General features: G+C 40.8%; 2 protein-coding genes and 1 pseudogene across 2 annotated transcripts; all 3 read right to left on the bottom strand.

Moving 5' to 3' along the window:
• Positions 1 to 15345: 15345 nt before the first annotated feature.
• LOC108291760 (olfactory receptor 1D2) lies at positions 15346 to 16332 on the bottom strand. The gene has a single exon (XM_017512225.2). It carries the CDS (start codon positions 16303 to 16305, stop codon positions 15346 to 15348), a length of 960 nt encoding a protein of 319 aa, XP_017367714.1. The 5' UTR covers positions 16306 to 16332.
• An 11676-nt stretch (positions 16333 to 28008) lies between these two features.
• Positions 28009 to 29316, bottom strand: LOC108291759 (annotated as a pseudogene).
• Positions 29317 to 42869: 13553 nt separating this feature from the next.
• On the bottom strand, positions 42870 to 43808 carry LOC108291714 (olfactory receptor 1A1). The gene has a single exon (XM_017512164.1). The coding sequence runs from the start codon at positions 43806 to 43808 to the stop codon at positions 42870 to 42872; it is 939 nt and encodes a 312-aa protein (XP_017367653.1).
• Between the last annotated feature and the right edge of the window lie 9785 nt (positions 43809 to 53593).

Genomic DNA, 53593 nt, shown 5'->3' with positions numbered 1-53593 from the left:
AGAGCCAGGCCTTATCTCAAAAAAAAAAAAAAAAAAAAGGCGTTAAAAAACTATATTGTAATCTATTGATTATAAACAAAAAATTTCCAAAGTGAACAATTAAAGCAATACCAAAAAATTTATATGGGAAGTAAAAGTCATCCCAAATTTGTCAGAGTAACTACTATTTACGTTTTGGTGAACATGCTTTCCATTTTTTTTCATTCTGTCATGTTTATTCACTCAGCAATGTGATGGGAAACTTCCTCCAAGTCAATATTGTCATTTATTCCCTATTTTGTTGTTGTTCAGGAACCTTATTTTTCAGCCTGCATGACAGAGAGAGAGAGAGAGAGAGAGAGAGAGAGATTGATGGATAGAGAGAGAGAGAGAGATTTAGAGATGGAGTCTCTGCTGTTCCCCAGGCTGGAGTGCAGTGGTGCGATCGCAGCTCACTACAACCTCTGCCTCCTGGGTTTAAGGGATTCTCCAGCCTCAGCCTCCTGAGCTAGGACCATAGGTGCCCACCACCATGCCTGGCTAACTTTTGTACTTTTAGTGGAGAAGGGGTTTCAGTATGTTGGCCAGGCCGATCTTGAACTCCTGACCTCAAGTGATCTGCCTGCCTTGGCCTCCCAAAGTGCTGGGATTACAGGTATGAGCCACATGATAGCTTTAGCTACCTGAGTACCTTGGAGATATTGTGAGTTTGATTCCAGATCACCTCCATACAGCAAATATTGCAATAGAGTGCATCACACAATGTTTTGGTTTCCCAGTGCATATATGTTATGTTTACACTATACCGTAGTTTATTAAGTGTGCAGGAGCATTATGTCTAAAAATATACATACCTTAATTAAAAAATACCTTATTGCTAAAAAATACCAATCACCTGACCCTTCAGCAAGTCATAATCTTTTTGCGGGTGGAAGGTCTCACCTTGATATTGATGGCTGCTGACTTTTCAGTGTGAAGACTGGCTGAGGTTTGGAGTGGCTTTGGCAATTTCTTCAAATAAGAACGATGAAGTTTGCCACATCAGTTGATGCTTTCCTTTAAGAAAAATTTCTCTGTAGCATGTGACACTGTCTCACAACACTTACATTGAACTTCTTTCAAAATCGGAGGCAATCCTCTCAAACTCTGCCACCGTATTATCAAATAAGTTTGTGTAATATTCTGTATTCTTTGTTGTAATTTCAACCGTGTTTACAGCATCTTCGCCAGGAATAGTGTTCATCTCGAGAAACTGCTTTCTTTGCTCATCCATAAGAAGCAACTACTCATCTGTCCAAGTTTTATTATGAGACTGTAGCTTTTCAGTCACATCTTCAGGCTCCACTTCTAATTCTGTTTCTCTGTGCAAGAAGAGGTCTAGCTTTTGGCCTATCTCTGCTTTTGCATGTCTTTCTCAACCAGCTTAATCATTTATGGCTTTTAATTTAAAGTGAGTGATGCGTGACTCTCCTTTCTCTTGTACACTAAGGGGCCTTTGTAAGGTTACTAATTGGCCTAATTTCAAGATTGATATGTCTCAGAGAATACGGAGGCCTGAGGAAAGGGAGAGAGATGGAGGAATGGCTGATCAGGGGAGTAGTCAGAACACACGCCACATTTATTGATTCAGTTCAACTTTTTGTGTGGCTGTGGTCCATGGCACCCTCAAATAATTACAATGGTTATGTCAAAGATCACTGGCCACAGATGAGCATTAACAGATGTAATCATAATGACAAAGTCTGAAATGTTGTGAGAATTATCAAAATGTGACACAGAGATGTGCAGTGAGTGCCTGCTTTTGGGAAAATGACACTGACAGGCTTGCTTCACTCAGGGTGGCTGCAAACATTCAAAGAAAAAAAATGCAACACCTGCAAAGTGCAATACAGCCGAGTGTAGCATTACGTAGTATGCCGGTACATGCCGTCTACAGGAGACACACTTTTTTTAGGCTGGAATGCAGTGACGTGATCTCGGCTCACTGCAACCTCTGTTTCCAGGGTTCAAGCAATTCTCCTGCTTCAGCCTCCTGAATAGCTGAGATTACAGGCGTGTGCCAAGACACCCGGCTCATTTTTGTATTTTTAGTAGAGATGGGGTTTTACCATGTTGGCCAACCTGGTCTCAAACTCCTGACCTTAGGTGATCCGCCCGCCTTGGCCTCCCAAAGTGCTGGGGTTACAGGTGTGAGCCACTGTGCCCAGCCCAGGAGACAAACTTTGGATTCAAAGGTACAGATAGGTTGGCTATAAAAAATGGTGCTATATATATATATGTATGTGTGTGTGTGTGTGTGTGTGTGCGCGCGCGCGCGCGCATACATATAGATACAGATGTATATCATGCAAACGTCTACCACTAGAAGGTAGAGTGGTTATACATTAGCCTTTAAATATAAAAATAGAAATAATAGACTTTAAATAAACAAGTTAGAGATAAAAAGATACATTCCATAGTGATAAGAGATTTAGTTCATCAGGAATATATAATAGACACATAGATACCAAAGTGCTTCAAGCAAAAGCTGACAGAAACGAGGGGAGAAATAGATAATTCAACAATAGTAGTTGAATAACCAACTATCCCGCTTTTAATAATGAACGGAAAAACTAGGTAAAAGATCAAGGTAATAGAGGACTTGAACATTACAAATGAAGGATTCCTAACAGATATCTAGGAATTCCACCCCAAACTAGAACAAGGTTCTTTTCAGCTGTCCTTGAAACACTCCCCCAGATAGACCATATCCAAGGCCATAAAACAAACTTCAATAATGTTCAAAAGATAGAAATAACACAAAATATGTTCTTCAATTACAGAGGAATGAAATTTGCAATAGAAAGAAGAAAAAAAGTGGTGAAAATTCACATATTTGTGGTGACTAAACACCATACTCCAAAATAACCAATGAACCAAAGAAGCAATAGAAACAAAAGACAAAGTGAAGATACAACATTCCAAAACTTACGGGATGCAGGGAGTGTAGGAAAAACGGTGGCTAGGAGGCAGGATGAATGTGCAGCTCCCACTCGGATGGACAGAGCAGCCTGTAGAGACTCGCACTGTGAACTTTTGTTCCAAGAACGACCACAGGGCATACGAGGAAAGCCAAGGTCAAGTGCTTACCTCTACCTGAGCACGAAGCATGCTTTCTGACAAACTTACCATGTTTTTCCCTACAGTAGCTGAAGGTCCCCATTTCCTCCAGAATAGCTCAAGTTTATGGCCAGGTGGTCAAGGCCCAGGACGCTTCAGCCCCATTGGACTCTCCTGCTTGCCTGACCTCCACTCTCTGCTCTAGCAGTGCCTTTGTAGAACACACACAATATTTTCTCTGTCCTTCATACTGATTGTTACTCTTCACCAAATATGCCTTCTTCATTCTGCTCCTCCAGCCTGAATTTTTCTCATTCAGCTCTTTTCAGCCTGGTGAGACCTGCTTCAGCACGTCCTCCTAGGGACATCTTCTCCCACCCCAGAGGTAACCACTGCAGTTTCCACACTATTTTTGGTCTTAACATTCTTTCAGGATTGACCCTTTCCATATTTGGCTGAATTATCCATTCTCTGCAGGACTATGAGAGTCTCAAGAGTGGGGACAATCCTCTGTATTCGTGCGTCTTTAGAATCTTGCGCAATGCCAGGCATAATGTAGAGATCAATAAAAGAGGGTTGAATTAACCATATAAAATATTAGACATTTCACGCATTTGAAATGAAGGGTCACATGCCCAGAAGCCCATGTATAGCTAAAAATGTAGTTGCTTAGAGAATTAGCTGATGCCAGGGAAATGTGGAGCTTGTTCTGCAAATTCAAATTCAACACCGAACATGATAAATTTGAAGTAGCAGCTGGGTAAGGAAATGCAGACGTGGGAACTGTGAGGAGGTTAAAGTAAGTTGGAACTGCAAGCTTTGGTGAGGTAGGATGGGGCAGGCAAGCATTTAGCAAATGAATGTTTTGTTGTTGTTTGTTTGTTTTGAGATGGAATCTTCCTCTGTCACCCAGGCAGAGTACAATGACGTGATCTCGGCTCACTGCAACCTCTGACTCCCAGGTTCAAGCCGTTCTCCTCCCTCAGCCTCCTGAGTAGCTAGGATTACAGGCACCCACCACCATGTCTGGGTAATTTTTATATTTTCAGTAGAGATGGGGTTTCACCATAATGGTCAAGCTGGGCCTCAAATCCCTGACCTCAGGTGATCCTCCTGCCTTGGCCTCCCAGAGTGTTGGGATTACAGGTGTGAGCCACTGTGCCCAGCCTTGAAAGAGTTCTTTTTTTTTTTGAGATGGAGCCTCGCCCTGTTGCCAGGCTGGAGTGCGGTGGTGTGATCTCAGCTCACTGCAACCTCTGCCTCCCGGGTTCAAGCAATTCTCCTGCCTCAGCGTCCTGAGTAGCTGGGACTACAGGTGTGCCAGCTAATTTTTGTGTTTTTAGTAGAGACAGGATTTCACCAGGTTGGCCAGGATGGTCTCAATCTCTTGACCTTGTGATCTGCCCGCCTTGGCCTCCCAAAGTGCTGGGATTACAGGTGTGAGCCACCATGCCTGGCTGAGAATTTTTAAATCTCAATTTACAGAGTTCAATTCCCAGATATCCAGGGTCAGTGGTATACTGAAAGGAAATTTTGAATAAGAAGTGTGGATTGAAATCTGAGCTTAACACACACAACTTTTTTTTTCCTCATCACATAACTCCCCATTTCTGAGCACGTGGACAGATAATGTGCTTATGTGCCTTATCTACATTAAGGCCTTTTATTTAGTCCATCCACAGCATTATTTGGCTCTATGAGAGATGATTCCACTGAGAATTAGAAGATCAATCATCTTTTTACAGTTGCTCAGCTTGTAAAAGAATGGAGTCAGTATTTAACCCTCTATACTGATTCAAAGCTCATGCCCTAACTACCACCTGTTAAAGGAGAATAAAAATGTCTACTTTATGCAAATGTAAGAGCTGAAATCCTGAATGTGGAAGTAGTTCTCTAACTTTAAAGCTGATTTTAAATGGGAGATGCTGTTATGGGAATGGCAAAGGGAGCCCTATTTAACCATCTCCTCAAGCTTCTGTCTCCCACCTCACTCCAGCAGGAAACTGTTCTCCACCCCAGACCTGGTTCTGCCCCCGACTCAGGCACCCTGGCATCCCTCAGTCCACCCTGGGGTCTGCAGGGAGTGGGCCAGGATGTCAGGGTTGTGACTTATGCGTGTCCGGCCACTCGGTGCAGCTGCATGGGAGAGATGAGGCAGCATATTATTATGGGCTTCCCATACAAAGGGATATGGATTGCCTCGGTCAGAAACTAGGGGGCAAAAGAGAGAGACAGAGAAATATGAGCCAGGCTGTCACCCAGAAGACTTGAGTGCTGGGCCAGCAAAGGGCACTGGGAAGGAGGTGGACTCCCCATCACAGAAGGGACTCGAACAGGCTAGGTGATGCCATGGGCTGAGTGATCATTGCAGAGCCAAGTCAAGCATTTAGTGGAAGGAAGTGCCTGTTAAGGTCTCCTTTAGCAATAAGGTTCCAAATTATAGATTAATGATGTAGTGGCATTTCAGTGAAACTGGGAGTTACCCTGAGCACATGCTCTGGAGATCTTTTGTATGTATGGCTTCCCACATCTCTTATTTGTTAGTTCTGTTATGGATCTAACCACAAATGAGCCCATTTATTTCCCACACTACAGTACATATGTGCAGCCTTCATCCAAAGAGATCTGCCCAAAGTCAGAATGATTTGACAGCAGAGATGAGCCCATGACCAAAGCTCTGCTTGCCTCTTAGAAAAACAGTTAAAATGAGAAAGAGGGAACTGATGGGCTCATCCCTGAGATCACTCCAGGACTCCTGTGTGACCTCAGCATGAAAAGGAGCACCATGGTGATTCCCTGAGCACACTCACCCACAACCTCTGTTTTTGCCATGGAGAGAAATGGCTTCCACCTTCTTAGATCCTAGAAGAAATGACTTCCTTCCCGCCTTCTGGGTGGGACATCTTCCTGACAGGAGAGAAGATAGGAGGGAGGTGACGGGACTTCAGAAAACCAAGGCTCCCCAGAGGAATGGACACCTCTGCTTGCTGGCCCTCAAGGTATCATCTCCCATACTGCAGTGTGTATTAGGATCCCCTGCGATGCTTCAAGACACAAAGCTGATTTTCCTGCCCCTTCTCCTGAGCTGCTGGTTCCATTCTGAGAACCAAATTCTTTTTAGCAAGCATCTAGCAATTCTGATCCTATACTTTGGGAAACACAGCTCTAACCTTGTAAGCATCAGCGGGTTCTGAACCCTCATGTGTTCAGAAGGCCGTAGAGACACAAACTATGTAGTATGACTTGGAGGAAAGGGCAGTGAATGTGGGGTGTGTTCGAGAAAGATCCTACAAACTTGGCATTGGAACACGGGGCTTTGTGCCTCCTCTGCTGCTCCCCTGCTGTATGACTTTGAGCAGGACACCCAGTCTCCCTGAGCCTCTTCATCTCATCCATGTGGGCATTATTGTAGTTTGTGAGAATCACAGGCAGCAGGGTGTGTGCCAGGAAGCCCCTGAAAACTGCAGAGTGCCAAAAAGGTTGGAGGAATTGTCATGTTACCTTAAGCACTTAGCAGTTAGATGATGATGTTCTGAAGTATGTGAGTATGTTTGCTTTTTTATCCTTGAAAATAAACCTTTGCTAAATCTTTGCCAATGTTCTTTTTTATATTTTATGCTAAAAGATTTATTATTGTGCTATTCACATTTAGATTTACTGAAACTGATTTTTGTATCAGGTGAGGTATAGGTCAAGATATATTTTTATCCCACAAATATGAGAGAGAAAATGGAGGCAAAGGAAGAGAAAAGAGGGAGAGAGAGCTTGAGGCTGAGACATACGGACCTTACCCACTGCTCTGTGTGGCTCTCGGAGTTTGTGGGTTTGGCTGCCCGGACATTCCTGCTCTGCAGGATGAAAATTCAGTAAGGACATAAAAGACTATAATGCGTTATTTTCTGAATAGAACTTGATGAGTTGTCCTATTCAGTATATGTAAGCAACAGAGAACTTGTTGCCTGCATCTTCAGACCCTGCAAGAGAGGAGACAGAATTTGAGGCTCTTTATGCCCTGATGAGGCTGGGCTGGTGCGGCGGGGGGAGGGGCGGGGATTTGAGAACTGATGTTTGGATTTCAAATTCGTGACAGAAAGGAATAAACAGGGACTATATCAGACCTACTTGCCAGTTTTGGAGAGGCCCTGGGGATACAATTGCAAGGTAGCTTCTTGAGATGAACATGGATAATTGCTTCAATGTTAATATCTAGAGGCAAGGATCTTGGGAAACGAGTCTTGTTTACAAACAGTAAACCAACTCTTTATTATGCAGCAATTCTAAAACACACACTAGCAGTAGGAGTCAGCCAGAGATAAAGCAGATCTCATACGCATTGCAGCCTGGCTTTGACTTTTCAGAGGTCTGGAAAATGTGAAGTACTAAACTACAATTAAGATGATCTAGATTTCTAATTACCCCAAGTACTAAGCAAAAGCAATTGAAAAAATATCCTATTTGGAGGAACAATGTCACCTGAGAGCTCAAATTATTTCTCTTAATGCTGTTTCAAGCACAATATCCAACATACATCTGAAGATAAGAAGACACAGAAGGATGGAAGATTCCAGTAGCAAGAACCAACACATGGGAGGCAGTAGGGACTCCAGATAATATAACTCTCAGACACAGATTAGAAAACAGTCATGCTTATGGTGTTTTAGAAAATAAAATGAAGCCTGAAAATTTTGTCAGTGACTTTTACAAATGGAACAGTCATAATGAGTAACAAGCACTCAGATGAAAACACATTACTGGCCCTCCAGGAGTCGCCTCATTTTCCTTTGTAGTCATGGTTCCTGCATGAGTGATCAGTATCCTTACTCCTAATAGCTCATCCTAATAGCATAAATTAGTTTTATTCATTTTTGTACTTTACATTAAATCATACAGTTCTCTTTTATATCTGCTTCTTTCACTCAATATTACATATGTGTGATGCAGCGACACTCTTGTACATGGTTATATATTACTGCTCTTATTTATTCCTGTATAACATTCTATTGTATGAATACACCATTTAATGAATCCATTTAACCATCAGTAGCCAATTGAGCCTGTTCTGAACACGGCAGATGCACGTTTCTATTGGAAATACATACCTGGCTTTGAGCTTCTCTACCTAGGACAGCCTCATGTGTAGGAAATAGGACTAAAGAGTTTTCCAGAGTACACGTATCAATTTTAATTTCCCCAAGCAGTGTATGAGGGTTCTGGGTGCTCCAAATTTTAACATAATTTGATATCTGAAGATATTGCGGTGTGTGTGTAGTGGTATTGTTTATGGTTTTAATTTGCATCTTCATGTCGAGTTATGCAGGTAAGTACTTTTCTATATGGCTGTTTATCATCCATGTCATCTATTGACCATATATCTTCTTGTGTAAAGTACCCATTAAAGTATTTTGCTTGTTTTCCTGTTAGGTTAAATACAAGCATTTGCAAAGACTGGGGCAAAAGTGATTACAGTTTTAAAAACAATGGCAAAAACCATATCACTTTTGCCCCAACTGAATAGTAAGACTATCTATATCAAGTTTGTGGGTTGGCTTTTATGCAATTAATGGTGACTTTTGAGAAACAGAAGATTTAATTTTACTGTAGTCCGATTTATCAATTTTCATTTCACAATTACTGCTTTTTGCATCCTTTAAATCTTTGCTAAATCTTTGCCAATGTTCTTTTTCATATTTTCTGATAAAAGATTTATTGTTTTACCATTCACATTTAGATGTACAATCAATCTAAAACTGATTTTTACATCAAGTGAGGTATAGGTCAAGATATATTTTTATCCTACAAATATGAATCTCCAACTGATCCAGTCCCATGTCTTGAAAGGACCATCCTTCCTTTCCCTACTGCATTGCTGTGTAAATGTTTTTTTTTTGCATCTTCATTGAGGTATAATTAACAAAAATTAAGGTTTACATAGTGCCGTTTTGATATATATAATACATATCTACTATAAATCATTATCACAATCAAGCTAATTATCATATCCATCATTTCACATAGTTACTCTTATTTTGGTGTGAGAAATTCTCTAGATCTTTCTACGTATGAGATCTAGAGAATACACTAGATCTATTCTCTTAGCAAATTTTGAGTATATAACAGAGTATTGTTGACTATAGACTGGGTGTGGTGGCTCAGGCCTGTAATCTTAGCACTTTAGGAGGCTGGGGTGGGAGGATTACTTGAGGACAGCAATTTGGGACCAGCCTAGGCAAACATAGTGAAACTCCATCTCTAGAGAAATTAATAAAAAATTAATCAGTAATGGCGGTGTGTGCTTGTTGTCTTAGCTAATTGGGAGACTGAGGTGGGAGAATTGCTTTAACCCAGGAGTTTGGGGCTACAGTGAACTATGATCATGCCACTATACTCCAGCTTGGGTGACAGAGCAAGACCTTGCCTCTAAAACACCACTGCCCCCAGAAACAACACCACCAAACTATAGTTACCACGCTATATATTAGATCTCCAGAACTTTATTATAATTGAAAGTTTGTACCCTTTCACCAATGCTTCCATAATTCCTCCATCTCCTGACCTCTGGTAACCACTCTTTTAGTCTGCTTCTATGAGCTATGCTTTAAAAAAATATTTTAACTTTTTTAATTTTTGTGAGTTCATAGTAGGTGTATATATTTATGGAGTACATGAGAGGTTTTGATACAGGTATGCAATGTATAACAATCACGTCATGGAAGATGGGGTATCCATCCTCTCAAGTATTTATCCTTTGTGTTACAAACAATCCAATTATGCTCTTTCAGTTATTTTAGAATATGCAATTAAATTATTATTGACTGTAGTCACCCTGTCATGCTATTAAATACTGGGCCTTATTTATTCTGATGAATTTTTTTTTGTACTCATTAACCATCTCCCCCCACCACTATCCTTCCCAGTCTCTGGTAAGGATCCTTACTCACTCTCTCTGAGCTATACTTCTTAAGATTCTACATATAAGTGAAATACTGCAGTTTTTGTCTTTCTTTGTGTGGCTTATTTTGCTTAACGTTCTCTGGGTTCATCCATATCACAAATGGCAGGATTTACTTCTTTTTTCGTAACCAACTAGTATATGTATTTTTGTGTGTATATAAGGTCTAGATGCCTCTGATTTTTGTACATTTATTTTATATCCTGCAACTTTACAGAATTTGTTAATTCATTGTTTTTTTTGTTTTTTTTTTGCGGTGTCTTTCAGAACTTCTACATAAAAGGTTATAAATTATTTTACTTATTTTGTTCTGATTTGGATGTCATTTTCAAATTTTTTATTATACTTTAAGTTCTGGGATACATGTGCAGACTGTGCAGGTTTGTGACATAGGTATACACGTGCCATAGTGGTTTGCTGCACCCAACAACCCATCATCTACATTAGGTATTGCTCCTAATGCTATCCCTCCCCTAGTCCCCTATCTCACAACAGGCCCCAATGTGTGATATTCCCCTCCCTGTGTCCAGGTGTTCTCATTGTTAACTCCCACTTATAAGTGGGAGTGCTGTTTTGATATATATTACATATATATATATATATCTATTGTAAATGATTACCACAATCAAGGTAATTAGTATATCCATCATTTCACATAGTTACTCTTACTTTGGTGTGAGGAAGTGGTGTGATAAGTGAAATTGTGAACTCTCACTTATGAGTGAGAACATGTGGTGTTTGGCTTTCTGTTCCTGTATTAGTTGATGTCTTTTTGGTTTTTTGTTTCCTAACTGATCTGGGTAGGATTTCCAGTACTATGTTGAATAGAAGTGCCAACATATCTTTGCTTTCTTCCAAATCTTAGAAGAAAAATTTTCAGTTTTTCTTCATGGAGTATGATGCTCACTGTGGACTTTTCATTTACGGCCTTTATTGTGTTGAGGTAAGTGAATTCTATACCTAATTAGTTGAGATGCATCATAAAATGGTTTTGGATTTTGTCAAATGCCTTCTCTGCATCTATGGAGATAATCATGTAGTTTTTATCCTTCATTCTGTTAGTATGGTAATGTTTTATTGTCTGACTTGTATATGTTGAATCAACCTTGCATCCAGGGATATATCCTACTTGGCCACAGTGTGCGATCCTTTATTGTGCTGTTGAATTTGTTTTTTTTTATTTTACTGAGTATTTTGAATCTATGTTTGTAAGAGATATTGGTCTATGTTTTTCTTTCTTGTGGTGTCTTTGTCTGGCTTGGGTAGGGTGATGCTGCTGGTATCATTAAATGAATTTGGAAGTGTTTCCTGCTATTTTTGGAAGAATTTAAGAAGTTTGTGTATTAATTCTTCTTTAGATATTTGTTAGCAATTACCTGTGAAGCCATTTGTTTATGGTTTTTTTTTTGTTTGAAAGTTTGTTTTTTAAATTATTGATCCAATCTTCTTATTTGTTATTAGACCATCCAGGCTTTCTATTTCTTATTCAGGTTGAAAGATTGTATGTTTCTAGAAATTTTTCAGTTTCTTATAAGTTGTCCAATTTATTGGATTACAATTGTTTATAATAATTCTTTCTGACCTTTTTTTTTATTTCCATGGCCATAGAGAATAGAAATATTGCCCCTCCTGATTTTGTTGAGTATTCATATTTTAAAAAATTATCTTAGCTAAGGGTTTAATTTTTTCACATTTTTTTCCAAAAAACAATGTTTAGTTTTGTCTACTTTGGGTATTATCTTCTGTTTCATTTATTTCTGCTCTATTCTTTTTAAAAGTATACACACACACACACACACACACACACACACACACACTTTAATTATTCACCTGTTAACTCTATAATACACCAATCATGAGCTAGTTTTCAACAGTTGCATTCCCTTGATCATGGCTGCATGAGGCTGTGATTAACTGGAAAAACAAAAGACACAACCAGAGATGACATCATGAAACCCATGCCATTGTAATACAATTGTCAAGTTTGCTGATGGTTTGGTAAAGCTGGTTCAGTTCTGCTCCCTTTGCCAGGGATTCTCACCTGTGTGAAAATTGGACCAACAGTGGTGGTGTTCCATTTCCTGGTTCAACTTTTCAGTAGCTTTATCCAGAATGTCACTAGTGACTCATTGTTGTAGCACCAGCCTAACCTTCTCTGCCCCCACGCTGGGGCATTTCCAAGTGTGGAGGTAATACTGCAGGTTGGCATGCCCTATGCCAAACTTGAGCTTCTCCAGGAAGGTTTTGTTCTCTGTGAGATCCAGTGCACTGAACACATCAAGTCCTTTCATTTTGGGAAGGACAAGGGCATCCTTCCTGAGGTCTAGAAGAGGAGTCTGGGTGTGAACCTTGTAGAAAGAATAAGCAGCTTTGAGACTCTTGTGGGTTGGATGGTTCATGATGGTGGAGGGCAGCATATAAAAGCTCAGGAAATCCGTCACTTCTCCGTTACCATTCTCCACCATGAAAGTGTCGATGATATTCCGGGGATAGAACGAGTGCTCCACCTCCTCCTGGCTCATGACTGGCATGAGGTGAAACTGCTTCATGTACCTGGTGAAGAGCTGGTGCACTACTGGAATGTCCTTTTTTTTTCCGTTGGTTGCAGCCCAGCTGTCTTGGGAGTCTGGCAGTTGGTAGAGCTTCATGATGTGCTGCATGGTCATATTTCTGCTCAGGTGGGAGAACTTCACGTCAATCAGCTTCCTTGGGTTTAGAGATGGATGCCAATACCTGCAGGTGCCAACAGGCTTTGGTAGTACCACCCCAGCAGTGTAAACAGCTTGGAAGATGCTCTCCAGGTGAACCTGCCTGGTGATCTCTGGGATCAGGACTGGAGCCTGGGACACAGCTTCTCGTGGACACACAGGAAGTTGATCTTCACTATCTTCTCTGTGTCATAGATATGGATGTTTGCTGGTATGGTGCTCATGAACCCAACCAATTTCCAACTTGAGAACACTCAAACCCCACAGTGCTACTGGGGGAGCCAGCCAGGTGGCTGGAGAGCCCACAAAAGAAACTCCAGGGAATAATAAAATTGAAACATGCTGTCATCATCTTCCGCATAGTTCTCATTCAGGAGGGTGTATAGTTTTTTCAGCACACCACAGTCACCCAGGTCCAAGGCATCCCAGGTGAAGCCCTGGGACAGGGTGTAGGGCTTCTAGCGGATGCCGTCCTTGTCAGGCTCCAAGGGGCCATGGGTGTTCACCACTCTGCCCAGCTTGGGGATGGACTGCATATCCCAGAACTGGTAGCTTCACTTGCTAGCCTCAGCTGTGGTTATGGCAGGCCCCTGACCCACTGAGAACAGCTCAATAGCCAGTATTTCCTGGATCCTCTCTGCTAGCAAAGAGTTTGTCTTCACATGCTGATTCTGGGTTGAATCTATCTCAGTGCCTTTTTGTTTCTTTCTTCTTTTTGGCTCCAGTGTCATTGGCTGGACTCAAACCACCCCGGTTGTAGCTGTTGTCCTCCTCATTCTCACAATTGCTGCAGTGCTCATGGCCATTCCTGTTCCCTTCAATCATCTGCAGCAGTGGAGGTGCCGGCAGCTTCACTGCTGTCTCACTCTCATCTGCCATCAAAATTTACATTTTATTTAGTTTACCTGTGTTTTTGTGTAGGTCACCTGTGTTTTTGTCAAGTGATCATTCAAATGATTACTTGAAATCTTTGTCAGGCAGTTCATAGTTCTCCATTTCTTTGATGGTTACTGAACCTTTGTTTTTTTCTTTTGATGTTGTTATGTTTCCCTGATTCCTTGTGTTTCCTGTAGCTTCACATTTGAATTTGCACATTTGAAGAAGCCTTCATCTCTTTGAGTCTTTACAGGCTGGTTTTGATAGGTAAAGTCCAATTTGATAGAAAATGTTCTTCACCAGTCAGCTTAGCCAGATATTCTGGGCTAGCCAGTTGGCAGGGTCTATGGGTAGGCAGGACTGGTGCCTGGGAATGTGGGTGGATGGGCCAGCTTCTGGGCACCATGCACAGGCCCACTGTAGGGTGCAAGGTTCCAGTTGTTGAAATACACACACTGACTATTAAGAGCTCCCAACCATTTTCTTATTTTTTTGTTTTTGTTCTTAGCTACTCAGAGAGTTCTGCCCATGTTGATTCCTTCCATATTCTTAGTGAGGCATGATAGAAGTGGTCCTCTTGGTTATCACCCTGAAAGGCTGGAGAAATTGTATATGTTTTATTTTCTTTTTTATTTATGGAAGAACACATGAGATGAGGGGATCTCTCTTTGTGCTGTTCTCTGCTGGCTTGGGTGAAGGGTGATTCAGGTAACATAAGAGTTTTTTTCTACAATGTCCAATACAGTGTTTTGTTGTTGTTGTTGTTGTTTTTAACTTCTGGGCACTCCCAGGGTGCTGTAAACTTTCATTTGGATTCTGGACCTCTCACAAAGGTATTTTCATATGTGGATGGTTGATAAATTAGTCTGTATGTTGGCGGATGAGAAATGTAACTGTTCCACCACCTTGTTGACATCACTCCTTTCACCTCTGTTTTGAAGTCCCTTTTACCTGATGTCATTGCAGCAATATTTCACTTAAAATATTTAGTATTTTCCAAATATGTCTGTTTCCCTTTTTAATTTCAGGTGTTGTATATTCCTGTGCTTTCAGGATGTATATTTTTTAATCAGTATGTTAAACATTGCCTTTTAATTGATGAGTTATGTCCATTTATGTTTAATGTAAATTTATGTACTTCCCCCAGTAGATTATAACCTCATGTTTGTAACCCAGTTTGAGGCCTCTGTAGACATTCATTATAAATAGAACGAGTTGATTGACTGCATGAATGTCAAATGAATTGAACTCCTCCCTGCCCACCCTCCACCCCCCCCAACCCCGTCAAAGTCTATGTAAAGTGCTGGCTCAGCTGATTCAAATATATATGATTGCAATCTCTTTTAAATCACCACAGCCAAGTGACTAACTTTCTTATCCGCTACTATTTACTTTCTTTACTTTGGATGTGTGCTAGATGACAGACGTCTCTAGGTTTTATCTGGTTATAGTCAGATAAGACCAAGAATGTAGTCCTACAGTCAAGTACATTGAATAATTTGACCCTGCAACATTCTAGTATTGGTGTTAGTGTGACCTTACTTATAGCCAAGGCTGATGAGACCTGGAGGACACCAGGTTACAAATAAGTCTTTTTTATCACCACATGTATATATACTCTCTCTGAGCTGGAGCTATATCCCAGTCGCTGTTGTATAACACATAGGGCAATCCCTTACATAGCGTGAAGGATATTCCCAGTCTCCACTTTAAAGCTGTCTTTCCAAATTGCCTTCATGTAAGCCTCTGAAAGTGATTATCTAGGAGTCTTCCCAGAGCCCCATGCATGTCCTTGTTCCTCAGGCTGTAGATGAAAGGGTTCATCATAGGGGTCACCACAGCATACATCACTGTGGCTACTGAGTCCTTCACAGAGTAGGTATGGAGGGGCTTCAGGTATACCATACAAAGTGTCCCATAGAAGAGGGAGACCACACCCAAATGGGAGGCACAGGTGGAGAAGGCTTTGTACTTCTTAGAGACTGAGGGTATTCTGAGGATGGCTCTGACAATCAACACATAGGAAATGATCATGAATCCAAAGGGAATGAGGAAGATAAAGCAGCTCGTGGCAATCAGTACTGTGTGGTTGACGTGGATATTGGAACATGCCAGCCTCAGCAATACATACATCTCACAGAAGATGTAGTGGATTTTTCGTGACCCACAGAACGTCACTCTGGTCATGAGGAGGGTATGTATTAGGCCATAGAGAACTGATAGGACCCAACACAAGGAAAGGAGTAAGATACAGAGCTTAGGGCTCATGGCTGTGGTGTAGTGGAGGGGGCAGCCGATGGCCACATAGTGATCATATGCCATCACAGCCAGGATGAGGTTGTCCAGGGCCACCAAGGAGACCAGGAAGTAGAGCTGCGTCAGACACCCTGCATAGGAGATGGCTTTGTTCTGGGACTGGAGGTTCACCAGCATCTTGGGGATTGTGTTGGTGACAAAGAAGAGGTCAGTGAAGGAGAGGATGGCCAGGAAGAAGTACATGGGCGTGTGCAGGCGGGAATCAGAGCTGATGGCCAGGATGATGAGCACATTTCCCACCACCGTGACCAGGTACATGGACAGGAACATCCAAAACAGGATCCGCTGCTGCTCAGGACTCTCCGACATCCCCAGGAGTAGGAAATCTGAACCGTTACTCTGGTTACCTCCATCCATTTCCCCAACTCTCTGCAGCATTCACACCAACAAATATTTACCAAATGTCCTTAATTGAATAAAAACATGAAGATAAGCAAAATCAACATTTTCTTAGAATTAAGAAAGACTATCTTACACCCAATTTTATAATTTTTGAAAATGAGAAAGTAAAAAAAAGTTTTTATGCGATGTAATTATTTCTGTAACTTCAAAGCTGGTATACTCAATGTTAAAGGAGTAATGTGTAATTCTTATTTTCAATTATGTCATACTACTCTTGAAGTGTTTACTGATTAGTATGTTATCTTATGTATATGTTTTAAAATAATATTTAGTACAGATATATGCAGTATAAGAAGCAGTTCAAAAATAAAAGGGAGAAAATAAAAATATTTGAAAGGAGTACGAACAATTTGTGGATATGATGATCTATCTGGAAAAAGTAGGACTATCAATTGAAAGACTATTTGAAATAAAGAGAGTTCAGAGTACTTGAAATCAAGCCTTTCACAGCTAGTAAGATAGTAAGCACTGCCATTACTTGCTGTGAAACCTCAGGTGGAGTACCGGAGTTGTTTAAGACTCAGTTTCTTCATGTGAAACATCAGTTGTGGGGTGGGGCAAAATTAAGTAATAAAGTGCCTAACACAAGAAGCTGGCATACAATGAGCACTCAGAAATGTTGCCCTTGTTGTTATATTTAACAATAGTCAGGAAAAATGTCCAAATACAATGCAAAACAATCTCTTCCCCCCTGTCAACAAATAAATCATGGCACTGAGATGTTAACAAGAATCGGAAAAAAATTTCAAATTCTCCAGTGAGGCACAAAGTGAAGAATAAATTGATAAACATATCAAGGTTTCCAATATGAAGACAAATGTTGCAAAGCTATATGTTCTTTTGAATTAATTGAAAGTTTAATCTACTGGATATCAAAATTATAACAGGGTTTTAAAGAAATAAAACTGTTCCAAATTTCACCCAAAAATAAGTATGTAGATAAGCCAGGAAAAAATGTTGAATAAAAGAGTAACAAGGCAATGCTTGCTCTTATCAAACACTAAGAATTCTAAAGCAATACGATAGTAATGTTGGAATGAACACATCGGTAGAAACCTCACAGACACAAAAACAGGTGGAACTTAATCAGTTAATATGGTTGCATTCTGTATTAGCAGGTAAAGTCTTCATTATTCAAGAAATTGCACATTGAGATAACGGCATAATTATTTTTGGAGGACTAGTTTGATCAATATTTTGTATCAAACACATTTAAAACATACTAAAGATTAAAATACTATTGTGTGCCTTTTTTCTTCAAAAGCTTAATGTGTATGGAATAAAATGTTTAAAAAATAAAAAAAATAAAGAAATATACATATATGTAAAATATTTAAAAATATGTAGCATATGTAAAACAGCTGGATGTGGTCAGGGAAAGAGAGTAAGATCTCTTCCCAATACTACTGACAGTTCTCCGTGACTGTGGGAACTAAACAAACAAGTAGATAACAATAGCCAGCCGCATTAGGGAAGACTAGTACCGGGAGTTGTTACAAGAAATTACCTAAAATGTCCATATTCCAACAACATTTGTGAACCATGAAAAGAAACAAAGTATGATCCACATGTGAGGAAAATCAGGCAAGGGAAACTACCTATGAGAAACTACCTGTCAGCTTTCATTGAAAAGATCTCAAAGTAACCATTAAAAATACTTTCACAAAACTAAGAGAGAGCATGATTAAAGGCATAAAGGAAGGTATAGTGACAATGTCATGTCAAATGGAGAATATCAATAAAAAGATAGAACATATAAAAAAGAGCTAAATAGAAATCCTACAGTCAAAATGTACAATAACTGAAATGAACATTTTATTAGTGGGGCTGAATAGTAGTTTTAAACTAGCAGAAAAAAAGAATAGCAATCTTGAATTGATATCAATTATGTAAGTTGAAAAAGAGAAGAAGAGAAAGAATGAAGAAAAATGAACAGAGACTCAGAAAAATGTGGAGCACTGTCAAGCATACCAGCACACACGGAGTAGAAGTGCTGAAGGAGAGGAGAGAGAAAAATCAGGAAAAAAATTTTTCAAAGAAAGGCTGAAAACTTGGCAAATTTCTTTAAGAAATTAACCTACATATAAGAAACTCAACAAACTTTAAGCAGAATAAATACAAACAGTAAAAAGACCAAAAGGCAAAGACAAGGAGAAAATCTTGAAATCAGCAAATAAAGATTTTTTTACTTACAAGGGAAGTCTAATAATAGAGACTAAGGAGGCTCTAAGACAGTTGGATAATACTCAAAATGGTTGAAGAAAAAACCCTTCAAATAAAAGTCTAATATTCAGCAAAAGTATCTTTAAAAAAATGAAGGCCAAATCAAGATTATCTCAGGTAAACAAAAACAAAGAGAATTTTTTGCTAGCAGACCTATCTTACAAAAACTACTAAAGAAATTTCTTTAGGTTGAAAGTAAGTTACCTCAGATGATAACTTGAATCCACACACACAAAAAGCAAAGAACGGTGGTAAAGAATGAAAATGTGACGGTATAGATGTGTGTAAATATGTAAAAAATTACATATATTGATATAATCTCCATGTAATATTTTACATATATCTATTAAATATGACAATATAAATGCATATTTTCTTGTGTTTTCTTATAACTTAAACACCAATTATATAAAATATGTATATGATATATTGTTGAGGCTATAGCATATAGAAATATATGTATAATATGTTTGTCAATTACAGCATAAAGGAGCTGGATGGAGGCAAAGTTGAATTGGACTAAGAAAATGGCTACAGAAGGTAGATAATTATAACCATGGATTATCAGGATTAATAGATGTTATATCTGTAACAATAATACCACAAAAAGAAAATAATAGAATTCTATAGAAATCATTTTTCTATATATCACTGGGCTTAAGTTGTTATAAGTCTGAAGCTGATTCTGATAAGATGTATGAGGTAGACTATAGAGCAACCACTAAAATATACCTGCAAAAATAGAGTGAAAAAATTATTAAAATGCAACATGAGAAAATATCCACCTAATGGAAAAGGAAGTGGTAAAGGAAAATAAAGGAACAAAAAGGACATGGAACACACAGAAAACAAAAAGTAAAATGGCAGACATAAATCTAATGATATCAATCATAACATTAAGTGTGACTGCATAAAACAATTCAATCAAAAGGCAGAGACTGTCAGAGTGGGTAAAAACATGATCCATTCATATGCATTCTACAGAAAACCTACTTGATTCAAAGATACAACAAGGTTGAAAGCAAGAAGATGGGAAAAGATATGCAATCAGGAACCACAGGAAAAACAGAATGGCTATACATTAGCCTTAAAATATAAAATGCCTTTTAAATATTAAAATAGAGTTTACACTGACCTGGTTGCTCATGCCTGTTATCTCACCACTTTGGAAGGCTGAGGTAGAACTGCCTGAGGTCAAGAGCTCAAGACCAGCCTGAGCAACATAGCAAGATTCCATCTCTTAAAAAACAGTTTAAGTCAAAAAGTCTTACTAAAGTGAGACATTTTATAATGGCAAGTGGATCAATCTATGAAGAAGATATAACAATTACAAACATATATGTGTCGCAATACATGAAGGAAACTCATGGAAATGAAGACAGAAATATATAATTCAACAACAGTAATTGGAGAATTCAATACACCACTTTCAATAATGGGTAGAACAACTAGACAGAAGATCAACAAGGAAATAAAGACTTGATCAACACTGTAAATTAACTGCACCTAACAGATGTCTATGCAACACTCTGCCCAACAACAACAAAAAAAGAAAATTATTTCCAAGTGTCATTGGAACATTCTCTATGATAGACCATATGCTAGGTCATAAACCCCAATGATATTAAAAGGCTAGAAAAAATACAAAGTATGTTTTCCAACTACAATGGAATGAAATTAGCAATGAATAGCAGAAACAATTGAAAAACATGTTTCATTTCCATATGTACTTCATTTCCGTATTGTGGAAGATTATATACTTCCAAGAAGGTTCTTCCAGCAATTTATCTGTATCTGCTAAATGTTCCAGTTTGTGTGCATAGAGGCGTTCACGGTAGTCTTGAATGATCTTTCATATTTCTGTGGTGTCCATTTTACAGTAGACTTGAAAGAAACTTGAAAGCATTCTCACTGAGAAGTGGAACAAGACAAAGATGCCCACTCTCATCACTTCTATTCAACATAGTACTAGAAGTCCTAGCCAGAGCAATAAGAGAAAGAAACATAGGGCATCCAAATTGGAAAGGAGAAAGTCCAATTAGTGCTGTTGCCAATGGTATGATCGTATGCCTAGAAAACCCTAAATATGAGTCCGCACCCCCCAACCAAGGAGGTGGTGAGTGAGCATGCTACCCCACCAGGGAAATCATGCCTTTTCCACGGAACTGTGCAACCCATGGATCAGAAGATTCTACTCATGAACCCACGCCACTGGGGCCTGGGGTACCAATCCTGGAGTTGTGCAGATTCTCAATAGCCTCTCAGCTAGAATCTGCTTAAGTTCCTGGGGGAAAGGGCAACTAGCAGCATAGTTGCAGCTGCCTGCTGTCTAAGCTGTTTGAGCTCCTTTTGGGAGGGGCAGCACCCAACATTGGGACTGATAACTGCCTAGCTCCCTGGGTAGGGGAAGAACAGCAGCCATCTCTATAGCTCCAGGCTGCACTTTTTCCCTGCTGGAGCCAGGGAGGATGGTTGACTTGGTCCCAAGAGTTGTCCCACATAGCCCAACACATCAGCTATGACAGACTGTGGCCAGCACGTCTCTTCAGGCCTAACCCTGACCCATCAGGTGGGGCTTCAGTGCAGGAACTACAACTCCAGCCTGAGCCTGGGTCTCTAGCGGGAGGGGTGGCTTCAGTCTCTGCAGATCAGCTGACTTAGCTTTTCCTCCTGGTAGTTCTGAGGAATCCGGGCAGCCCAGACAGTTGCGTTTCCCCTAGTGAAGCGTAACCCCTCCACCAAAGGACAGTCAAAGTTCTTCATTAAACAAGTCCTTTCTCTGTGCTACCCAACTGGGTGAGACCCTCCAAACAGGAGTTGTCAGACACCCTATATAGGACCGATCCTACTGGCATCAGGTTGGTGCCCCTTGAGATCAGAGATCCCAGAAGGAGCAGGTGTCCATGTTTGCCATTCTCCAGCCTCCTTGAGTGACATCTCCAGGCACCGGAGTGAACCAGATGAGTAGGGCCTGAAATGAGCCCCCAACCCTAAAGAAGAGGGACCTGACCGTTGAAAGAAAAACAAACAGAAGGCAATGACAAAAAGCCCCCACAAGGGGCAGCAGCCTCCAAGATCAAAACTAGACAAACTAATGAAGGTAAGAAAGAATCGACAAAAAAATCCACTGAAAACCCAAAAGGCCAGAGTGCTGTTGCTTCTCCAAATAAACGCAATGCCTCTCCATCCAGGAAGCAGAACTGGGCGGAGGACGAGATGGATGAATTGACAGAAGCAGGCTTCAGAAGATGGGTCATAAAAAATCTCCTCTAAGCTAAAGGAGCATGTTCTAACCAAATGCAAAGAAGAACCTTGATAAAAGGTGAGAGGAGCTGCTAACTAGAATAACCAGTTTAGAGAGAGGAATATAAATGAACTGATGGACCTGAAAAACACAGCATGCGAACTTCAGGAAGCGTACACGGGTACCAATAGCTGAATTGACCAAGCGGAAGAAAGGATATCAGTTTAAAGACCACCTTGCTGAAATAATGCATGCAGACAAGATTAGAGAAAAAAGAACACAAAGGAATGAACACAGCTTTCAAGAAATATGGCACTACATAAAAATACTGAACCTACAATTTGTTGGAGTACTTGAAGGAGACAGGAAGAGAGGAAACACACTGGCAAACACACTTCAGGATATTACCCAGGAGAACTCCCTCCGTCTAGCAGAACAGGCCAACATGCACATTCGGGAAACATAGAGAACACCACTAAGATATTCCACAAGAAGATCAACCCCAGAACACATAATCATCAGATTCTCCAAGGTCAAAATGAATGAAACAATGTTAAGGGCAGCCAGAGAGAAAAGTCAGGCCACATACAAAGGGGGACCCATCAGACTAACAGCAGATCTCTCTGCAGAAACCCTAAAAGCCAGAAGAGAGTGGGGGCCAATATTCAACATCCTGAAAGAAAAGAATTTTCAACCCAAAATTTCATATCCAGCCAAACTAAACTTCATAAGTGAAGGAGAAATAAAATATAAAAATTAGCCAGGTGCGGTGGCAGGCACCTGTAATCCCAGCTACTCAGGAGGCTGAGGCAGGAGAATCGCTTGAACCAGGGGGTGGAGGTTCCAGTAAGCTGAGATCATGCCATTGCACTCCAGCCTGGGCAACAAGAGCAAAACTCCATCTCAAAAAAAATTTCATAGTAACTCTGTGATAGTCTTTTGGCTTTTGAGTGAAACCTAGAGTAACCTTTAGGACATGCTCTAGAGATTACTTGTGTGCCCAGCTTGCCACATCTGTTATTTGTTACCCACATAGTTCCCCTATGGTTCTATACCATGAATTAGCTCATTTATTTTCAGAGTGCTTATGTGCAGCTTTGAGCAGAAACATCTGCCCAAAGTCATAGTGCAATTTGATGGCAAAGGCAAATCCATGAGGCCGTATGTTTGCTTTGTGTCAGGCTACCGCTGACAGGAAGGAGAAAACACGGAAAGTTAGGGTTAACAAAAGGGGTGTTGCTTGCCACCTAGTAAAATGAAGAATGGAAAAAGGGGAGCTGATGGGCTTGTCCCTGAGACCACTTCAAGGCCCCCTAAGTAAGCTGAGTAGGAAAAACAGTGCGGTGATGACTCCCTGCAGGGACCCAAACCCTGAGCACGCTCAGCCACCACCTCTGTTTCTGCCAGGGAAAGAAAGTTCTACCACCTCCTCAAGGCCCCATCAGAAATGGCTTCCTTCCATATTCTGGTTCCTATAGCTTGGACTCTATGGGACACCTGCTGATGGCAGGGAGGGCAGAGAGTAGGTGATAAGATGAGGAAAGCCAGAAGACTCCCAGAGAAATCGATACCTCTGCTTTCTAACCCACAAGGCAAGCCTCCCCAGCACCGTGTGCATCATGATCACCTGTGATGCTTCAAAACAAAAAGCTGACTTTCTGACTTGCTCTCTTGAAGTCCAATTTCTGTTCCGAAAACCAAGTTCTTTCTAGCAAGGATGTAGCAGTTCTGATGCTACACTTTGGGAAACTGCTCTGAGTTTGTAAGAGTCAGTGGGCTCTGAACCCTGGTGTGGTCAGGGGGTTGCAGAGACACAAACCCCTCTGTTGTGTTGCTAGGGCGTAAGGGGGGAAGATTGTAGGGGCAATATGGAAATCGGCTCTGAGCTTGCAGGGAAAACACTGGGCTCTGTACCTCTTCCGTTACCTCCCAGCTGTATGACTTGGGTAGGACACACGGCCCGCCTAAATCCCCTCTTCTTAACCTAGGTAGCCATTCCCACAGGCTGTGAGAATTACATGCAACAGAGAATGTGAAAGTACTTTGAAAAGTGTGGCATGCTTATTAGATTCAAAGGATTGCAATATTACCTTTAAAAACTAAGGGTGACATTACATAAGTACGTTTGTGTGAAAGAGAAAATGGAGAAGAGAGAAGATAAGAGAGAAGAGAGAGAGCATGAGGTTGAGACGCACAGACGTTACCCACTGCTCTGTGCTGCTCTCAGAGCTCACTGGCTCTGCTTCCTCCACGTCCCAGCTCTGTAGGATGAACACACAGCCAGGACATAAAAGTCTATAATGCATTAGTTTCTGAATAGGTCGTGGAGACTCATCCTCTTGGCTAAAGGTACAGAGCAGAGAACTTGTTGCCTGTGTCTTCAGTTTCTGTAAAAAAGGAGACAGGATTTAAGGCTATTTATGCCCTGATGAGACTTGTGGGATCTGAGAGCCAAGTCTTGAATCCTAGATTCATGAAGAAATGGGCTGGACAGGGAGAACATCAGGTCTGCTTATCCATTTTGGAGATAACTTGGGGATGCAATCCCAAGGTAGTTTCTTGAGATGAGCATGGATAATTGCTCCAATGTTATTCCCTGGAGGTGAGGGTCTTGGGAAATAAGTCTTATTTACAAGAAGTAGACCAGCTCCTTATGTGCAGCAATCCTAAAACATAACCTAGGAATGCCAGGCGCAGTGGCTCACACCTGTAATCCCAGCACTTTGGGAGGCTGAGGCAGGCAGATCACTCGAGGTCAAGAGTTCAAGGCCAGCTTGGCCAACATGGTGAAACCCCATCTCACTAAAAATACAAAAATTAGCTGAGTGTGGTGGCACATGCCTACAGTCCCAACTACTTGGGAGGCTGAGGCAGGAGGATCACTTGAACCTGGGAGGTGGAGGTTGTAGTGAGCCAAGATGGTGCCATTGCACTCCAGCCTGGGTGATGTAAGATGCTATATGTATAACAGTAAGCCAAAATATATTTATTTTGAGATGGAGTTTCCATATGTATATGTGTACATAAATATATACATATATACACACACACACACACACACATATGTGTGTGTGTATGTATAACAGGAGGCCAAAGTAACAGCCAAAACTAAAGCTGACTCTACATGTATTGCAGATGGCTTTGATTAGAAAGAGGTCTGGCAAATTTAAAGGATTAAACTTCAACTAGAATGATTCCAGATTTCTATGACCCAAAGTACTAAGCAAAAGCAATAAAAAAAAAAAATCCTATTTGGAGAAACATAATGTCACCTTAGAGCTCAAATTATTTCTCTTAATAATTTTTCAGGCACAATATTCAACATAAACCCAAAGATAAAAAAGATACACAAGGAAGGAAGATTCCAATAGCAAGAACCAACAGAGGGGAGGCATTTAGAGACTCCAGATAATACCGTTATAAGACGTAGATGGAAAATAATGATGCTCATGTTGCTTTAGGAAATAAAATGAAGCCTGAAAATTTTATCAGGAATTTTTACAAACGGACCAGGCGTGAGTAACCAGCACTCCAGTGAAAAACACATTGCTGACCCTGATACAGAAAGCACCTTATATTTCTTTCTAGTTGCTGTTCCTGCATGGGTGCTCACTCTCCTAACTGCTAATAGCATAAAGTTGGCTTATCTATTTTCATACTTGATTTAAAGGGACATATACAGTTTGTACTCTTTTGCGTTTGTTCTTTTTTTTGACAGTACATATAAATCAGTGTTTAATCATTACTGTAAGGTAATTTAGATACTTTCTATATTTCTCACAAATCACTTGGGTTCTGCTTCTTCTGCATGTATCACAGGCTTCCTTTTCAAACCATCGTTTTGATGCTTTAAATTTCTTGTCACGGCATCGTAAGTTTCATTTGCTGTAAATTATTCTAAAAAGTTTAAAAGTGAGATACTTTGAGCCCCAACGAATGGATCGTATATAATCTCTGCCGCAGGCATTAGGAATAATGTTTGAACACTTTTTAACAAGTGTCATTCTAGAAAGATGAGATATCACAGCTACATAGAGCATGATAGGTCCATGGTTTTAATGTGAGGCTTGGGGAAATAGACTCTAAAATCCTATTTTTACATTTATGATGAAGAAAAAGCCCGCAAAACCTGCCAATTTAAATATAAATCAGATGCAGTCACACTGTAATAAATATGCTGAGATAAATAACTTTGTATATTTGTAATTTTTAAAAAAATTTAATTTCCAATTTTGCCAAATTCAAAAATACATACAACTTAAAGCAAATAGGGCACAATGTTAACACCGGGCGAGGGTTATATGGTGTTTGCTCTACTACTGTTTTCCTTTTGATGTAGATTAGCAATTGTTTATAAGACAAAGTGTATGTCCCTGAGTATCACTAGTTTTAGAGTTAAAAAGTGCCCTATCTTATAGGTAAAAAACTTTTCTGCTAAAAGAAGCATGGGAGAAATATTTGACATGCATTAAAGGAAAAAACTGGTTTAGAAGCCAATAAAGAGAGAACACACTGCATGCACCCCCCTCATCAATATCATCTCCTGAGTTTTCAAAACAAACATGTTCTTCCTGCTCCAACACAAACGCCCATGCTAATCGTGCGAAAACACAGCAGTTCCACCAACTTCCACGTTTACAAATGATAAAGTTTAAAAACGCATCTCTCAATAAATGAAAATGTTTTCTGACTTTGAGGAATAAAAAAGGTTTTCTCAGTTGACTGCCTTAAAACTGTCTAATACTCGGAATTTCTCATGTACCATTTAATTTGGCTATGTTTTAAAAATACAGCACGTGGTTTTAATTCTTGTTTAAAGTCTAACTCCAGAGGACAAGGCCTCACAGTTCCCTGGTAGCTTGTTGGCTGAACAGTATCGACACAGCGAAGTTTCAAGACTTTCTTTTTAAGATTCAAATTTACTTTTTGATATGTGAGACAGCACTGCAGCACCCCCAAATCATCTGGCTGATGGTGAAAATGCAGAGTAAAAATCGTACGCTGTGAATGATACCAACAACAACGATCTGTCCCGAACCTAAAGCTCCCTTCCCAGGTCTTCCAACAGGTCACATGGAATGACTGCACACTTCTTTCCTCCTCATGGAAGATTGAGAAAGGAGAAAACTTAGAGCTCAGGGGCAGATACCGGGAAGACCCAAGGACAGGGCCAGGTCTGTTTAAATGAAGACACAGGTGACATTAGGATGAAACGATCCTGGGAGGTGGACACAGTGAATTTAATGAACAACAGCCTTAACTTTGAGAATAGTGTCGATTGCTGGTTTTTAAACTCATTATGGGCCTCAGACATTGTTTAAATAAACTCTTTTCCTCCCCCTCCGACTCCCCGGCGCCTCAAACCTGCATCATCCTCTCTTAGTTCTCTGCACTAATTACTGGCAGTCAGATGGCACAGACAATAATTTAGGGTCCAGTGAAAGTAACACAGCTTGATAGCGAGTCTTGGAGACTGAGGAAAGGAAGATAGAGGTGAATCTCTAGAAAAATTGAGTGTTTCTCTTTGTAGAAGCTATAATAATATTTTTTTTTAAAAGGTGCCTTAACTTTGCTAATAACCTAAGGTGACTTGTGGAAATTCACTAAACTAGAAATTGTTATTTTTTGGTTTTTGGAAGTGTGCATTGTTGCAAGCAAAAATAACACAAAACAAGGTTAAGCCCATTTTAAGCTCCCCGAGATGACATCCAGAGACACACTACACAGTACAGTATTAGAGCAGAAAATGATTTGCAAAAATCATTTAGAGTAAAATCAAATTTCTATTTCAACAAATATATCATCAGATTAATTGTATCATTGATTAACTGTTGCTATACGTTTATTCATACCAGAAAAATGGTCACATTTAAAATTCTCAAAATAGTTTTGGCACAGGTCACATCCTCTCATTTTGCTAAGTCCCTGAGCGCGTTGAACAGGCTGACCTTAGGCATCGGGGCTTCCCCAGACACCCTGGTCCTCTCCCCAGAATGCCTTGCTACCTGATCTGGCCTCAAGGCTACTTTCACTCTTCCCACCATTAACTCTAGATGAACATTTAATGCTATCACGCTTCTAGCCAATGTGCTCTGCAGAAACCATGCAGCATCTCTGACAAGAAGACCTAGAGCACCCGCCCCAAAATGGACCTCATACCATCTTCCCTACGCTTACTGACAGGGAAGGGGAACCTTTTGTGTATCCTTCCTGTTATTCATAAAATTGCCTGTAATGGTCAGTGTTTTAATGTCTCCAAAGCCTTATGTCTCAGATGCTCCTCCAAACACTGGATGGCAAAGAGGTCAATATTCATGTCAAACTTATTGGCAGACAAGTGGTGCTTGCGCAGCATCCAGTTCAAGTCGCCAGCTCCGAAAATGCACACCGAGCGCACGAGCACCCCGCCGCACAGTGGGTAGGGAGCACCCTTGGAAACATCACCCTCAAAGTACTGCCACTTGACAAACCTGGCAACCGCGTGCATGTCAGACAAATCGTACTTATGGCTGGCAGGGCGTGATCCCCGGACTTCAGGAATCCTCTGGATGGTAGCCCAGAGATACTCATCAGGGCTATATGTGTCTTGCGCCCACTCCATAAACTTTTGGATTTTTTCATTCTGTAGTACATACCCCACATACTCCCTACTGACCACAAAGTAGGCACTGCCAGAAAAAGGGGGTGTTTCCAGCGGAGGAAGCATTTGACAGTCCCTGTGTTTGTCAACTTTCCATTAATGACCTCAGACCGCTTTTTCCGCCTTTCTTCTTCACTGGATGGCATCCTTTCCGTTTCCAGGCTGTTTTCTCCCATCAACAACTTGAGCTTCCTGACATTTCCTAGGTTGGTTTTAATAGGAAAATCCATACCACAAAGATTTATCAAGTACTTCCAGTTCGCCCTCATTGTACAGAAGTCCTTCATGCAGTTGAGTTCAGCCTGAACCCAGCTCCCCGACGCATAAACCACACTCTCCGATGGGCTGGCCACAAAGACATTACTGAAACAGGAAGCAATGCCCATCACTGCAGCTAAATAGGAATCCTGGGATTTTTTGTCCGCATGAACGCAATAGAAATTCTGAGGCATATAAATGGCCCTCAGTAGCCCATCAAGCATTTCGATCTTGTGATGAACCACGATAGAATATGCTATTGGAAACTCTGCCTCTTCTTTACTAAGGGGCTCTACAATATATTTGCGCCTCTTGATGAAAGAATCAGTCACTGGTCGTTTATACAGTCATCAGGTGTTCACCAAGGGCGCTTTTTAAATTTCACTGTTAGGATCTCAAGCTTTACCTTTTGGATTTCATTTACATCACCCTGTAAAACTTTGGTGCAGTTAACATCACTGCTGGGATTCTCCCCAGCAAGCTCCAAGTGTCTGACACTTACAAATTCGGGCTTCTGATGAATCCTTAAAACGGAGAAGGTGATTAGGGAAAACACAAGAACCACAAAGTAGTATTTAGTGGGATAAGAAAAAAGTCTCCTTCGCAGCCACTTCCTGAGCATTTCAAACAACAATCAGGGATTTCCTTTGTGAAGGGCCGTCTTCTGCGCTCCAGGCACCAGCGATTTTTCCTCCGTCGTGGCCTTGAATGTTGTCAGTTTGCATTTATCAGAACTGCAATGGCATCTTGAAATGAAGAACATCACCGGAGTGGGCGTCTGGCCCGGAGGCGCAGGAAGACGTCCTGCCGCTCCTCGTCCGCCAAGCTCCCGCCCCGCGCTGCTCTCCAGGCGCTGGGGAGCTGCACCTGCAGCCCTCGGCTTTTTTCACTCATTGTCTATGTGAGATTCAGCCACATGGTTGTATGTCGTTGTAGATTTTTTCGTGCTCATTGCTGTATGGTATTCTATTGTGTGAATATACCACTAAAAATTCAATTATAGGCGTAAGCAGTATCTGGTTTTTGGCTTTGAGTCATGTAGCGACACACATCTCTTGGGCATACGTACTTAAGAGTAGAATTTATGAATCATGTGACAGGCCTATGTGTAGTTTTTGTAGCCAGTGCTAAACACTTTTCCAAGTACTGGACTTGTATCAATTTTCCCTACCTCCAGCAGTGTATGGGAGTTCTAGTTGCTCAATAAATACCTTAACATGATTGAGTATTTTTCATGCTTTTCGTTTTAGCTATGGTGGTGAGTATAGTGGTATCTCAGCATGGTTGAAATTTTTTAATAAGATACATAATAGAGGTACATGTGATCATTTAATATCGTCACAAAATTTGTCAAGATCAAGTCAATGTCATTGGGGTATATATCGTCTTAAATATTTCTCTTTTATTTATGCTAGAAACATTTGAATTATTCCCATTTTGCTATTTTGAAATATACAATAGATTATTGTAAACTATACTCAGTCTTATTGGTCAAACTGTACCTTTGTACCCGTTAATCAACCTTTCTTCATTCCCCTCCCCTTACTCACCTCCGGTGACCACCAGTCTGCTCATTTATCGTCATGGGATCCACTTTTTAAACTTTCACATATTGAGTGAGAACATACAGTATTTGTCTTCCTGTGTTTGACTTCTTTCACCCAACATAATGACTTCTAGTTTCATCTGTTCTGCTCCAAAGGATAAGTTTTTTTTTTTTTTTTTTTTAATTTGAGACAGAGTCTCTTTCTGTCACTTAAACTGGAATAAAGTGGTGCGAAAAGTTAGAACCCTCGCTTCATAGATCTGTTTTTTTGGCTGGATAATAGTCCATTGCATATATATGCCACATTTTCCTTGTTCGTTCACCCTTTGATGGGGACTTAGGTTGCCATATTTTGGCCATTGTGAATAGTGATGCGGTAAACGTGGAAGTGTGGCTATCTCTTTGATAGATTAATTTTCTTTCTTTTGAATATATGTCCAGCAGTGGAATTGCTGATTTCCATTTACCTTTCTCTGATGACTAATGACGTTAAGCACTTTTCATAGATTCATCATCTAGAAGTATATCATCTTTGTCAATCACCTACTCAAGTCTTCTGCCCATTTTTTTCCATTGGGTGATCTGCTTTTTTTTTTAAAATGTTGATCTGTAGTTTTTCATATTTTCTAGCTATGAGTCTTTTGACAGATATTTGTAATAAGACTATCTTACCCACCTTTGTGAGTTGGCTTTTATTCAATTAATGGTGACGTTAGAGAAGAGTTTCAATTTTAATGTTTCAGTTTATCAATTTTAAATAGAGCTCTCTATATCTTTTTTTTTTTTTGACAGAGTTTCACTCTTGTTACCCAGGCTGGAGTGCAATGGCGCGATCTCGGCTCACTGCAACCTCCACCTCCTGGGTTCAGGCAATTCTCCTGCCTCAGCCTCCTGAGTAGCTGGGATTACAGGCACGCGCCACCACGCCCAGCTAATTTTTTGTAGTTTTAGTAGAGACGGGGTTTCACCGTGTTGACCAGGATGGTCTCGATCTCTTGACCTCGTGATCCACCCGCCTCGGCCTCCCAAAGTGCTGGGATTACAGGCTTGAGCCACTGCGCCCGGCCTATTCTTCATTTTTGATAGAGACATCATCTCCCTATTTGCCAAGGTTGGTCCCGCACTCCTGGGCTCAAGTAACCCTCCCACCTCAGCCTCCCAAAGTGCTGGGATTACAGGCATGAGCCACCGCGCCCGGCGAGCTCTCTATATCTTAAGAAATATTTGCTAAATCTTTGCCATGTTCTCTATTATTTCATCTGAAAGATTTACTATTTTACCTCTCACATTTAGACCTGCTATCAATGTGGAATTGATATTTTTATTCAGTGAGGTAGAGGTCAACATACATTCTTTTTCCTGAAGTGTGGATATTCAATGGATCCAGTGCCATTTACTGAAAAAAAATCCTTTCCTTGCTCCATTGCAGTGGAAATCTTTATCATCAGTCCGGTGACTATATATATGAATCTGTTTCTGGAATCTTAATCTGTTTCATTTGTCAGTTTGCCTATCCTTATATCAATACTCTACATATTAATTATTATATTTTTTAATATGATTGTTACATGATTTGCTTGTTCTTCTTCTCTAGTATTTCCTTTTTTTCTTTGAGACAGTGTCTTGCTGTGTTGCCCAGTCTGGAGTATAGTGAATGGTACAGTCTCAACTCACTGCAGCCTCTGCCTCCTGGGCTCAAGCAATTCTCCTGCCTGAGCCTCCCAAGTAGCTGAAATTATGTGCCACCATGCATGACTAATTTTTGTATTTTTAGTGGAGAGGGGTTTCACTATGTTGGCCAAGCTGGTCTTGAACTCCTGGCCTCAGGTGATCCACCTGCCTCAGCCTCCCAAAGTGCTGGGATTATAGGCATGAGCCACGGCACCTGGCAGGAATTCGTGTCCTTTTAAAAGAGACTCCAGAGAGCTCCCTTGTCCCCTTCTGCCATGTGAGAACACGGCAAAAAGGTGGCCATCTATGAATCAGGAAGTGGGCACTCACCAGACACTGGATATTCTGGTAAATGGATCTTGAACGTCCCAGCCTCCAGACAGAACTGTGAGAAATAAATTTGTGATATGTATGTCACTCAGTCTATGGTATTTTGTTATGGCAGCCTGAATGGATTAAGACATGTTCTTTGAAGGTATTGAGACCCTTCCCTGTTCCCCACCAGCTTTTAGGGTTTTTGTTAATGGCTGGTTTTTGGTAGTTTTCTCCATTATGCCTGCATTTGGTTTTCTTTCCATTTATACTGCTTGAGATTTGCTGAGCTCCACCAACTTGTAGTGTTATGTCTTGTGCTGGTTTAAAAAATTCTTGGTTAATTATCTTCTCAAACACTGATCCTGTTCCATTCTCTTTCTCCTGTTCTTCTGGGACTCCAGTTATATATAATTAGGCCTTCTGTGCATGTTCCATGTATCTCTTATGGATGACCTGTCTTCTAGTTTATTGATTCTGTATCTTGATATATCCAACTTTTTAAATTCATCAACTGAGTTCTGAATTTCATGTATTGTATTGTTCACTTCCAGAATGTCCATTGTGCTTTTTATTTATGTCATTTGCTAGTAAAAGTTATTCATCTTTTTATCTATTTCACATACTAATTGTTATTTTAAATTCCTCATCTCCCATGTCTAAGATCAGAACATCTTCCAATCTTTATTTTTTTGGTCTTAATTATTAGGCATGTCATTTTGCCTCTTGCGTGTGTGTAGTAATATTTTATTATGTGCTGGAAGTTATGGATACCAGGGTTATAATGACTTCAAGGGTTGTTTTCTCTACCAGAGATGGTTCTTCTTTTCCTCTTTTATGCAGATATGGTGAGTGGGTTGATCACCTCAATTCGATCAAGAATTGATTTGGGCTTAGGATTGGGTTGTAACTTTAGGAAGGTTAAGTTAACTTGTTTTCCTAGATTGTTTCCTCCTTGGGATTTTCATGCATCTTGGTCTCCTTAGCCCTGAAAAGTAATGAGAACCTTTCTTCAGAGGTTTTTAGCTTAGTTCTTTGGACTTTGCCTCCATGAAAATTCAATGTTTGGCAAACATCTTGAGGGAGGGACCAGATAAGTGTTCAAAGAAGGCCTCTTCTAACAGTGTGTTTTCTTCCTCAGTCCTGAAAGTCGGCAGAAGATTTTTTTCTGCATTTTAGTAGCCTCTGCCGAGGTTTCCAGCATTCTATCAGAGCCAGAAAGTGTCCCATGGGGAGAACAGTAAATGGGTTTGAGGCCCCTCAGGTTTCAAAATTGTTATTCCAATCTTGAGTGAATGCTACATGCTTCCATGCTTTCATTTCCCCTAGCACAGATCCTCTACCTCAGTCTGTGCCCAGATTCAGCAACAATTTTTTTTTGAGATAGAGTCTCACTCTGTTGCCAGGCTAGAAGGCAGTATCATGGTCTCAGCTCACTGCAACCTCTGCCTCCTGTGTTCAAGAGACTCACCTTCCTCAGCCTGCTGAGTAGCTGGGATTACAGGTGTGTGCCACCACGCCCAGCTATTTTTTTTTTTTTATTTTTGAGATGGAATCTCACTCTGTCACCCATGTTGGAGTGCAGTGGCACAGTCTTGGCTCACTGCAACCTCCGTCTCCCTGGTTCAAGTGACTCTTCTGCTTCAGCCTCCCAAGTAGCTGGGATAACAGGCATATGCCACCACATCCAGCTAATTTCTGTATTTGTAGTAGACACAGAGTTTCACCATGTTGGCCAGGATGGTCTCGATCTCTTGACCTTGTGATCTGTCCACCTCAGCCTCCCAAAGTGCTGGGATTACAGGTGTGAGCCACCACGCCCAGCCAATTACCCTATTTTTATCTCCTCTGGACTGAAGAGAGCAAAGATAAGAAGCTGAGCCTTCCTAAGTGTGGCAGGTGCCAGAAACCCGAATACCATTCTTGCAGATGTGACATGAACAGATCCATGGGGCAGGTGGAAGCTGAAATGACCCCCAGAAAATGGAGTCTCTGTTTTCTCCTGTAGAAGTGGCCACAGGAGTCTCCCTAACCCACTTCATCTATTCAGGGAACCTAGAGAATAAAGAAGCATAGAATATAGATAACTTGGGCATATGGGTTACTCTTGATATCTCTTTGGGACAGTGGCCAATTTATTGTATGTTCTAGAAATGTACTTATGATATACCCCTTTAAGTCAGAAATATAATGGCTTAAATGTATTATTCCATTGGACTGAACAAAAGAACAACCACCTAACTTTATGCTAAAAAAAATCTAGGTTTATTATTTTTTTACCTTGGGCAAAGGAAAAGAGTAAGCTGCTCCTTTAAGAGGAAGGTAGAAGTATATGAAAGCCACATTCTGTCTTCCAGACACAGGACGTGGCTTAGCATGTGTGGTATGTGATGTTCAATCCATTCATCAAAGTGGAATGGCTACTATATGGTGCAGCTGAATGAACAAAAGTCAGGAAGAGAGCAATGCAGGTCTTGGAGCTGGAAAAATAACCTGCATTGAGTCCTTCTTCCTGTCTTCTTATCTTAAAACCTGAAGAGGTAAGACATAAAGGGAGCCCAAATCCAACTCATGTGTTCTCAGTTTGACCAGATGAGCATCTGAAAGGGATCCCTTTATCTTTCTTTGTCAACCTTGTACACAGATAGGCCTGGTATGGTCACAAAGGATTACAAGTTCTGAGGTCAGGCAGCCTGAGATTGAAATCTTGCTGTATGGACTTAGGCAAGTTTCTTAAGTTCTCTAAGCCCCAGTTTTTTCATGTAATTAACCCTGAACCACTCATGCATGGGACAGCTCCCGCTAAGGATGAAAGAACCGAGCTAAGATTTGAGCTGCTGCCCAAGAGAAGGAGTTTCCATTTGATTTTGGCAAAGTTGTTTATCTGCTGATTCAAAGAGGCAAACCAACATGCCTCAACATATTTGGAAAAATATAAAACAGTAGCACCATAATATTCACAATGTCCAGGAATTTTAAAGATTAGCAGCCATATGGAGACCAGAAAACAAGAGCCATTCTCAAGAAAAATGATATTTAATGGAGACCAATTATAATATGACTCAGATGCTAGAATTACCAGGTAAGGATTGTAAAGCAACTATTTTTACTATTCTCAATGAGGTAAAGGAAAATATGCAACCAGTGAATGAAATTACAGAAAACCCCAGCAGGGATGTTAAAAGTATTTTAAAAAAACCTAAATAGAAATTCTACAACTGAAAATCACAATGTTCTGAAATAAAAATAAACAACAACATTGAGTGGCTGTAGCAGCACAATTGAAATGAAGGAGTCAGTGAATTTGCTGATACATATATATAATCTGAAAACACAGGGAAAGTTATTTTTATTATACTTTAAGTTCTGGGGTACATGTGCAGAATGTGCAGGTGTGTTACGTGCCTTGGTGGTTTGCTGCATCTATCACCCTGTCATCTACATTAGGTATTTCTCTTAATGCTACCCTTCCTCTAGCATCCCAATCCCAGACAGGTCCTGATGTGTTATGTCCCCCTCTCTGTGTCCATGTGCTCTCATTGTTCAACTTCTACTTATAAGTGAGAACATGCAATATTTGGTTTTCTGCTCTTGGGTTAGTTTGCTGAGAATGATGGTTTCCAGCTTTAACCAGGTCCCTGCAAAGGACATGAACTCATCCATTTTTATAGCTGCATAGTATTCCATGGTGTATATGTGCCACATTTTTTTAATCCAGTTTATCATTGTTGGGCATTTGGGTTGGTTTCAAGTCTTTGCTATTGTGGATAGTGCTGCAATAAACATACATGTGCAAGTGTCTTTATAACAGAATGATTTATAATCCTTCGGAGTAAGTGTGATGTGGTGCTGAGAAGAATGTATATTCTGTGGATTTGGGGTGGAGAGTTCTGTAGATGTCTATTAGGTCCGCTTGGTCCAGACCTGAGTTCAAGTTCTGGATATCCTTGTTAATTTTCTGTCTCGTTGATCTATCTAATATTGACAGTGGGGTGTTAAAGTTTCCCACTATTATTGTGTGGGAATCTAAGTCTCTTTGTAGGTCTCTAAGAACTTGCTTTATTTATCTGGGTATTCCTGTATTGGGTGCATATGTATTTAGGATAGCTAGCTCTTCTTGTCACATTGATCCCTTTACCATTATGTAAATGTCCTTCTTTGTCTCTTTTGATGTTTGTTGGTTTAAAGTCTATTTTATCAGAGACTAGGATTGCAATCCCTACTTTTTTTTGCTCTCCATTTGCTTGAAATCGTCCTCCATCCCTTTATTTTGAGCCTTTGCATGTCTTTGCATGTGAGGTGGGTCTCCTGTATACAGCACACCAATGGATCTTGACAATTTGCCAGTCTGTGTCTTTTGATTGGCGCAGTTAGCCCATTTATGTTTAAGGTTCATATTGCTATGTGTGAATGTGATCCTGCTATTATGCTAGCTGGTTATTTTGCCCATTAGTTGATGCAGTTTCTTCATAGTGTTGATGGTGTTTACAATTTGGTATGTTTTTACAGTTGTTGGTACTGGTTGTTCCTTTCCTTGCTTAGTGCTTCCTTCAGGAGTTCTTGTAATGCTGGCCTGGTGGTGACAAAATCTCTCAGCAATTCCTTGTCTATAAAGGATTTTATTACTCCTCTGCTTATGAAGCTTTGTTTGGCTGGGTATAAAATTCTGGGTTGAAATTTTTTTTTTTAAAGAATATTGAATATTGGCCCCCACTCTGTTCTGGCTTGTAGGGTTTCTGCTGAGAGATCTGCTGTGAATCTGATGGGCTTCCCTTTGTGGGTAACCCAACCTTTCTCTCTGGCTGCCCTTAGCATTTTTTCCTTCATTTCAACTCTGGTGAATCTGATGATTATGTGCCTTGGGGTTGCTCTTCTTGATAAATATCGTCGTGATGTTGTCTGTATTTCCTGAATTTGAATGTTGGCCTGCCTTCCTAGGTTGGGAAAGTTCTCCTGGATAATATCCTGAAGAGTGTTTTCCAGCTTGGATTCATTCTCCCTGTCACATTCAGGTACACTGATCAAATATCAATTAAGTCTTTTCACATAATCCCATATTTCTTGGAGGCTTTGTTCATTTCTTTTCACTTTTTTTTCTCTAATCTTGCCTTCTCATTTTATTTCATTGAGTTGATCTTCAATCTCTGATATCCTTTCTTCTGCTTGATAGATTCAGCTATTGAAACTTGTGTATCCTCCACGAAGTTCTTGTGCTGTGTTTTTCAGCTTCATCAAGCCGTTTATGTTCTTCTCTAAGCTGGTTATTCTAGTTAGCACTTCGTCTAACCTTTCTTCAAGGTTCTTAGTTTCCTTGCATTGGGTTAGAACATGTTCCTTTTGCTCAGAGAAGTTTGTTATTAACCACAGCCTGAATCCTGCTTCTGTCAATTGGTCAAATTCATTCTCCATCCTATTTTGTTCCCTTGCTGGTGAGGGGTTATGCTCCCTTGGAGAAGAGGCATTCTGGTTTTTGGTGATTTCATCCTTTTTGCACTGGTTTCTTCCCATCTTTCTGGATTTATCTACCTTTGGTCTTTGAAGTTGGTGACTTTTGGATGGGTTCTCTGAGTGAATGTCCTTTCTGTTGATGTTGAAGCTATTTCTTTCTGTTTTTTAGTTTTCCTTCTAACAGTTAGGCCCTTCTGCTGAAGGATTGCTGGAGGTCCACTCCAGATGCTGCTTGCCTGAGAATCGCCCATGGGGGCTGCAGAACACAAGGATTATTGCCTGTTCCTTCCTCTTGTAGCTTCATCCAAGAAGGGTACCAGCCAGATGTCAGCCTCAGCTCTCCTTTGTGAGGTGTCTCTTTGGATATATGGGGGTCAGGAAGCTGCTGGAGGAGGCAGTCTGTCCCTTATCAGAGCTCAAGGGCTGTGCTGGGAGTTCTGTTGCTCCCTTCAGAGTTGCTGTGCAGGGATATTTAAGTCTGCTGCAGTGGAACTCACAACTGCGCCTTTTGCCAAGTGCTCTGTTCTGGGAAGGTGGGGCTTCATTTATAAGTCCATGACAGGCTGCTGCCTTTTTTCAGAGATGCCCTGACTAGCAAGGAGGGAGCGTAGTCACAGTCTGCCTGCAGAGGCGTTGCTGAACTGCTGTGGGCTCTGCCCAGCTGCTGTGTAAACTTGCTTGTGCTTTTGTTTACATAGATAAGGTTAGAACTGCCTCGGTAGTGGCAGACTGCCATGGTAATGGGGGGCTGCCTCGGTAATAGCAAACTGCTTCAGTAATGGTGGACTGCCTTGTAATGGCAAACGCTCTTTCCCCCACCAAGCTCAATGGTCCCAGGTCTAGCTCAAACTGCTGTGCTGGCTGCAAAAATCCCAAGGCAGTGGGATTCAGTTTGCTGGTCTCTGTGGGGGTAGGACCCACCAAGTGAGATACCTGGCTCCCACTTTCAGCCCCTTTTCTCTCAGGGGTATGTGTGGCTCTGTCTCACAGACACTCCAGGTGTCATCCAAAACGGCCGCTCAGATTTGTGCTAGAAATCCATGGTGCTGGTTGAATCACCCGCCCAGATTTGCACTGGAAACCCACAGCACCTGTCAGCCAGTGGGAATCTTCGGGTCTGTGGGCTGCAAAGACCACAGGAGAAGCCCAGCATCCTAACTGGAGCATGGGAGTGGCTAGAAAAGTCCCTGATGGTCTCAGTTGGGTAGAAGGGAGGGTCCTCCAGCCGTTTCACTTCCCAGGTGAGGCAGCACCTCACCCTGCCTCAGTTTGCCCTCATTGAGCTACACCCACTGTCCAACCAGTCCCATTGAGATGAACCTGGTACCTCAGTTGGAAATGCAGAGCTCACTTGCCTTCTGCATCGTTCTCACTGGGAACTGCACCTGGGAGCTGTTCCTATTTGGCCATCTTGGCATGCGATCTCCTCACCTTCATTTTTGAGGGTTCCATCACGATCCTCAATCTGTTGCAGTGTTCCTCACACAGGGCACCAACTGCTGGCTCCGACCCGCAGACACTGACCAAGCCATGTCTGAAAAACATAGACACAGGTTTGCCTGTCAGCCTGGCCCAGGATCGTCTACCAGAGTCAGCAGTGACCTCCAAAGCCAGTGCCTTTGAATTTATTTAGTACAGATTAAATGACAAAGGTCTTAAGTCAACAACATTAGAGGGTAATTAACATTGCCGACCCTCTGAGTAGAGAGCAGTCACGGGTCCTGTGGAAGAACGAAAATTGGCCTTAGGATCACATGACTAAACAAGCTATTTAGATAAACTCCTCTTCATTGCTTTGTATCTACCCCTAGCTATTAGCTCAAGGTAAGGGGGTTAGGCTGCCTTCAGCCATAACCTCTTTCCCAAGGCTTTCACAAAACCTTCTGGCCTTCAAAGAAGGTTAATGTTTTCTAAAATTTCTCCCACCACCCTGACTGAACTACAGTGGTACATATGCACAATGGAATGTTATTCAGCCATAAAAAGAATTAGATCCTGTCATTTGCAACAACACAGATAGAACTAGAAGTCATTATGTTAAGTGAAATAAGCCAGGCACAGAAAGACAAAGTTCACATGTTCTCACTATGTGTGGAAGCTAAAAATTAAAACAATTGAACTCATGGAGCTAGAGTAGAAGGTTGGTTAACAGGCTAGGAAGGTTAGTGGGAGTGGTGTTGGGGGGAAGCGGGGATGGTTAACAGTTATAAAGAGCAGTTCTAAAGAATGAATAAGATCTAGTATTTGACAGCACAATAGCATCACTGTAGTCAAGAATAATTCAGTTGTACATTAAAACATAAGAGTATAATTGGATTGTTTGTAACACAGAGGATAAATATTTGAGGTGATGGATACACCACTTACCCTGATGTGATTATTACACACTGTATGCCTGTATCAAAATATCTCATGTGCCCCATAAATATACACACCTGCTAATGTACCCAGAAATTTATTTATTTATTTATTTATTTTTTGAGACGGAGTTTCGCTCTTGTTACCCAGGCTGGAGTGCAATGGCGCAATCTCGGCTCACCGCAGCCTCCTCCTCCTGGGTTCAGGCAATTCTCCTGCCTCAGCCTCCTGAGTAGCTGGGATTACAGGCACGTGCCACCATGCCCAGCTAATTTTTTGTGTTCTTAGTAGAGACGGGGTTTCACCATGTTGACCAGGATGGTCTCGATCTCTTGACCTTGTGATCCACCCACCTCGGCCTCCCAAAGTGCTGGGATTACAGGCTTCAGCCACCGCGCCTGGCCCGAAAATTTTTTAAAATGTAAAAAATAAAGAAAACTTATGACATTGATTTGGTTGCTTTGTAATGTTGGTAAATGTTATACATATAGCATCTGTAGCAAAAGGCAGCTGGAGCAGTAAGTGAAATTATGCAAATAGAGCTTCAACACTTTACATAGTGTGGTATGACATTAACTGTAAATGGCCTGTGAGAAGCTAAGTATGTATATTGAAATCCTACAGCAACAAATGAAAACATAAGATAAAGGGGAATAACTTTATTCAATAGGAATTATGAAAGGACTTCTAAAAGGAATTATAAAAAGGACTATTACCATGGCTGGAGTGCCCTCTCTGCTTGTTGAAGTTCTATCCATGTTTCCCGCTGGTGCACACATCCTGACTTAGTTGACTATCTGTCCTTATTATTCTATATTCCCTCTATAGACCCGCTGTGGAGTCAGAGGAGGAGCACTCAGCACGAGGAAAACTGGGCACAAATACAAGATCTGCATTTTTCTAATTGAAATACATGGACTAAGTCACTTTATCTTTTAGAGATGTGACATCTTCATCTGGAAGGAGGGCTATTGCCATCTGTGCCACAAGACTGTTTTGAAAGTTGAAAGAGATGATAATATATGTGATATACTAAATGCACACACCCACATGCATACGTACATTTCATATTTAATGAAATGGCTACTTTCTCTGAACCTACCTGGCACATTTTTACTTTTTTGTCGCACTTTCTTCCTTGTTTCATTTTTTTCAAAAACAAATACTTGAGTGCTCAGTGAATAGTTCGTGATAATACACTGTGCTATGTCCCTTGACTGATATAAGAGGGAGAGAGACCTATAGTTTGACTTGGAGGGACGTCAAGTCTTGACTGTACAAGTGTTTTCCTTCCCCAGCTAGAATCCTCATTCTCCATCATGGCTTGCTTTCTTGAAATTTATTCATTCTGCAGGCCTCTTTGTTTGAAAACTTTACTTACCAGCTCCCCTCTGATCCATGTTTTGTTAATTTTGTTCCAAAGCATTATATCTTCATTCTACTATTTAATTCAATACCTCCACAAGAGTCACAGGAACACTAAAAACACTCCCAAAATGGAACTATTTTTTTCTTAAATTATTCTTTTGTTCACTAATGTCATTAAGGGCATCTTTTTCCCTTTAGACACAAACTCAAAATCTTGTAGACATCTTCTTATTTATTGTTATGGTAATAATTCATTCTATTGTTTCTATTTCCACATTACCTTTGCATCTAGACGGTAGATGCAAAGAAGGATACCTTCTCATACAGTATCTATCCTCTTTGGTACTTACTATTTCACTATGGGCAATAAACATCTCCTTCCATTTGGCCTTACTGAGTTTATCCATAACAGCAAAATTAGTCTTGTATTCATTTTGTATCTTCACTCTCTCTTCCCCAAATTGCTTTAAGCGATGTCTAATTTAATTAGACTCCTGGTCTCATCACACTTCCCTCCTCCCTCACTGCTCTCTTATCTATCCATCTTGATTAAAGAGAAGTTCTTTTTATGGTTTCATTCAGAGCTTTTATCTATGTATCTATATAACTCTCTATCATAATTTCAAAATATCCCTGGACTCACCACTTAATCTGAATATTAGGACTGTAATAATAATCTTATTCCCCCATCTCCCCTCTTGAATTTTCTCTTATCCTGAATCCTGTGGTCATTCTTTCTTTTGCTTTTGTTTTTATTATTATTTTTATTAATGACTGTCATTTTAGTAAGATTTTAGGACGAGTTGTGTTATCTTTAGATATAGTCTAGTCTAAACTATGAAGCAAGCACGAAAATATTTCCCCAGGTCAGTTTCTTGAAAGGTTTTAAGAATGAAAAAACAATGTCTGGTTTGATTATCTCTAATTATAAAATTACATTTCAGAAACGAATATCTCCTTCATTCATTCCACTTCCACCAATATTTATTGGATGCACTTTATATGACCGAGATTGCGAAGGTACAGTGATGTGTAAAGACAACTCCTACCCTCAGAGGCTTGCAAGCCTAATAAGGGTGATTAAACTTAATAGTCAAATAAAAATGGACACACGAATAGTGATTTGCAATATTAAAAGCAGGAGCTATTGTGGTCAACACACCATGTGACCCATGTAGGGCACTTATGATTATTCCTAACATTTAGATGTGAAAGCTGAGGCTCAGATCTTCCCAACTTGACTCTGCTAGTCAGGATTCACACCCAATATTACTCTACTGCCGCTCTGCCAAAAAGAGCAGCAATTAGTTGAAAGTGATAATTTCAATAAGATGGCTCATTAAAATGTTGTGAGATTTCCGAGAAAATGAATTTCAGGCTGGAAAGAACAAAGACTGCTTCTTGTAGGAGGATGACATCAGAGCTGGATTTCCAATATACCATAATTGGTGACTACAGTATCATTGATGCCCTCACATTGGTTTTGAGGAAATTCTCTTGCTGAAGAGTTTCCACAGGGCAGCCTTCATGTCCCGATTTCTCAGACTATAGATGAAAGGATTTAACACTGGGGTCACTGCCATGTACATTACAGTTACCACCGCATCTTTTAGGCTGTAATTGCTCAAAGGGCGGAAATACATGCCCATGACGGTACCATAATACAGACAGACAACTGTGAGGTGGGAACCACAGGTGGAGAAGGTCTTGACCACGCCCTTGGTGGAAGGAACCCGGAAGACTGTGGAGAAGACCTGAACATAGGAGACAATGATGCATAGTAATGGCAGAGAGAAAACACCAACCCCTAAGTACATCATCTTCACATTAAAGTGGATGTCAGAACAGGACAGCTTTAGCAAGGGGGTAATGTCACAGTAGAAATTGGCCACTTCCTGGTTTCCACAGAAGGACAAACTAGCTGTGAGGAGAGTGTGGAAGACAGCGTTGGCATTTCCAATCACCCAAGACCCAACAACTAGGAGGACACAAGACCGTGGACTCATAATTGTTGTGTAGTGAAGTGGACGGCTGATGGCCACAGCTCGATCATATGCCATGGCAGCCAAAATATAGCTGTCTGTGTTCCCCAAAGCTATCATGAAATACATCTGCATTAGGCATCCCCCAAAAGAGATCGATTTGCTGCCCAAGAGATGGTTGGCCAGCATCTTAGGGATGGTTACAGATGAGAAGAAGATGTCAACCAAGGAGAGGTTGGCAAGAAAAAAATACATGGGGTTGTGAAGACGAGCATCAGAGCAAATGGCTAGGATGATGAGCAGGTTTGCAATCAATGTGGTGGGGTAAATGAACAGGAAGAGGATAAAGAAGAAATCTTCCTGTTCCTGCTGACCGGTAACTCCCAGGAGGATGAATTCAAGTGTAGAGGACTGGTTACTTTCCCTCATGGCTTCTTCAGCACGAAAGAGAAGAGGAAGATTATTATATTAGCATAGTTACTGTGTTTAGTGATAATCCTCCATCACTTCTGACTTAAGTAATGCAGCTGTCTATACACCTGAGTTTATTAAATCATAGAGATATCCAATATTTTGGGGGAAAATCCCTGTAGGTCAATAGGACTAATTGTCATTCACTCCTTGACAGACATGTCTGAAAAGTGAGCAGTCTCTAAATCAAAAATGCCCATCCTTCCTGTTCCAAGCACCACCATTAAACACCTAGAAATTAATCATATAACAAATATTTAAGTGTCATATGCTATGGTCTAGTCACTTTGCTAGACCTCATGAAGAAGTCGTAAATATGTGACAAATACAGTTTATTCATCTATTTATTCAAGACATGGTCTCAGTTCTCAAGAACATTACAACTTAATGGAGAAGCCAAAATGACACACTAATTTTATTACACATGATAAGGAAAGGACAGCATTTTGAAGTCTTTGACAAACTACCCCAGTGCAAAGGGTCTTTTGGTGGAAGGGCCAGCCCAGAAATTAGGAATTTTTTCATTAAAAAAACTCAGGGGAATCCCAGAGCCCAGGAGGTAACAGGTATCTACACTGGCATTGGAAGATTGTAAATCACAGAGGCCACTGCATTTAGGTCCTACTAAAGCAGTCTGGAGAATTTTCTTCCCAGGTGTCTCATTTGCAAAGTAAATTTTCATTTCCTTTAAAAAAAATAAGGAAAAAAATAGGTTTTTATCTCTTTGGCAAGCCCTCAAATATATACCATCACAATGTCTTTCTTCCCAGTCTTCTCTTTCTGTTCTTAATTATTTCTCTGGGTGATTAACACAACTCCTTAGTGGCTTCAACCATTGCTTAGTAAGCTGTCAGCTCTACCTGTACGTGTGAACTTTTCCTTCCATTTTTCCACTTCAGTCATCTACCAACATGACCTAACTACATACACTGCACATCCAACCTAAGATGAGGGCAAGATTTTGGGAGAAGGAAAACCACAACTTGTTTATTTTACCACCTTCAAATAGATTATTATGGAATATTTCCATTTTTTACTTTTTTTTTCAAGACAGAGTCACCTAGGCTGAAGTGCTGTGGTGCGATCTTGGCTCACTGCAAACTCTGCTTCCCAAGTTCAAGTGATTCTCTTGCCTCAGCCTCCCAAGTAGCTGGGCTTATAGGCATTCACCACTATGCCTGGCTAGATTTTTTTGTATTTTTAGTAGAGACAGGGGTTTCACCATATCGGCCATGCTGGTCTCAAACTCCTGACTTAAGGCGATCCGCCCACCTTGGCCTCCCAGGGTGCTGGGATTATAGGTGTAAGCCACCATGCCCAGCTGAATACTTTCTATTGTATGTATCAGTAAGTTTTCTCTTAAAATTTCTTGAGTCAAATCCAGGTGTATTTCTTGCATTCCCCACATGAGGGATGCTCACAAGCTTAATCACTCAGTTTATCTCTCACCTCTACATCTAATCTTGTTGATTCTTTATTTAAAATAATTATTACATAACTCAGCCTTTCTACTAAATGTCTCAATGCTTAGCTCCGTCATTGTTTTCTACCTGAATTACTGTAATGCTAACTTAACTGCCTGACTCTAGGTTCCCTCCTCTTTGATCCATCTTGTACTCTAAGACTTAAATTATAGCAGCAACTATCAGCTGCTTAGTCAAATCCATATTGTTCTCTTCTTCCTGGACATTCAATTAGACTACATTTCCCAGACTCCCTTGCAGTGAGGTGTGCTCATGTGACTGAATTCTAGCCATTTCACATATATGTCCCAGTTCTGGGCTCCTCTACACCTTCTTACCCTCATGCCAATTGGATGCAAATGGAGAGGAGGCTGAACAGGATGATGGTAACATATGGTAGAATGAACCTGTATCCCTAGTACTCCACATTCAGAAGAACCTCTCACCGCCAAAGACATTTATTGTAACTGTGATGTTGGAGAGAAATAAACCTTTACTTTGTTTAAGCCATTTTACATTTTGCGATCGACTTGTGACAGCAGTCCAGGATATCATACGGCATTTACTAATTTTTCTAAAGAGGTCTTGATTCAAAAATTTACTAAATCTATAATTAATTCAATCCTCACTTCTCAACATCTCTCATCGTACATGTTTGAGTAATATGCTAGGCATGAGGGATGTAGGTCTAATTATCTTTATCATTTCTATTGATTCAGGAGGTAGAAAGAAATTATTTAGGCAGATAGAGTAAAAGAGTCTTTGGCAGAACTTCCCTTTTAACAAAAAGCAGCCCCATTTTTTTTTTTTTTTCTCACAGGGCAGCCTGAGAAATCGAGCTGCAAACATAGATAAGCAAGCCGGAAGCCTGCACAGAAGGCTGGCAGCTGTGACAATAGAAGAGGGCCACCTGGTGGCCTGACATAGCCAACATGTAGGCTTCATCTTCCTTTTTTTTTTTTTTTTTTTTTTTGTTATCACAAAATAAGGGACTGGGCAACATGGTGCAGGCCAGACAGAGAACCTACCTGCATAATTAAAGATTAGGGTGGGGGCTACCAGAAATTCATGCTTTATTGCAAATGTCACTTCTAGTCCTAACCAGTTTTTCATCCCCTATGCAAATGGAACACGTGGTCCAGCCAATCTTTCCTGCCCCATGTAAATCAGACCCTGCCTTCTCACCAGCCATCTAAAACTCCCCATGCATTTCACTGCAGATCCGGCAGCCCATTCATTTCTCCAGGACCCCTCTCTCCAGCAGAGAGCTATTCTTTTTCTGTCACCTGTTAAACTTCCACTTTTAACCTCACTCTTTGTGTGTCCATGTCCTTGAGCCATGAGACAACGAACCTCAGATATTACCCCAGACAAGGAGGCCATTCCATAATTATGATGTACTTCTCATATCTGCACCTAAAGAAGTTTGATTTTCTCTCTTGAGATGCCCTCCCTCTTCTTCAAACAGAATCATAATACTGCAGGTTTCAAATGGGTCAGTAAATCTGGAGAGCCCAGAGAGCATGATTAGCTCATATGGTATGAAAATGTGATTAAGAGGTGGAGCTCTTGGCATCATGGCAGACTGAGTTGATGATGACAGTTCTCATTCCTGTTAAAATACATTGAAGTTATATAAAAATATCAAAGTAAAGAAAAAAACCCAAAACACATAATCATACCTAAAAGAAAGAAATAGGAATATTTTAGTACGAGAAACAAAAATAAAACTCAGAACAAGAAACATGAGCCATAGTGATGCTATGGTGGCCCCTTGGGGGGGTCTCCACTCAGGCATTAGGTAGTTCTTATGAGCTGGGTTTAAGGTGTTTATGCCCCTTGATACAGATGTGACCACATATCCACACAAAGCAGGGAGATTAATTTGAGACTGTTAAAAACAACCCTATTTGTGAAGAGAGCACTAGAAAGAATTTTGCCATATAAGAATTACAAATAAAAGAACAAAAAGATAAGAATTAACAGAAAATATCATTGTCTACAAAGAAAACCTAAGGGAATCTCTAGATAAAGATATTTTGGCAAGTTTGTTCATTATAAACAAAGATTTCAAAACTCAATACTTGTACTTAAAATCATTTCTTATACTTAAGAAACACTAAATTAGAAAATACAATTCATTTTTCTTTTTTCCCAGATACCCTTTTCCTAGTGCAAGAAAATATAATTTTAACAAAGATTTATTTTAAAAAAACACAAAATAGCCATAGAAAATTTTAAGGAATCTAGATATAATTCTAATAAGAGATCCAAAATTGATTTTAAAAATTAATAAGCTTTACTGAAGAACAAAAAAAGAATATTTAAAAGGTGGTGAGGTAAATTACATTAATGGAAGACTCAATGTTGTAAAAATGTCAATCCTCTTCCAATTAATCTAAATTTAATGCAACCCCAAACCAAATACAAGTTTCTTTTAAACATCAGTTTAGCAAACTGATCCAAAAATTCATGTAGGAGGCCAGGTGCAGTGGCTCACATCTGTAATCCCAGCACCGTGGAAGGCTGAGGTGGGTGGATCACCTGAGGTCAGGCATTCAAGACCCGCCCGGCCAACATGACAAAACCCCATCTCAACTAAAAATATGAAAATTAGCCGGGCATGGTGGTACACACCTGTAATGCCAGCTACTTGGGAGGCTGAGGCAGGAGAATTGCTTGAACCCAGGGGTGAAGGCTGCAGTGAGCTGAGATCATGCCACTGCACTCCAGCCTGAGGGAAAGGGCAAAATTCTGACTCAAAAGAAAAACTTAGGACAATAAAGAGGAGAGAGAAGGCAATTTGAGGAAAGAAAAAGAAGAAGAAGAAATTGTCTCATTAGGTATAAAAAAGGTTTACTGTGAGAATTCAGTCACTGGAGTAATACTGACTTAGAGACTGACAGAGAAAATCAGTATTTGGTCTAACAGACTTGGGAGGCCAGATGCAGATGAAGTGTTTCTTAGAGGGTGGCGTATGGCATGAGGTGGCTTAGAAACAGGTAGGGAATGGATGAACCAACTAGCCCAGAGTTATTGCACAACTGGTTATCTATATATGAGAAGTAATACAGAAATATAATTCCTAAAGGGTTCATTGTGGAAAGCAAAACACCAAAACATTTAGTGGAAAATTTGTGTATGCTATCAATATAGGAATTGATTTCCTACAAACTCATAAGAAAAAGACCAACAGGCTGGGCGCGGTGGCTCACGCCTGTAATCTCAGCACTTTGGGAGGCTGAGGCGGGTGGATCACCTGAGGTCGGGAGTTCAAGACCAGCCTGGTCAACATGTGAAACCCGATCTCTCCTGAAAATACAAAAATTAGCCAGGCATGGTGGCAGGCGCCTGTAATTCCAGCTGCTCAGGAAGCCACCTGAGCACGAGAATGGCTTGAATCCAGGAGGCGGAGATTACAGTGAGCCGAGATTACACCACTTTACTCCAGCCTGGGCCACAGAGTAAGATTCTGTCTCCAAAAAAAAAAAAAAAGAAAGAAAGAAAGAAAGAAAGAAAAGGACCAATAAGATGGCAGAAGATAGATAGTGGGCCAAAGACTTGAATAGGTGAGTCATAGAGAGGAAATTGGCATGACCCAATAAGCAAAAGACCTTTAATTAAATTAAAAATAAATTTAACATATTTAATCTTAGAGTGTGTAAAGTGTAAAACTCTGACAATTCCAAGTGCTGGGAAAAATGAATACATTAGTATTATATTACATTTAGAAAGCCATTAGCCCATATCCAGGAAAGTTGAAATTCATACATCTCTGACCCAGCAATTCTGCTTTCTGCTTAGCCTCTAGAGAAACCATAGCATATGGGTGGAAGAAGACAGGTGCAAGATAATTTCAGCCACTCAGGAGGCTGATGTGAAAGAATTGCTTGAGTCCAGGAGTTCAAGACCAGCCTGGGCAACAGTGTGAGACACCATCTTGAAAAAAAAAAAAAAAAAAAGGAAAAGAAAAGAGACGGGCACAATATGCATTGTCATATAGGAAAGAGCAATGGTCTACCCACGGAGGACTGGATAAGTAAATCATGCTATTTTTTGGTTTTTTGTTTGTTTGTTTTGAGATGGAGTCTCGCTCTGTTGCCCAGACTGGAGTACAGTGGCATGATCTCAGCTCACTGCAACCTCTGCCTCTCACGTTCAAGAGATTCTCCTGTCTCACCTTCCTGAGTAGCTGGGATTCCAAGTGGGTGGCTATTTTCTTACTAATGAATCCCATACAGTGGTTAAAATGAATAAATTCATGGGGTAAATTAGGGAAGAAAAGCAATGTGATTATAAAATGCAAGTTGCTGGAAGATATATGGTATGTTACAAAATATATGTAAATTTTAATATGTAAAATAACATGTTTGTATGTGGTAAAAGTGTAAATTCCGAATAGGAATAGACTATGAACAACAGAATAGTGGTAAAGCAGAAAAATAAGATTTTGGATGGGAACAAAGAGAATTTCAAGTGTATCTGTAGTATTTATTTATTTAGAGACAAGGTCTCACTTGTTGCCCAGGCTGGAGTGCAGTGGTATGATCATGGCTCACTGCAGCCTTGAACTCCTGGTGTGAAGTGATCTTCCTGAATCAGCCTCTCAAGGGGGACTACAGGTGTGTGCCACCAATCCCAGCTAAGTTTTTTTAAATTAGTTTTGTGGATCTCCATGATGTGTTTATTTCACATGGCATGCCTGTATCAAACCATCTCAGGTACTCCATAAAGATATGGTAAATTGAATTGTACTAGGTACCCACAAAATTTTTAATAAATAATAAAAGTAATTTAAAAATTATTTTTGTAGAGACAGGGTCTTGCTATGTTGCCTATGTTGGTCTAAAACTCCTGGCCTGAAGTGATCCTCCCACTTCAGCCTCCCAAAGTGTTGAAATTATCCGCATGAGCCATCACACCCGGCCTGTAATTTTTTTAAAAAAAAAAAAAAAAACCGTTGGAGCAAATACCTAATGTTCCATTTGTTAAATCTAGATGACGAGCTTCTGCTACGTTATTTCACATGTTCCGTGATAATTTGGTCCCCAGTCTAGCCATGGAGCTGGGTGGCTCAAGTTCATGTTTCATTGAAGGCGGGAGAGAGAGAGCATGCCCCTTGTAGAGAGGTTGAGAATAAATGCAGGTTTAATTAATACTGGAAGAGGGACCCAGGGGCCATATATCAGACTAGGAGAAAGAGGTGAAAAGACCATTCTACCACCAAGAAGAGAAGCCAGAAGATGCATCAACATGCGTGCTAGAGACGCAGCTAGAGCCTTGAGTTTGCTGGAATGAAGTCAGAGCCTTGAACATTGTGGTACCACTAATACCCACTTTCCTGGAAAGTGTCATCCTCTGAGATATCAGTCACATGAACGTGATGGTACTGAGAATAGTTATGCAGGGACAGAGGAGGCAAGTGTTTCCCTTTGTCATCTGGTAGCAGCGTGGACCACCAAGATACATCTCTTAGTACTTTGAGACTTCCATGGTAGCTCAGCTCATCAGTGCTTTGGCAATGAAATACCATGTTTTCTAAGGGGCCCATTAGCAGGCATCAAGGTGCTTTTGTAGGTCTCTAAGACAATGCTCTTTTTGCAAGTGCGCGCTCTCTCTCTCTCTCCCCCCCCCCCCCTCTCTCTCTCCCTCTCTCTCTCTCAGACACACACACACATCACTTCTTTCACGTCTATTCAACTGGTGTCCATCTGATCTTGAGAACTTGAACACTGGAGTCAGGCCAAGATTTGCATTCTAATTTTGCCACTATCTCTGGGTGTGAATCTGGGGCAATTCAATTTACCGTCTTTTTATGTTTGATAAAATGACACCATGTCATAATTCTACTTACCTCTTGGACAAGGAGCCCACAGTTGCTGGCTGTCTACCCTTTAAAGTTACTGTCATAGACTCTCTTCCAATGTTTAAGTCCCTACCTGTGGAGTCAGTTCAGATGCTTTTAAAAAGGGTCCTAGCCCTGCGGCCTTCACTTCTTTTCCACAAAAAGGAAGTCTGCAGTCAGCTGGTCTAGCACTTGCTATCATCCCTTTTGAGGGCCGCCACGCTGGAGAACCAGTGGTAGGATGGGGCACAGGCTCCTGGTGCTCTGTTCCTGAGGTGGCGGACACAGGAATGAGGTGGTTTAGAAGGAGGAGCCCCCAGTTTCCCAACAGGGGAGCCGAAGGGACAAAAGGAGCTGCTGTGGATGGGCTTGAGGACAAGGAGTTGAGTTCCCTCCTCCAGGAAGCAGGGCAGGTCATAGCAGAGAGAAAACTGTGCATCAGTCACCAGGTTACCAAGTCTCGGGAGAGGTGATTCCTCCCGGACTTCATTCAAGACAAAGTTAGAGGAATTGTTGAGGTTTATTTACACACTCCTTCGACTGTGTCCCGAAGGGACCTGCGAAAAGAGCTCTGTCTTAGAGACCTACAAAAGCACCTTGATGCCTGCTAATGGGCCCTTTAGAAAACATGGTATTTCATTGCCAAAACACTGATGAGCTGAACTGTTCCCCCAAAGGGACACAGTGACTCACAAGAGTCATCATTTCCAGGAGGAAGGATGGACTGGAGGCTTTCCAGAGAGTGTGTCTCCAAGGTCCAAGCCCTGGGGTGAGCTATTCCAACCTCGCTGCTGGATGGTGACCTCCGTCTCCTTTGCACAAATGCAGAAGTGCCCCTTGGGAGCAATAAGGATTATGGTGCGATTAAGCTCCTAGTCTTTCTTCCAGTCTACACTGGAGCCTGTCTGGTGTTCAGAGTGCAAAGGAGAGTTACACTTCATCTTTTCTCTAGAATTTATCTCAAGGAAGGTTAGAGTGGAAGTTATACTTGTCTTCAGCGTGCAGATAGTAGGTATCCTTTTTTTTTTTTTCAATTTGTAGAGTGGAAAGGGCGTAGGGTTATCCAGTCCACTTCACATATGTGTCACCCTTATAGTAGCCCTGATTTATGGTCATTATCCTATGACTTAGCATCTCTGGTGGTAGAGTTTACTACCTTTCTGTAGAGGACCCTGAGAAGATGGTGGGTTTGAATTCTGGCTCTGCCACTAACTAACTGTAATTGACCTCAGATATTTATGTATTTAAGGTATTTACTCATATCTACAACGGAATAACAACAACAGCAACAACAATGTCTTCATTAAGTTGCCATAAGGATCAAATGAATGAATATCCGAAAGCTCTTAAAACAGAGCCTGGCACATAGTTAGCACTTAGTAAATGTTAACTGTTATTACTTCCTCTATGCTTTGCTATTCCTACACTGCTACGGTTACTACCTATAAGGCTGCCTGCATTACATGACTACTAGTCATAACTACTAGTCATCTGGTAGTCATTATCCAAGTCATCATGTAAGGATCATGGCCTCCAAGCTCCACCTACCTGTAATGCTGCCTGCCTTACATGACTACTAGTCATGTAATTGTTGTATCATACAACTCTGCGAAATCTATCAGATTATGCACATGGTAGACGTTGAAACATTTGCGGAATTGCATTTTCCTGTTGACGTGTTGCTGCCTGCACCTTCCTATTTGCTGTGCCGTTACCTGCCCTCTACTGAGACCACATTTCGGTTTCCTGGACATGGGCTCTCAGGCACAGATAAGATGACATTCCAGATAGATGGTTTCTTCTTAGTCATCACACCTTGCTCCTGTCTTCTTCTCAGAACTTCTTACCAATTCCATGCTTTGTTTACTGGGCACCTATTGGGGGCAAAATTGCACAATGGCATAGAACTATGAAGAAAGTGATGGGTTTTTTCCCCCTTTATTTCTTCTAAAAAAATGGGATACATGTGCCAAATGTGCAGGTTTCTTACATAGGTATATGTGTGCCCTGGTGGTTTTTTTTTTAGCTTTTAAGTTCAGGGGTACACTTGCAGGATGTGAGGGTTTGCTACATAGGTAAACTTGTGTCATGGGGGTTTGCTGTACAGATTATTTCATCACCCAGGTATTAAGCCTAGTACCCATTAGTTGTTTTTCCTGATTCTCTCCCTCTTCCCATCCTTCACCCTCTGATGGGCCCCAGTGTCTGTTGTTCCCCTCCATGTATCCATGTGTTCTCATCATTTAGCTCCCACTTATAAGTGAGAATATGCAGTATTTGGTTTTCTGTTATTGCGTTAGTTTGCTAAGGGTAATGACCTCCAAGCTCCAGCCATGTCCCTGCAAAGGACATAATCTTGTTCTTTTTATGGCTGCATAGTATTCCATGGTGTATATGTACCTCATTTTCTTTTCTTTTCTTTTCTTTTCTTTTTT

The sequence above is a fragment of the Cebus imitator genome, unplaced genomic scaffold (genome assembly GCF_001604975.1).
Source record: "Cebus imitator isolate Cc_AM_T3 unplaced genomic scaffold, Cebus_imitator-1.0 Scaffold464, whole genome shotgun sequence".
Lineage (NCBI taxonomy): Eukaryota > Metazoa > Chordata > Mammalia > Primates > Cebidae > Cebus > Cebus imitator.
The sequence above is the reverse complement of the archived record's forward strand: the minus strand, read 5'-3'. Positions and strand labels throughout refer to the sequence as shown.

What these genes read in the sequence shown, in the direction of transcription:
- LOC108291760 (XM_017512225.2), bottom strand. Translation starts at nt 16,305, where the DNA reads ATGCTGCAGAGAGTTGGGGAAATGGATGGAGGTAACCAGAGTAACGGT.
- LOC108291714 (XM_017512164.1), bottom strand. Translation starts at nt 43,808, where the DNA reads ATGAGGGAAAGTAACCAGTCCTCTACACTTGAATTCATCCTCCTGGGA.